The sequence below is a fragment of the Coregonus lavaretus genome (genome assembly GCF_964263955.1).
Source record: "Coregonus lavaretus genome assembly, chromosome: 7".
Taxonomy (NCBI): Eukaryota; Metazoa; Chordata; class Actinopteri; order Salmoniformes; family Salmonidae; genus Coregonus; species Coregonus lavaretus.
The window spans coordinates 5244929-5317017 of record NC_139994.1 but is presented as its reverse complement, the minus strand read 5'-3'; the positions used below and the strand labels follow the sequence as shown (position 1 = coordinate 5317017).

Genomic DNA, 72089 nt, shown 5'->3' with positions numbered 1-72089 from the left:
AAGCCTCCTCATTGGAGGAGCACACCCAGCTGACCTTGTCTGTTTTTATTGGCTTATTTACTTCTTGCACAAATAACTAATAAAATGAATGTTGGTTTGAGCTTCAGCGTTTCAAAATGAAAATAAATGTGTTGTTGTTTTTATTGTTTATTGCCATGTTTTTGTTTTATTTTTGTTTCTTTCTTGGCAAAAAAAAAAAAGATAATGGTTTAGGCAACTTTTTAAATTGAACAGAATTCAATCAGGATTCCTTGGTTCAAACTTGACTGTTGTTTGACGTCTTGTCAATTAATTAATTAATGTCCGTACCGCTGGATAACCAACTCAGGCAGAGAAAACGTCAACACACCCACTAACCCAATGGTTAAGTTTCACCTCAATTTAATGTGGATGGGCTGTTCAATATGGGTTATTACTATTTTGAATGATTATATTTATATAATAAATATATAAATATAATTTATTGTATGGATTATTATTATTATTATTATTATTATTATTATTATTATTATTATTATACTGTTATATGCTGGAGATGGCTGCATGCTCTCAGTATGGAGGTTCAGTAAGGAGGCACGGGTTGTCCTGGTCCTGCAGTGAAGCAACATCAGACAGCAACTCTATCTTTGTTCCACTCTATCTATAACTACCAGCTGACAGACAAACATACATACACCCACTCTGACCTCTCACCTTTGACCCCAACACACTGAAGGCCAGGGAGGGGTATTCTGTCAGCTGGGGTCCAGTAAATGTTGTCTGTCTACTGTTCACAACACACAGCCTAGTGGCTAAAGACATGTCTGGGAGTGGGACTCTGGTCAAACTGGACCTGTGGGGACATCAACATTGCTGACTGCCAGTCACTCAGAGAACAAACTGAGACGCAACACAAGAACTGTTAAGGCAGGCAAGGAAAGACTTGGACATGAGAGCCAGAGCAGGTCAGAACCATCCAACGACCAACTCCTGTTGTAAAGATGCTTTATTGAAACACCACCAACCCCAGTGTCTGTCACTGTCCTCAGTAGCAAACCAATTGGTCAGTGTATTAGAGATCTGTAAGAACACACTTCTTAAGAAGAAAAAAAATATATTCAAAAAAAATATCTTCATGAAATGGGCAAATAAATGTGCTTAGATTTTTTTAAATGTTGCCAATGAATAATCTATAAGATATTGTAGGCTAATTTTGTAATATAATATTTCACACAAACATACATAGCCCCTACATCCTCACTCCTCATCCCAAATGACAATGTTTAATAAAAGAGGGAGCAAACAATAAACAAAGAGGTTGTCATGGTTTCACCACCAAGACAGGACATGCTTTCTCCGGGATACACTGGCCCAAGTGTTCTGGCATTATAGAAACAGGAGCTCCTCCTAGTGTCTGCCCAGTGACATTACACCACACTACCTGCTTACTGTGGCCTACAACCCTGTTGGACAAGGTGTCATGTCTTAACTCAGGGTTGCCCAACCCTGTTCCTGGAGAGCTACCCTCCTGTAGGTTTTCGCTCCAACCCCAGGTGTTACTAACCTGATTCATCTTATCAACCAGCTAATTATTATAATCAGGTGTGCTAGATTAGGGTTGGAGCGAAAACCTACAGGACTGTAGCTCTCCAGGAGCAGGGTTGGGCAGTGCTGTCTTAACTGGTGTTGAGGGGTTGAGAGAAAACAACGGGTGTTACATTACAACTTGTTACACACTCATTTCCAACCTCCTGGTTCTTTTAACTGTTGTTATTGTTTTTGTTTATTTCCCTCCAGTCCATTTTGTTGATGGAATACAAAGAGGTAAACAGATTGTATTGTGAGAGGATACGGAAAGAAGCCACAGAGGTAATTCCTATGGAAGGAGAGGATCTATTGCAGGGCTCTCCAACCCTGTTCCTGGAGAGCTACCCTCCTGTAGGTTTTCGCTCCAACCCCAGTTGTAACTAATCTGATTCAGTTTATCAACCAGCTAATTATTAGAAGCAGGTGCTCCAGATTAGGGTTGGAGCAAAAACCTACAGGGCGGTAGCTTTCCAGGAACCGGGTTGGAGTTAAAACCTACATGACGGTAGCTTTCCAGGAACAGGGTTGGAGCGAAAACCTACAGGAGGGTAGCTTTCCAGGAACAGGGTTGGAGTTAAAGCCTACAGGAGGGTAGCTTTCCAGGAACAGGGTTGGAGTTAAAGCCTACAGGGCGGTAGCTTTCCAGGAACAGGGTTGGAGTTAAAGCCTACAGGGCGGTAGCTTTCCAGAAACAGGGTTGGAGCGAAAACCTACAGGGCGGTAGCTTTCCAGAAACAGGGTTGGAGAGCCCTGCTCTATTGTATGTCAATATTGTGCAGTAGTGGCTAGCCCAGCGTTTCCCAAACTCGGTCCTCGGGACCACAAGGGGTGCACGTTTTGGTTGTTGCCCTAGTACTACACAGCTGATTCAAATAATCAAAGCTTGATGACGAGTTCAACAACCAAAAGGCTATGTTCCCATGTCCATACTAGCATACCACTTAGGATCCATGCCCAATGCTCTGCTTCATTCTAAGTAGTGTGCGAGTGTGGATATTTGGACAGAGCTCGTCCCAGGGCCTAGTAAACAGGTGTTGTGGATGTTGTCCTAATGAGATTAAGTCGTCCATTGGGGAGGTCGTGAAGGATGTTTTTACGTTTAATATCGTGCAGAAAAAAAGCATGGATATAGAAACTCTAGATTGGCCACACCGTGTGATAGTAATTGTTGGCTGTATATGCGAACTACTATGTTGGATATAGGAAGCTGTGATGGCTAGGGGTTTCCGTTTTCCCTGACCATGTTACTTTAACAAGGAAAAACTCTGGGCCCCAATGATAAAATGTTTAAATCAAATATTGCAGGAGCTATGTTAGAAAGGGTCTATGAGGAAGTATGTTGAGCCAAATATAGTTATTGTATGTCTGTGATGTGGACGTCTTGGGAGAGGGGAAAATGTTTTGCACCTTACTCCGTCAGTAAAATATAAAACCTTACTCCGTCAGTAAAATATAAAACCTTACTCAGTCAGTAAAATATAAAACCTTACTCAGTCAGTCAAATATAAAACCTTACTCCGTCAGTAAAATATAAAACCTTACTCCGTCAGTAAAATATAAAACCTTACTCCGTCAGTAAAATATAAAACCTTACTCAGTCAGTAAAATATAAAACCTTACTCAGTCAGTCAAATATAAAACCTTACTCCGTCAGTAAAATATAAAACCTTACTCCGTCAGTAAAATATAAAACCTTACTCCGTCAGTAAAATATAAAACCTTACTCCGTCAGTAAAATATAAAACCTTACTCAGTCAGTAAAATATAAAACCTTACTCAGTCAGTAAAATATAAAACCTTACTCCGTCAGTAAAATATAAAACCTTACTCAGTCAGTCAAATATAAAACCTTACTCCGTCAGTAAAATATAAAACCTTACTCCGTCAGTAAAATATAAAACCTTACTCCGTCAGTAAAATATAAAACCTTACTCAGTCAGTAAAATATAAAACCTTACTCCGTCAGTCAAATATAAAACCTTACTCCGTCAGTAAAATATAAAACCTTACTCCGTCAGTAAAATATAAAACCTTACTCCGTCAGTAAAATATAAAACCTTACTCAGTCAGTCAAATATAAAACCTTACTCAGTCAGTCAAATATAAAACCTTACTCCGTCAGTCAAATATAAAACCTTACTCCGTCAGTAAAATATAAAACCTTACTCAGTCAGTAAAATATAAAACCTTACTCAGTCAGTCAAATATAAAACCTTACTCCGTCAGTAAAATATAAAACCTTACTCAGTCAGTCAAATATAAAAATTCACTCAATCAGTAAAATATAAAACCTTAGTCAGTAAAGATGAAACCAGGCAGGAGCTGTTATCTGGAAAAGAGAAAACCTTACTTGTTTTGTTTTGTTTTCATACTCTGTAATTTGTGTAAAATATTGTACTTGCTTTTTATATAAAAATCTTTAAAAGGTGTGTCTGTTTGTAGGATACACTAGTCTCAGTTTCTTGGATTTGATGGCTTTTTTTTCTTTGATGGTGCTTGCAGATTTTCTAGTTAGAATTTATTTCATTATTATAACAAATAATAAAACAATATTTGATCCAGGTCATGAATACATTTGTTTTTGAAAAAAAGAAAATGCCATTGTTTGTTGTTTTATTATACACATACTAATAAAAGAGTTCAGGCCTTTTGATCACAGTCCGCATAACCCAAAACTAATTCTGCAGCACTCATTTTCCAGATGCGTTCTTCCGTAACTGTGAGAGAAATGTACTGTAGACAACACGTCTGTGGCTTGTTTTGTCTACAGAGGTGCTGTGGAAATAATGCTGTCCTGCCAGCAAACGTCGTTACCATGAACCTCTACGTCCAGAGACAACAAGAGAACCTTTCCATTTTAGCAATAACACTGTGTAACCTTGGCTGACTCATTGTAATTCTACTAACACACACACATACACACACAAACATGCACACATACACACACACACACTCACAGATCCACCCACCCTCACACACATACGCACAGGCAAATATCTACTTATCTACACACTGCAAGTGTTCTGTGTGTGTAAAGATATGTTCTTCCAGTGAGTTCTAGGCACACAGTGTACTATACAGTACCTCATTAATGGGCTGTGGGTGTAGGCAGACAGGCAGGCAGGCAGATAGACAGACAGACAGACAGACAGACAGACAGACAGACAGACAGACAGACAGACAGACAGACAGACAGGTTGTCTGGAGTATCATTATGCATCATACCTGGGCTCATTCATCTGAGTTATTGTCAGTTTGAGTTAGTGTCAGTTTGAGTTATTGTCAGTTTGAGTTAGTGGCAGTTTGAGTTAGTGGCAGTTTGAGTTATTGTCAGTTTGAGTTAGTGGCAGTTTGAGTTAGTGGCAGTTTGAGTTATTGTCAGTTTGAGTTAGTGGCAGTTTGAGTTAGTGGCAGTTTGAGTTAGTGGCAGTTTTAGTTAGTGGCAGTTTGAGTTAGTGGCAGTTTGAGTTAGTGGCAGTTTGAGTTAGTGGCAGTTTGAGTTATTGTCAGTTTGAGTTAGTGACAGTTTGAGTTAGTGGCAGTTTGAGTTATTGTCAGTTTGAGTTAGTGGCAGTTTGAGTTATTGTCAGTTTGAGTTAGTGGCAGTAGAGGACTGCACTGAGAACAGATCAGGGACCAATAAACACTCTATTACTACTACGTCTGCTAATTACATCCAGACCAGACTCACTTAACCCATTCACACCCGTCTGTGTTCCAGTAACCCCACTAGCATATTACTTAGTATGAAGCAATGTATTGGGCATGCATTGTCAGTGGTATGTTAATGTGGATAAATATTAAGACCCTGTGCATGTGTGCATGATTGCAATTGAACAGAATCAAAACAACTTACTTATGTGGCTATTATCCTGAAAATGTGTTGTGGGGACATTTACTGCTGCACATATCAATGCCTCTTACCTGCATGCAGTGTTCAACAGTAGCTGCATCATGAACAAAAACAACAGCTCTAAACCCGCCCACGTTTACTCACTACAAAAAACACTCGTATCGTTTTCCCCACTCTTTCTTACTCTGTAGAGTGATGGTGTAACAGTCTTAGGCCTAAACAATGGGAACACCATTACTATTACAGCAGGAAGGCTACCGTATGTTTCTTTGTTTTACAGTAGTGTTTCTTTGTTTTACAGTAGTGTTTAATCCCTGAATGTTCCAGTAAAGAAATACAGCTCTGTAGTTAGTTAACTCAACATTAATACAGTGAGTTAGTCTACAGCTCTGTAGTTAGTTAACCCAACATTAATACAGTGAGTTAGTCTACAGCTCTGTAGTTAGATAACTCAACATTAATACAGTGAGTTAGTCTACAGCTCTGTAGTTAGTTAACCCAACATTAATACAGTGAGTTAGTCTACAGCTCTGTAGTTAGTTAACTCAACATTAATACAGTGAGTTAGTCTACAGCTCTGTAGTTAGTTAACCCAACATTAATACAGTGAGTTAGTCTACAGCTCTGTAGTTAGTTAACTCAACATTAATACAGTGAGTTAGTCTACAGCTCTGTAGTTAGTTAACCCAACATTAATACAGTGAGTTAGTCTACAGCTCTGTAGTTAGTTAACCCAACATTAATACAGTGAGTTAGTCTACAGCTCTGTAGTTAGTTAACCCAACATTAATACAGTGAGTTAGTCTACAGCTCTGTAGTTAGTTAACCCAACATTAATACAGTGAGTTAGTCTACAGCTCTGTAGTTAGTTAACCCAACATTAATACAGTGAGTTAGTCTACAGCTCTGTAGTTAGTTAACCCAACATTAATACAGTGAGTTAGTCTACAGCTCTGTAGTTAGTTAACCCAACATTAATACAGTGAGTTAGTCTACAGCTCTGTAGTTAGTTAACCCAACATTAATACAGTGAGTTAGTCTACAGCTCTGTAGTTAATTAATATCAGACCCCACCAGGTATCAGACACCACCAGATATCAGTCACCACCAGTAATCAGACACCACCAGATATCAGTCACCACCAGTAATCAGACACCACCAGGTATCAGACCCCACCAGGTATCAGACACCACCAGATATCAGTCACCACCAGTAATCAGACACCACCAGGTATCAGACCCCACCAGGTATCAGACACCACCAGATATCAGTCCCCACCAGGTATCAGACACCACCAGATATCAGTCACCACCAGTAATCAGACGCCACCAGATATCGGAGACAGATTGTATTACCCCTCTCACTCCTTTTTCCTTTTGAGCTGAAGCCTGATCGTATTTAGTCAGTTACAGTAAGAGCTACCATTAAGTACAACACATCCTAACATTACATTCAGCTATCAGTCTAGAGAGAGGATCGCCAGGAACAGCACTCAAAGCCAGCATGCAGTTATTGCAATGTCTATAATAGCCATGGAGGAGGGACAGAGTTGCAAGGTTTCAAGCAACCCTCACTGGCTCTTGCATATTTAATTTCTGCAGAGCAGGCTGCATGTTTTAAATCATGTTCTGATAATATTTCTCACAATTTTACGTAAGAGCCAAATGTGCATAGCATGTCACAACAGGTCCTGAGAGAAACACATTTGTGGTGATGGTGGTAGGTTGGTGTGTGTGCATGTGTATGTCTGTTTTCATGTGTGTGTGTGTGTGTGTGTGTGTGTGTGTGTGTGTGTGTGTCATTAGTGGAACATGCTGTGTGACTCTGATAAAGGTGGTTCTGCAACTGAGCTCCTTGAGTAGGTACAGGTTGAGCGGAGGCCCACCAGGATATCTCTGATGGTGTTCTCTACGTCTCCTCTGTAGGTAACCTCCACCGTCCGACCCTCTGACGCCCTACAGAGGGAGAGGAGAACATCAGCACCAACTCAGTGTATATGATGAGACAACATTCAAGTGATGTTACTGATCATGATTACAAAACCTTTTAAGCAGGTCCATTCAACAGGTCCATTAGCAGATGGTCCATATTGACTGACATTAGGTGACTGTGTACTAGGCCACTCCCCCTACGTATTTCTTCATGGCGGTGTCGGAGCTCATCCCATAGAACAGCTTGACCTTCTTGCCATCCTTCTCGACGACCTCACCCAGGCACTGGTCGTGTCCCGCCAGCATTCCAACCATCATCACCATGTCAGCCGCCACACCTGTGGATGAGGATGGGAAGCCTGGGCAGCCTATCAGCAACCAGTCATGGACAAGTTCAGGTTGTTCAAAATGTTTTCTCCTTATTGAACAAGGCTGTTAATACATCCTTCTAATGGCCATTCACATTCATCCTTCTAATGGCAGTTCTAAATTCAGGGATTCAGTTAGGGGTTCCATATACCCGAAAGCTTTAGCCACGTCGCCTGGGCAACTGCAACCACCATCCTGTGGAAGAAAGAAGTCATGTCATTGGTGTTCTCCAGCTATTAGATTGTAATGTGGTTTTATTACTTTGCAATTTCAATAATGGTTTGTATTTATGGTATCAAGTCATGTCGTTTGCTTCCTTCCTTTGCATAGTGACACCCTGCTTCCTTCCTTTGCATAGTGACACCCTGCTTCCTTCCTTTGCATAGTGACACCCTGCTTCCTTCCTTTGCATAGTGACACCCTGCTTCCTTCCTTTGCATAGTGACACCCTGCTTCCTTCCTTTGCATAGTGACACCCTGCTTCCTTCCTTTGCATAGTGACACCCTGCTTCCTTCCTTTGCATAGTGACACCCTGCTTCCTTCCTTTGCATAGTGACACCCTGCTTCCTTCCTTTGCATAGTGACACCCTGCTTCCTTCCTTTGCATAGTGACACCCTGCTTCCTTCCTTTGCATAGTGACACTCTGCTTCCTTCCTTTGCATAGTGACACCCTGCTTCCTTCCTTTGCATAGTGACACCCTGCTTCCTTCCTTTGCATAGTGACACCCTGCTTCCTTCCTTTGCATAGTGACACCCTGTTGCAGGAGAAATACTGCCCTCTAAGCGTTGCTACGGAGATTCATGTGGCCATATTGGATTTGTTATGGCTGTATCTCAAACAACTTCACTTCCTGTACTTCCCTGACCCAACCACACTTCAAATAAATACAGAGAGGACTCAAACGACTGGATAGCCTAGCTACAGTGTGTGTGCATTTGTTTGTGTGTGTTTGCGTTTGTGTGTGTGCGCATGTAGACTGATGCACCCACCTGGCCCCTTGGGGGAAGGTTTAGACTGATGCACCCACCTTGCCAGGGGGAACACTTAGACTGACGCACTCACCTGGCCCGATGTCAGCGCCAGAGAGAATGAGCTCCTCCACCATCTCCGCTGTCACCACGTTGCCAGCCTGCAAACGTACGCTCACACAAACACACACACAGGTCCCCAAAGCACACACATCCCTGGGTCGCTCCTCTTTTCAGTTCGCTGCAGCTAGCGACTGGAACGAGCTGCAAAAAAACACTCAAACTGGACAGTTTTATCTCCATCTCTTCATTCAAAGACTCAATCATGGACACTCTTACTGACAGTTGTGGCTGCTTCGCGTGATGTATTGTTGTCTCTACCTTCTTGCCCTTTGTGCTGTTGTCTGTGAACAATAATGTTTGTACAATGTTATGCTGCTACCATGTTGTGTTGCTGCCATGTTGTTGTCATGTTGTGTTGCTACCATGCTGTGTTGTCATGTTGTGTTGTTGTCTTAGGTCTCTCTTTATGTAATGTTGTGTTGCTACCATGTTGTGTTGTTGTCTTAGGTCTCTCTTTATTTAATGTTGTGTTGCTACCATGTTGTGTTGTTGTCTTAGGTCTCTCTTTATGTAATGTTGTGTTGTCTCTCGTCGTGATGTGTGTTTTGTCCTACATTTTTATTTTTTATCCCAGCCCCCGTCCCCACAGGAGGCCTTTTGCCTTTTGGTAGGCCGTCATTGTAAATAAGAATTTGTTCTTAACTGACTTGCCTAGTTAAATAAAGGTTAAATAAAATAAAACACACACAGGGAAAACAAAGAGCCACAGCTGCATCAGGTCTCCAGGCTGGATAATAGTCATTATGTCACGAACGTCGAAGGAGGACCAAGGCGCAGCGTTGAAGGCGAACATACTTTTTATTGAATGATTACACGAACAAAACAACAAACGATAACGTGACGTCCTCGGTCTAACACAAACCACACTGGAACAAGATCCCACAAACACTGTGGGAACACAGCCTGTCTAAATATGGTTCCCAATCAGAGACAACCAGCAACAGCTGACACTCGTTGCCTCTGATTGAGAACCACTCTGGCCAACATAGACATACATGAACTAGAAAAACAAAGAACACTCACACCCTGGCTCAACATACAAGCCTCCCCAGAGCCAGGGCGTGACAGTACCCCCCCCCAAAGGCGCGGACTCCGACCGCGCCAACCAAATACCACAGGGGAGGGACCGGGTGGGCACTCCGCCTTGGCGGCGGATCCGGCTCCGGGCATGATCCCCACTCCCTCTCTAACCCCCCAAAGTACCCCTGGTCTGGTCCTGCTGACTGGAGCTGGACTGCACACTGGTGGAGCGAATTGCTCTAGCTCCGGCGTGAAGCAGCTGACCCGTGCCGAACCAGGCACCGGTGGAACAGGCACGGGCTGTGCCGGACTGACGAAACGCACCACTGACTTGGTGCGGGGAACAGGAGCGGGCCGGACTGGGCTGACGAAGCGCACCACTGACTTGGTGCGGGGAGCAGGAACGCCACTGACTTGGTGCGGGGAGCAGGAGCGGGCCGAGCTGGGCTGACGAAACGCACCACTGACTTGGTGCGGGAAGCAGGAGCGGGCCGGACCGGGCTGACGAAACGCACCACTAACTTGGTGCGGGGAGCAGGAGCGGGCTGGACTGGGAACACACACCACTGGCCCTACGCGGGGATCAGGAACAGGCCGGACCGGACTGGCAACACACCCCAGTACCTCTCGCCGTGCCTCTACATCCTCTTTCCCCCTGGTGACCAGTGACTCCCGTAACCTGGCGGCCTCCTGCTGCCCCGTCGTCCACGGCGTGAGCCCCGCCCTAAAAAAATTCTGTCCGTCTCTCCTACCCGTGGACCAGGTCTCCATGTCTCTCGCCAGACTTTCGCCCTTCTGCTTCCAGGTCGAGCCTCTCTCTTCCTCACACGGCTTGACCCAGTCGAGGAGGCGAAGGAGATCCGCTAGAGATCTCCCTGGCGATGGCTCCTGGACACGCTGCTTGGTCCAGTCTTGGTGGGATCTTCTGTCACGAACGTCGAAGGAGGACCAAGGCGCAGCGTTGAAGGCGAACATACTTTTTATTGAATGATTACACGAACAAAACAACAAACGATAACGTGACGTCCTCGGTCTAACACAAACCACACTGGAACAAGATCCCACAAACACTGTGGGAACACAGCCTGTCTAAATATGGTTCCCAATCAGAGACAACCAGCAACAGCTGACACTCGTTGCCTCTGATTGAGAACCACTCTGGCCAACATAGACATACATGAACTAGAAAAACAAAGAACACTGACACCCTGGCTCAACATACAAGCCTCCCCAGAGCCAGGGTGTGACACATTATTAGGACACTTTTGTCTTGCTGCTGATGAAGGAACAACCTCACCCCCTTCATGACCTTTTAGAAGGAACAACCTCACCCCCTTCATGGCCTTTTAGAAGGAACAACCTCACCCCCTTCATGACCTTTTAGAAGGAACAACCTCACCCCCTTCATGACCTTTTAGAAGGAGCAGCGATTACAGCTGTGAGTCTTTCTGGCTTTGCACACCTGTATTGTACAATATTTGTACATTATTCTTTTAAAAATTCTTCAAGCTCTGTCAAGTTGGTTGTTGATTATTGCTAGACAACCATTTTCAAGTCTTGCCATATATTTAAGCCGATTTAAGTCAGAACTGTAACTACGCCACTCAGGAACATTCAATGTCGTCTTGGTAAGCAACTTTAGTGTATACAGTATTTGGCCTTGTGTTTTAGGTTATTGTCCCGCTGAAAGGTGAATTTGTCTCCCAGTGTCTGTTGGAAAGCAGACTGAAGCAGGTTTTCCTCTAGGATTTTGCCTGTGCTGATCTCTATTCTGTTTATTTTTATCCTAAAAAACTCCAGTCCTTGCTGATGACAAGCATATCCATAACATGATGCAGCCACCACCATGCTTGAAAATATGAAGAGTGGTACTCAGTGATGTGTTGTGTGGATTTGCCCCAAACATAACGCTTCATTTGCAGTTTTACTTTAGTGCCTTATAGCAAACAGGATGCATGTTTTGGAATATTTTTTATTCTGTACAGGCTTCCTTCTTTTCACTCTGTCATTTAGCTTAGTATTGTGGAGTAACTACAATGTTGATCCATCCTCGGTTTTCTCCTATCACAGCAATTAAACTCTGTAACTGTTTTAAAGTCACCTTTGGCCTCATGGTGAAATACCTGAGCGGTTTCCTTCCTCTCCGGCAACTGAGTTAGGAAGGACGCCTGTATCTTTGTAGTGACTGGGTGTATTGATACACCATCCAAAGTAATTAATAACTTCACCATGCTCAAAGGGATATTCAATGTCAGCTTTTTTATTTTTTACCCATCTGCCAATAGGTGCCCTTCTTTGCGAGGCACTGGAAAACCTCTCTGGTCTTTGTAGTTGAATCTGTGTTTGAAATTCACTGCTCGACTGAGGGACCTTACAGATAATTGTATGTGTGGGGTACAGAGATGAGGTAATCATTAAAACATATTTTTAAACACTATTATTGCACACAGAGTGAGTCCATGCAACTTATTATGTGACTTATTAAGCACATTTTTACATCTGAACTTATTGCCATAACAAATGGTTTGAATACTTATTGACTGAAGACATTTCAGCTTTTCATTTTTTATTAATTAGTAAACATTTCTAAAAACTTAAATTACTTTCACATTATGGGGTATTGTGTGTAGGCCAGTGACCCCAAATCTCAATTTAATCAATTTTAAATTCAGGCTGTAACACAACAAAATGTGGAATAGGTCAAAGGGTGTGAATACTTTCTGAAGGCACTGTACATCACCCTTAGCTTGGCACCAGTAAGTGTTTGCTGATCAATAGCTAATATTTATTTACAGTGCCTTCAGAAAGTATTCAGACCCCTTGACTTTTTCCACATTTTGTTACGTTACAGCCTTATTCTAAAATGGAATTTTTTTAAAAGAAGAAACCCTCAGTAATCTACACACAATACCCCATAATGACAAAGCGAAAACATGTTTTTAGAAATGTTTGCTCAGGTGCATCCTGTTTCCATTGATCATCCTTGAGATGTTTCTACAACTTGATTGGAGTCCACCTGTGGTAAATTCAATTGATTGGACATGATTTGGAAAGGCACACACCTGTCTATATAAGGTCCCACAGTTGACAGTGCATGTCAGAGCAAAAACAAAGTCATGAGGTCGAAGGAATTGTCCGTAGAGCTCCGAGACAGGATTGTGTCGAGGCACAGATCTGGGGAAGGGTACCAAAAAAGGTCTGCAGCCTTGAAGGTCCCTAAGAACACAATGGCCTCCATCATTCTTAAATGGAAGTAGTTTGGAACCACCAAGACTCTTCCTAGAGCTGGCCGCCCGGCGGCCAATCTGAGCAATCGGTGGAGAAGGGCCTTGGTCAGGGAGGTGACCAAGAACCCGATGGTCACTCTGACAGAGCTCTAGAGTTCCTCTGTGGAGATGGGATAACCTTCCAAAAGGACAACCATCTCTGCAGCACTCCACCAATCAGGCTTTTATGGTAGAGTGGCCAGATGGAAGCCACTCCTCAGTAAAAGGCACATGACTGCCAGTGGTGTAAAGTACTTAAGTAAAAATAATTTAAAGTACTACTTAAGTAGTTTTGGGGGGTATCTGTACTTTACTTTACTATTTATCTTTTTGCCAACTTTTACTTTTACTTCACTACATTCCTAAACAATAGAATGTACTTTTTACTCCATACATTTTCCCTGACACCCAAAAGTACCCGTTACATTTTGACAGGAAAATGGTCCAATTCACACACTTATCAAGAGAACATCCCTGGTCATCCCTACTGCCTCTGATCTGGCAGACTCACTAAACACAAATGTTTAGTTTGTAAATTATGTCTGAGTGTTGGAGTGTGCCCCTGGCTATCAGTCAATAAAAATAACAAAATAAAATTGTGCCATCTGGTTTGCTTAATATAAGGAATTTGAAATGGTTTATACTTTTACTTTTACTTTTGATACTTAATGTCACGATCGCCAATGAAGTATGACCAAAGCGCAGCGTTGGGAGTGAACATGATGATTTTAATTTTGAAACACACGACAAAACAAAACACGATCCGTGACGTCCTCAGTTACACCGACTGAATAAAGAACAAAAACCCACAACCACAAGGTGAACACAGACATTTAAATATGGCTCCCAATCAGAGATAACGAGCCGACAGCTGACACTCGTTACCTCCGATTGGGAGTCACTGACCAAACATAGAACGCGAACACCTAGACACTACCCACAGTACACAACACACGGAAATCTACACACCCTGACTAAACACAAAAAGTCCTAGAACCAGAGTGTGACAGTACCCCCCCCCCAAAGGCGCGGACTGCGACCGCGCCTAACTACAAGCAAACAGGGGAGGGCTGGGTGGGCATTCCTCCTCGGCGGCGGCTCCGGCTCCGGGCTTCCTCCCCACTTCCTCTCCAACCCCCCAAAGTACCCCTGGTCCTGCCTAGCCCCGCTGGCCGGAACCGGACTGACGACACGCGCCCCTGGCTTGGTGCGTGGATCCTGGCTGGACGGCTCTGGCGGATCCCGGCTGGACGGCTCTGGCGGATCCCGGCTGGACGGCTCTGGCGGATCCCGGCTGGACGGCTCTGGCGGATCCCGGCTGGAAGGCTCTGGCGGATCCCGGCTGGAAGGCTCTGGCGGATCCCGGCTGGAAGGCTCTGGCGGATCCCGGCTGGACGGCTCTGGCGGATCCCGGCTGGACGGCTCTGGCGGATCCCGGCTGGACGGCTCTGGCGGATCCTGGCTGGACGGCTCTGGCGGATCCTGGCTGGACGGCTCATGGCTGGCTGACGGATCTGGCTGCTCATGGCTGGCTGACGGATCTGGCTGCTCATGGATGGCTGACGGATCTGGCTGCTCATGGCTGGCTGACGGATCTGGCTGCTCATGGCTGGCGGAAGGATCTGGCTGCTCATGGCTGGCGGAAGGCTCTGGCTGATCCTGTCTGGCGGAAGGCTCTGGCTGATCCTGTCTGGCGGACGGCTCTGGCTGGACAGGGCTGGCGACGCACCCCGTAGGCTTGGTGCGTTGAGCAGGGACAGACAGAACCGCACTGGGGACACACACCCCTGGCCCTACACGGGGATCAGGAACGGGCCGGACCGGACTGGAAACACCCCCCAGTACCTCTCGCCGTGCCTCCACACTTTCCATCCCCTTCGTAACCAGTGGCCCCCTTAAACTGGCGGCCATATCTGCCAACCTCTTGCACTCCTCCGGGCCGTACACCTTCTGCCCCGACGTAGTGAGCCCCCCCCTAAAAAATTTCTGGGGGTCTCTCCTCTCGGTGGACCAGGCCTCCATAGTCCTCTCCCAACCTTCGCTCTTCTGGCTCCACCACTCGTTATCCAACTGCTGCTTGGTCTCGTTGTGGTGGGTTTTTTCTGTCACGATCGCCAATGAAGTATGACCAAAGCGCAGCGTTGGGAGTGAACATGATGATTTTAATTTTGAAACACACGACAAAACAAAACACGATCCGTGACGTCCTCAGTTACACCGACTGAATAAAGAACAAAAACCCACAACCACAAGGTGAACACAGACATTTAAATATGGCTCCCAATCAGAGATAACGAGCCGACAGCTGACACTCGTTACCTCCGATTGGGAGTCACTGACCAAACATAGAACGCGAACACCTAGACACTACCCACAGTACACAACACACGGAAATCTACACACCCTGACTAAACACAAAAAGTCCTAGAACCAGAGTGTGACACTTAAGTACATTTTAGCAATTCCATTGACTAAAACCAAATACTTTTAACTTTTACTGAAGTAGTATTTTACTGAGTGACTTTCACTTTTACTTGAGTCATTTTCTATTAAGGTATCTTTACTTTTACTGAAGTATGACAATTTAGTACCTTTTCCACCACTGATGACAGCCCGCTTGGAGTTTGCCAAATGGCACCTTAAAACTCTCAGACCATGAGAAACAAGATTCTCTGGTCTGATGAAACCAAGATTAAACTCTTTGGCCTGAATGCCAAGCGTCACGTCTGGAGGAAATCTGGCACCATCCCTACGGTGAACCATGGTGTTGGCAGCATTATTCTGTGGGGGTGTTTTTCAGCGGCAGGGACTGGTAGACTAGTCACGATCGAGGCAAAGATGAACGGAGCAGAGAACAGAGAGATCCTTGATGAAAACCTGCTCCAGAGCGCTCAAGACCTCAGACTGGGGCGAAGGTTCACCTACCAACAGGACAACGACCCTAAGCACACAACTAAGACAATACAGGAGTGGCTTCGGGACAAGTCTCTGAATATCCTTGAGTGGCCCAGCCAGAGCCCGGACTTGAACCCGATCGAACATCTCTGGAGAGATCTGAAAATAACTGTGCAGTATCGCTCCCCAGCCAACCTGACAGAGCTTGAGAGGATCTGCAGAGAAGAATGGGAGAAACTCCCCAAAAACAGGTGTGCCAAGCTTGTAGCGTCATACCCAAGAAGACTTGAGGCTGTAATTGCTGCCAAAGGTGCTTCAACAAAGTAAAGAGTAAAGGGTCTGAATACTTATGTAAATGTGATATTTCTATTTTTTATTTGTAATAAATTAGCACAAAATAAAAAAGAAATGTTTTTGCTTTGTCATTATGGGGTATTGTGTGTAGATTGATGAGGGGAAAAAACTATTCAATCAATTTTAGAATAAGGCTGTAACGTAACAAAATGTGGAAAAAGTCAAGGGGTCTGAATACTTTCCAAAGGTACTGTAACTCCCACAAAAAGGGAGTATAGTTCTCGATTCAATCCATATCTAAAAAATTTTAAGGCAATGTTTCCGCGTTCGTTGAGACTTCATTCACTGTAAACGCTTGGCTCAATCGGAAATTACCTTTACATTGCAATCTCAAAACCTTTGCAGTGGTTTTAGTGAAGGTAGGACACGGCAGGTAACCTAGCGGTTAAGAGCGTTGGGCCAGTAACCAAAAGGTTTGAATCCCCGAACTGACTAGGTGAAAAATCTGTTGATGTGCCCTTGAGCAAGGCACCTAACCCTAATTGCTCCTGTAAGTCGCTATGGATAAGAGCGTCTGCTAAATGACTAAAATGTAAATGGGGTTGATGCCACTTGCGAAATGCACTCAATAAAAACAACCTCAGTGATCTCCCTCTTGCTAGCTACTAAGAGGCTGTCATTGAAACCAGACCCTAGCAGAGATACTGTATATAATGACGAGATGATCTGGTCTCCACCCTAACAATGGGAGTTGTTGTCCCAAAGGTGGGAAGGCAGGCGGTCTGCTTGGTCTGCTTATCCGTCTGCTTATCACTGTATTCCCGCAAGGACAGATTTTGACAGATTTTGACGGGAGTGGACCCGAGGGAGGGAGGGAGGGAGGGAGGGAGGGAGAGAGAGAGAGAGAGAGAGAGAGAGAGAGAGAGAGAGAGAGAGAGAGAGAGAGACAGAGAGACAGAGAGACAGAGGGGATGAAAGGGAGAGAGAAGTGAGGAGAGAGGAATGGCTTGGGAGAGTTTGGGTCTCAGGTGGTTCAGCATGGCGCTTGCAACACCAGGGTTGTGAGTTTGATTCCCACGGGGGACCAGTGCTAAAATATATGCACTACTGTATGTGTTGGTCTGGATAAGAGCGTATTACTAAATGACTTTCCCTCTTCAAAAATGAATTTAATATAAAATACATACATGTTTTTCAATGTGCTTTTTCAGGTCATCACAAATGTCTCAATGGGTTCATTACCTTCAAATGGACCATGTCTGGAATGAGACGTGCCATATAGGAATGGTAAAATACCACAATGATCTCTCCGTACTTTCTACAACACACAAAAATTGTACTTGAGAACATACTCACTTTGGCCACAAGGTGTCACAATAGCTAAAGAAATACAGCCTTATGCCCTGTGTTTTGGTACAGTGGGCTACTGAACTTTGTGATATGGTTTAGTAATATTCCAGGTACATTTTCAACATTCAAATTCCAGGTTTGAACTTCATCTCAAACTCCTATCTCCTCTACATAAAACTGTGATAACCTCACAGCGATAGCTGCGATAACTGTGATAACCTCACAGCGATAACTGCGATAACTGTGATAACCCCACAGCGATAACTGCGATAACTGTGATAACCTCACAGCGATAGCTGCGATAACTGTGATAACCTCACAGCGATAACTGTCATAACCTAAAGCATATACAGTGCCGTGAAAAAGTATTTTCCCCCTTTCAGATTTTTTATATTTTTGCATATTTTTGATACTGAATGTTATCAGATCTTCAACCAAAACCTAATGTTAGATAAAGGGAACATGAGTTTACAAATAACACAACAAAAAATGGAACCTAAAAAAATAATAAAAAAACCTACACTACCGGTCAAAGTTTTAGAACACCTACTCATTCAAGGGTTTTTCATTATTTTTACTATTTTCTACATTGTAGAATAATAGTGAAGACATCAAAACTATGAAATAACACATGGAATTTGTGGAATTTCTTTCCTTCTTAATGCGTTTGAGCCAATCAGTTGAGTTGTGACAAGGTGGGGGGGGGGGGTATACAGAAGATAGCCGTATTTGGTAAAATACTAAATCCATATTATGGCAAGAACAGCTCAAATAAGCAAAGAGAAACGACAGGCCATCATTACTTTAAGACATGAAGGTCAGTCAATACGGAACATTTCAAGAACTTTGAAAGTTTCTTCAAGCGCAGTCGCAAAAAACATCAAGCGCTATGATGAAACTGGCTCTGATGAGGACCGTCACAGGAATGGAAGACCCAGAGTTACCGCTGCTGCAGAGGATAAGTTCATTAGAGTTACCAGCCTCAGAAATTGCAGCCCAAATAAATACTTCACAGAGTTCAAGTAAGACACATCTCAACATCAACTGTTCAGAGGAGACTGTGTGAATCAGGCCTTCATGGTCGAATTGCTGCAAATAAACCACTACTAAGGGACACCAATAATAAGAAGAGACTTGCTTGGGCCAAGAAACACGAGCAATAGACATTAGACTGGTGGAAATGTGTCCTTTGGTCTGGAGTCCAAATTGGAGATTTTTGGTTCCAACCGCTGTGTCTTTGTGAGATGCGGTGTGGGTGAACGGATGATCTCCGCATGTGTATTTCCCACTGTAAAGCATGGAGGAGGAGGTGTTATGGTGTGGGGGTGCTTTGCTGGTGACACTGTCTGTGATTTATTTAGAATTCAAGGCACACTTAACCAGCATGGCTACCACAGCATTCTGCAGCGATACGCCATCCCATCTGGTTTGGGCTTAGTGGGACTATCATTTGTTTTTCAACAGGACAATGACCCAACACACCTCCAGGCTGTGTAAGGGGTATTTTACCAAGAAGGAGAGTGATGGAGCGCTGCATCAGATGACCTGGCCTCCACAATCCCCTGACCTCAACCAAATTGAGATGGTTTGGGATGAGTCGGACCACAGAGTGAAGGAAAAGCAGCCAAAACCCTTGAATGAGTAGGTGTTCTAAAACTTTTGACCGGTAGTGTATTTTATTTATTGAATTAAGAAAGTTAAGCAACACCCACATCTACATGGAAATGGCTAAAAAAAGAAGTTTTGGAATGGCCTAGTCAAAGTCCAGACCTAATCCCATTTGAGATGTTGTAGCAGTTCAAAACCCACAAATGTCTCTGAGTTAAAGCAGTTCTGCATGGAAGAGTGGGCCAAAATTCCTCCACAGCGACGTGAGAGACTGATCAACAACTACAGGAAGCATTTGGTTGGAGTCATTGCAGCTAAAGGTGGCACAACCAGTTATTGAGTGTAAAGGGGGCAATTACTTTTTCACACAGGGGCATTGGGTGCAGCATAACTTTGTTTATGAAATAAATGAAATAACTATGTCATTGTTGTGTTATTTGTTTACTCAGGTTCCCTTTATCTAATATTAGGTTTTGGTTGAAGATCAGATAACATTCAGTATCACAAATATGCAAAAGTAGAGAAAATGAGAAAGGGGGCAAATACTTTTTCACAGCACTGTATATGCTCTAGGTTATTTACATTTACATTTTAGTCATTTAGCAGACGCTCTTATCCAGAGCGACTTACAGTTAGTGAATACATCACTTTTTTTCATATTTTTTTTTTCATACCCCCCGTGGGAATCGAACCCACAACCCTGGCGTTGCAAACGCCATGCTCTACAAACTGAGCTACATCCCCTGCCGGCCATTCCCTCCCCTACCCTAGACGACGCTGGGCCAATTGTGCGCCGCCCCATGGGTCTCCCGGTCGCGGCCGGCTACGACAGAGCCTGGATTCGAACCAGGATCTCTAGTGGCACAGCTAGCACTGCGATGCAGTGCCTTAGACCACTGCGCCACTCGGGATCCCTGAGTGTTATCACAGTTATCACAGTTATTGATGTGAAGTTATCACAGTTGTCGCTTTGAGGTTATCACAGTTATCACAGTTATCTCTGTGGGGTTATCGCAGTTATCGCAGTTATCACAGTTATCGCTGTGAGGTTATCACAGTTATCACAGTTATCACTGTGGTGTTTTCACAGTTATCGCAGTTATCGCAGTTATCGATGTGAGGTTATCACAGTTATCACCACTATCGCAGTGAGGCTATCACAGTTATCACTGTTATAATGGTTATCACAGTTATCGATGTGAGGTTATCACAGTTATCACAGTTATCGCTGTGAGGTTATCACTGTTATCACAGTTATCGATGTAAGGTTATGATAGTTATGACAGTTATCGCTGTGAGGTTATCACTGTTATCACAGTTGCCGCTGTGAGGTTATCACAGTTATTAACATTTACATTTTAGTCATTTAGCAGACGCTCTTATCCAGAGCGACTTACAGTTAGTGAACGCATACATGTTTTTTATATATATATATATTTTTTCATACTGGCCCCCCGTGGGAAACGAACCCACATCCCTGCCGGCCAAACCCTCCCCTACCTTGGACGACGCTGGACCAATTGTGCGCCGCCCATGGGTCTCCCGGTCGTGGCCGGCTGCAACGGTTATTTCTGTGAGATTATGACTGTTATCACAGTTATCGCTGTGACGTTATCACAGTTGTCACAGTTATCACTCTGAGGCTATCACAGTTATCGCTGTGAGGTTATCACAGTTATCACAGTTATCGCTGTGGGGTTATCACAGTTGTCACAGTTATCGCTGTGAGGTTATCACCGTTATCGCAGTTATCACTGTGGGGTTATGACAGGTATCACCATTATCACTGTGGGGTTATCGCAGTTATCGATGTGAGGTTATCACCGTTATCACAGTATTGCTGTGAGGTTATCACAGTTATCACAATTATCACTGTGGTGTTATCACAGTTATCACAGTTATCGCTGTGAGGTTATCACAGTTATCACTGTGAGGTTATCACAGTTATCACAGTTATCTCTGTGAGGTTTCACAGTTTTTCACAGCACTGTATTCATGATGATAATAACCATCTCATCTTTCACCCCTTTTAAAGTATAACCCTGTTACTGTACCTTGTCAGGAGACACAGAGACACAGCAACACACTGCCCTGCAATATAGTCAGCAATATAAGCCATTCAGCCCATGTCTTATGCAAGACTAAATGAGAAGTGGGGCAGTCTTGTTACAGAATGTACACCATAAGAACCTGTGTCAGCATGTTGGAGTTGAAGACGAGGCTTGAGGTCTGTCTCTGTGTGTACTGTGTAATACAGGTTAGATTTTATGACACTGGAGAGATAGATAGATGCTGTATGTAGGTGAAAGTGCATGTGGTGGTCACCATCGCTTCAAGTATGGAGGGAGGGTGAACTCAATAAATCTCAACGTTACCCACTTTTTTATTTTATGATAGGGCTTACACACCTATTACATTCGAGAAGTGTTTTTGCATTAGGGTTTACCCATCTAGTTACCTGTTTTTGTATTAGGGTTTACCCAAGGTTTCTTTACCACATTATTCCTGTGTATCACTCCAAGAAATAGAAAATACATAGTCTGGTCTACTTTACAGAATGGACACCGTAAAAACCTGTCAGCATGCTGAAGAAGATGACACTGGAAAGATTGATAGATATAATGTACGTGAAAGTGCACTCGGCCAGTGCAGGTTGTGTGTGTTTGTGTGTGTTTGTGTGTGTGTGTGTGACTACTGGGGAGTGGGTCAGTGACAGACATCTTTACTAAAGACAAGAGGTTGAGAACAGAGCAGAACGGAGCAGAGCAGAGTAGAACAGAGCAGAACAGAGCACAACAGAATAGAAGAGAACATGACAGAGCAGAATAAAACAGAACAGAGCAGAATAGAACAGAACAGAACAGAACAGAATTGAATAGAACAGAACAGAGTAAAACAGAACAGAGCAGAATAGAACAGAGCAGAACAGAATAGAATAGAACAGAGCAGAATAGAATAGAACAGAGCAGAACAGAACAGAATAGAATAGAACAGAGCAGAATAGAACAGAGCAGAATAGAATAGAACAGGGCAGAATAGAACTGAACAGAACAGCGCAGAACAGAACAGAGCACAACAGAATAGAACAGAACAGAGCAGAACAGAGCAGAACAGAACAGAATAGAATAGAACAGAGCAGAATAGAATAGAACAGGGCAGAATAGAACTGAACAGAACAGCGCAGAACAGAACAGAACAGAGCACAACAGAATAGAACAGAACAGAGCAGAAGAAAAGAGAAGAGAACAGAAAAGATGCTTGCTGAGTTCAGAACATTTTATACCTTTAGGTCTTTTATGTCTTTCCCTCCAAACTCCATTTCCCTGTTAGAGAACGACACAGAGGAAAGATGTTACTGTGTCACTGACATGCAGTCATAGAGAGGGGGGTCTATTTGAAATGGCTATCTGCAAACTAGGATTGAAAACAACATTAAAAGGGGAGGGAGGTAATCATTTATACATTTATAGAATCTCTAAATGCTGTGCAGAACGTTCCCGGCTCTATGCATTACTGCAACCGCAGAGACCAGGGTTCAATCCCTGTGTTCACCATTATATCCCTTTTACAGTTTTTTTTTATCGCTTTGGTACTATTTTCACAAGTATGTGGTAGAATTTCACATCTCTTAGTACAAAACTCAAAACCGATCATCAAAAAGGCAGTTTTTCAAAACTTTAAGCACATTTACAATTGACTAAGTACAACACACAGTAAGTTTTTCACCAAACCTAATCAGTGTTTCATCTAGAAATACCTTTCATGTAAAGTGGTTGCCTTTCACAATGCAATACTCACAATACTTTTCATATGATTTGCTTCTCATTTGTTTAAATACATTTGACCATCACTTAATCCAACTGCGCTTAACCGTTTGGTAAACCTATAGATTTTACACTGGTTTGTCTACTATATATGGATTTTGAGAACTACAGAAATAGCATGTGTGTTTGTAAAGTATAAACATCTAAATCATATGTATGATACATGATAACCATACATAATGACTACTAGTTATTGCTAATTGATTTCACATAGTGGTAACCACAATTGGTCACCATATAAAAGGGTGTGTGTGAACACTTGCAATTTATTTCAACATGGAGCAGGATAGACAGCAAGGGAGAGGAAGAAATCAAAGAGCTCGTGGACAAGGGCCCCGTCAGAGAGATGGGCATGGGCCCCGTCAGAGAGGAGGGCATGAGCCCCGTCAGAGAGGTGGGCATGGGCCCCGTCAGAGAGGAGGGCATGGGCCCCATCAAAGAGGTGGGCATGGGCCCCGTCAGAGAGGTGTGCATGGGCCCCGTCAGAGAGGTGGGCATGGGCCCCGTCAAAGAGGTGTGCATGGGCCCCGTCAAAAAGGTGGGCATGGGCCCCGTCAAAGAGGTGGGCATGGGCCCCGTCAAAGAGGTGGGCATGGGCCCCGTCAAAGAGGTGGGCATGGGCCCCGTCAAAGAGGTGGGCATGGGCCCCATCAAAGAGGTGGGCATGGGCCCCGTCAAAGAGGTGGGCATGGGAACGTCAAAGAGGTGTGCATGGGCCCCGTCAGAGAGGTGTGCATGGGCCCCGTCAAAGAGGTGTGCATGGGCCCTGTCAAAGAGGTGGGCATCAGAGAGAGGGAGGCAGACGGCAGGGAACTGTCGTGTCTAATGAAGTCCAGGCCATCGTCGTTGACCATGTGGTAGACAGAGGCCTTACCATGGCAGAGGCTGCCAGATTAGTTCACCCCAATCTGAAAAGGTCAACTGTCAATTCGATCATGAGAACATTTTGTCAAGAAAACCGGTAAGTCTGCAGGATATGCACTATGCTTTACCATTACATTTACAGTAAATGACATATTGTAATGCATGTAAATTCACAGAACATTTTACAGTATTCTTACAGTATGATCTATTGACAGTATACTCTGTTCTACCCTCAGAATTGACAGAAGACCCCATGGTGGTGGCTGTGTGCTGACCGACCAGCAGGAGTGGGCAGTGGTGGAAATGGTGAGAGCCAGGAATGACATACGTCTGTCTGAAATAAAGCAGGCCATTGAGGAGAATGATAACACCTTTACCAATGTGGCATCCATCAGCCTACCTACAATCACCTGCCTTTTGAAGAGGCACCAGGTATCTATGAAACACATTTACCTGGCGCCTTTTGAAAAGGCACCAGGTATCTATGAAACTCATTTACCTGGCGCCTTTTGAAGAGGCACCAGGTATCTATGAAACACATTTACCTGGCGCCTTTTGAGAGAAACAACGACTGGGTGAAACAACTGAGGGTGGAGTATGTTCAGGTGCAGCACTATATCCTGTATTACTGTTACTATCAATGCACATGCTACTTCACAATGTCATATTGGAACTATACTGTTTTGAGGGTGGTGGTGCTGGATGCTGCTATGAACCATCACCACTATATCCTTGTTGATGAGGCGGGCTTCAACCTGGCCAAAATTCATCTGACACGTCTCCTCCCGCTCCCCCCGCTCTGGCGATCAACGTCGCCAGTCTACTAACCACTGGCCCTGGCAACCCATCATTACGCACACCTGGCAACCCTCATAACACACACCTGCGTCCCATCATGAGGCACACCTGGACTTCATCACTATCCAGATTACATCCCCTTCATCTAGCACTCTCTAGCATCACGCTTCGGGCAGTATTGTTTCTGTGTTAATGTCCAGACACTCTCTTGTATTGTATCGCTCTATGTTCGTTATTATTATTAAACTCAACACCTGCTTCCTGACTCCCAGTGTCAACGTTACTACATAATTATTATTAAGGTTTTGTTCAACTAAAACCCTGGGAGGACTTGAACTCACCAACCATCAAGGAGTTGCATGCAATTAAATGCATTAAATTGACACTGAAACCTCCAGCCTCTCTCTCTGCATTGGCCTATGAGTTAATAAACTACTGATGCCTAAGCCCTTCAAACCCATCTCTGCCTAGCCATGAGAGTGTCTAAAGAGAACTTTGAGACTATAAACTCAACAGAGATGAAAGTTGGAACACGCTGGAAGGATTATTTGACTACTGGACTCTCAATGGATCTCTAGTTTACTTCTCTCTCCCTCCTGTTTTCCCTCTTTCTCTGATAACCTCCCTCTCGCTCTGATAACCTCCCTCTCTCTCCTGTTTTCCCTCTCTCTCTGATAACCTCCCTCTCTCTCTCCCTCCCTCCTGTTTTCCCTCTTTCTCTGATAACCTCCCTCTCTCTCTCCCTCCTGTTTTCCCTCTTTCTCTGATAACCTCCCTCTCTCTCTCCCTCCTGTTTTCCCTCTCTCTCTGATAACCTCCCTCTCCCTCCTGTTTTCCCTCTTTCTCTGATAACCTCTCTCTCCCTCCTGTTTTCCCTCTCTCTCTGATAACCTCCCTCTCTCTCCTGTTTTCCCTCTCTCTCTGATAACCTCCCTCTCTCTCTCTCTCCTGATCTCTCTGCGTTAACCGCTCCCTAATATGTCACGTGGTACATGTTGCCACTCATTATGTAACCCTACAGTACATTGTTTTACTGCCAGTTATGTAATGAGGAATTTATGCAATCGTATAGCATTTCACTTAAACACATTTTAGATTAGGCTCTTGGACAAAATAAGTAATAATGTTTGTGTTTCTTTTATATTATTTTAAAGACAGATTATAGTCATACGCTACTATTAACACACTTTTGTCATACATTGTATTTTCATTGCCACACATAATACCCATAAGCTTGTTATAGTTTCCCATTCTTCTCTGACACCAGTAATATGTTTTGTCTGTCTGCTTTTGACCATACTGTATGACCACAGGGCAGCAACAGATATGGCTGTTGAGGCGTTACAGAGCAGAACACACTAGATGAAGTGACCTAATATATTTCTATGTGCATCTGGGTTACTGGCTGCCTGTGGCTCCGCGGCTGGACAGCGGAAACTGAGCAACAAAAGGCAGCCTCCTAGGCTGCGTTTACACAGGCAGACCAATTCTGATTTATTTATTTATTTCACTCATTGGTCTTTTGACCAATCAAGATCAGCTCTGAAAAAAATATTCAAGAATCAATGGGTATTTATTCATCATTAATGGAAAGGACCAGTGAACAGCTGTAAATATTGCAAATTGTACCTTTTTTTAAAGTCAGTCACCCCCGATACACACGAGGCGAAATAAAGACACTATTTTCTGTGTGATTGAGCAGCAATCACCTCTGTCTTCCGGAACCTTCCCTGTGTTCCAGCTGTCACCAGTGTCCTTGGAGTCTCTAACAGTATTGATGCTGCCTGACAGTGTGTGTCAATACATACACGCATCAATACTCTGCAATGGTCTATGGGGTCACCTCCCCTCGATCTCCAAACTGTTTTATCCTAAAATTATCAATACTAAAAAAAGAGACAATGCACTAACGTCTGCAATTTTCTGACTGCAATGCATTCTGATAATGAAATGACATCAACATGCAGAAACTTTTAATGACATGCAACACCATCATTCATTTACTGAGATCTGATTAAAAGCATAGCAGGCGTTACCTTTTAACCTTATGAGCTTAGTCATCTTCAGTCACGAAACACCCTGTAATTTAATCGAAAATCTTTGACCTTTCAGCTGTGAAATTCCCCGCTGGCAATTATGTGTGTGTGTGGGGTCAAGGTAACTTCAGATCAACACTGTCAAAGCCATAATAAAATGTATGAACCAACAACAAAAAAATACACAAACTCAGTGAGAAAAGTAATGTTTAAAAAACAACTTTATTAATACTTTTCTTGTTCAAAGAAATAGAACATATAAAAGATCGAGAGTAAGTCATTTCTTTCTACATTTACAGAGCATAGTTTTTGCTTCAAAAAACAAATCCTACTTGTACAACGTGAAGAAATCATAAATCCCCTGCAGTGACCATGTGCCAAATGGTTCCAGCAATAAAGAAAACATTCATCATCTTTCAAACAAAGAAAGTCTGTGCAAAGAATGAATGCATACCAAAACACAATGTGAGTGCGTCTCAAATGGCACCCTATTCAGTGCACTACTTTTGACCAGAGTCCTATGGGCCCTGAACAAAAGTAGTGCACTGTATAGGGAATAGGGTGCCATTTGGGACAAAACACGTGTTGCTACATTAAGGCAAAACCCTATAGATAATACACTTGGGAAGCTTCCTTGGTAAAGTGAGTGTAGATAGATTATTTTTCTGGTTTTTATGTTTTAATGTTTTTGCTCTTCCACCTAAAAAATAAATAAAACAGCTTTTCAAAAAGCAGCTAGTATTGCACTGATAGACTAGTACCCTTTAATAATGAAATCATAAGGAACTCACTAGTTGACCACATAAAAACAGAAATACTGAGGTTTTGAGGAAGCACACACACACTGCTCGTCAAAGAATACACAGTAGAGGCAGAAAACAGTAGCCTGGTCCCAGATCTGTTTGTATTGTATTGCTAACTCCTATGGTCTGGGTTAGTGATGCAACACAAACAGATCTGAGATCAGGCTAGAAAAACAGCCTTACCAATAAATAATCACAGATTACTTACTGAGTAAAAGAATACTAAGAACATATTTTGGGGACCTGCATTTCTGCGGGTTCTGTTCGTATGAGATAAAATAATGAATGGATAGAGCTCATGGAGTTCCGTTTGAGTCGGGTCTTTTTTCACTTTATACCATTGGGACTAACGGAGTGTCATTCAACCATTTCTCTTTCCCTGTCAGAGTGCTGGTTTGGTTCTAGAACCCATCTACACATGAATAGAATAATACTGGGCTTATCGTCAAGACTTACCCTCATCTGCATCCCAAATGGCACCCTATTCCCTATATAGTGCACTACTTTTGACCAGCTCTAAATCAGAATGCAGTGCTGTGCCAGGGTCGTGCTGCTTCCTACCCCCCAAAATAACTTCTCATTGGCATGGAAACCATGGACACCACATGGAAAAAACAAACAAACAACTAAACAGGAAACAAAAAAAATAAATGCATTTCACTCCATTAGAACCATAAAATGAGATTTTCAAAGCTTAAAAGAAGAGACTTAAAAAATGCAAATGAATCTTCAAAACTGAACGATCTACGTTGCCTACTATTCTCTTAGAACACAGAATTTCCTCATAATTGTACAAACGTTGCAGGTTATGGGCCCAATAGATAATTCACATTCTGTAGACCAATATGGAGAAGGAAAAAATACACAATCAAAACTGTGAAAGAAATTCAAATGGCACCGCTAATTATGATCAGATCAACTGATGCAATTAGATTAAAACTAAATAATACGCAATAAACCTAAATCTAAAATGGAGCGGTGGTATAAAAATAAAAAATAAATCCATCATTGGTTTAATAAAATTCATATGAGAAAATACCACCGTCAGGGAGTGGCAAGGTGACAACAACCCAACAGAACCACAAACAACGGTGTTGGGACTGGACTGCATCCCAAATAGTACCCTATTCCCCATGTAGTGCCAGGGTTCCATTTGGTACACAGCCAGGGAGTGGTGAAGTGGTTTATGTCTCTGTGTGGTAGATCTTGTTGGAGTCGTGGTGGTTGTTGGTGTTACAGTAGTCCTTGGTGTGGCAGGTGTGTCCTAGACCACCCATAGCTCTGTGGATGGGGCTGTTGTCGCCGTCGTGAGAGGTGGTGGTGATGGTGAGGTTCAGGAGACTGGTGCAGGTGGGGAGGTAGACATGCTGCACGTGTTCCACCTCCGATCGACACACCGGACACGACTGGGGAGAGGAGAAAGAGAGAATGTCCACATAAAACTCACTGTCACTTCATTTGAGAGACCGGTACAATACATTCTGTAGACAGAAAGCACATTAAAGGAGGTTGAGTTGAGCATGCAGACCCACAATGCAACAGAAAGCACAAACCACCACCAGCCCTGGGCTGCAGAATGGACCAGGTAGCCAACCAATCATATTTCAGACATCCAGAACACAGACCAACAATACTAACCAGTCTGTCAAAGTGATGGCACAGGGATAGTGGAAACAGACTCCAATCTCATTTAGCCAGTCAATTGTATTGTAGCCACGTAAAAGCCTGTTAGTTAACCAACATGGACCTCTAGATCAAATGACCCACGATACACTGTTCAGACAGTGCTAGAAGATCGTTAGTGTGTCATAAGGGGGCGGCCATCTTGGAAAGTGAGTAAAATAAAATAAAAAATATCCTGTTCTCTCTCCTCTCAATGTGTTTGGGTCCAGCCACATGACACGTTTCCCTGTGGATTTAATGGAATACAAATTTGCTGGCCTGCTGCTGGCAGCTTTAATCCACACTAATTCACCATCTGAGATGGCAGTTCAAGCAAAGATGGGCACCATTTAGGAGATTCGTGGGAGGGACAATCAGGTTAGCTGAACCCCTGCATGAGCAAAACACTGGATAGTTTTTTTAAAAAGCCTTAAAAAGTGATGAGAGAGTGAGTCAGGAGAAATGGAATCAGAGCGCTCTGCCCTCATGGTGTTACACAGCTAGAACCCCAGGGTGTGCTTGTTGTGTTACCAAGGACTACCACCACTAACAGAAACTGTGGCCAAGTTCCAATATTCCTCAACAGCTTCCTTCCTTCCTTCCCTCCTTCCCTCCTTCCCTCCTTCCCTCCTTCCCTCCTTCCCTCCTTCCCTCCTTCCTTCCCTCCCTTTAAGGGCACAAAGGACCGGATGGGTTTCAGTCCTACTGCTGTAGTTTATTAAGACCAAGAAAGATGAGAAAAGGACGACATTTAAACCTAGTGAGACAGCAGACTATTCTGGGGTTCGACGGCAGTGGTGGCATCCAAAATGTCTTGACAAATGGTCGACTTAACCAAAAACCATCAACATCAAAGTGCATAGATTAAAGTGTTTTCTGGAGTCATTTTCTATCATTGACTGGTCGTAGCTTCTCAATGTAACCGGGACCACCATGCAGGAGTTAACATGTGTGTTAAAATCATTTTCAACCAAATCACAAGTAGTCACTTCTATCTGGGTCTCTTTACCTGTAGTTGGTTGGCACAGGTCTGGCAGCACACCATGTGTCCACAGGGGCAGAAGGCTGCATCGATCTCCTCCACACAGCACAGCATACACAGCAGAGCTTCTCTGAGCTTCTCTAGTCTCTCCAGCAGCGCCCTGCTCTGCTGACAGCTCCCACAGTCCTCCCCCAGCCCGTCCTGCTGGCCACGCAGGGGACTGCGCCCCGACGGCGTCCTCTCGCCGCCCGCCCCCTCCACCACGATGCCGGCGTTGTAGAGCGCCCGGCGTGCGTAGTCGTAGACCTCCTTGGAGGTGCGTCGGATGTCGAAGATGTACTTCTTGCCCAGGTTGATGTTCTCGTTGAGGAAGAGTGAGGCCAGGTGACCCTTGAAGTCACGGCTGTACTGCATCATCACTGCGCTGGTCACAGTGTCACACCTGGAGGAGAAAGGGAGATGTTACTAACCAGGAGGTCATGAGCGTGAAGTTTCAATCTCATTCTGTGTTCATCTGTCAATTGAATGTTAGACACTATTTCTAAATCAATCGATTTCTCCATTGTCCACATCTTTTTTTGGCACTGGACATATAAAAGGGGTTGTGACTAGATGGTATACAGTTACGGTATAAAAAAAAAGTTGCATGTTTGAGTCTGGGAGAATTTTAGCATTCTGGCTAACCCTAACCCTTTTCCTAACATGCTATGTACTGTAAATTCTCCTAACCTGCTAGAAAAAGTCCAATCTGTCCATAGCTGTATACCATCTAGTCAAAACCCTATAAAGGGGGTTGATCATGTCCAACAGCTGTATAGGACTCTAGATATCCTCTACACTGACAGACACACTGTCACTGCAGTAGGTTTTACAGAACAGGCACACCTGCACAAGCTGAGGAATACGTGGCGAAACATTCTGCAAACAGAGTAACCCCACCCCACACACACAATAAAGGTCATCTTTGTACCTTTGTGACTATTGTAAGCCAATCTTTGCTATTGCACAATTCAAAACGGCTGACATCCATTTTTCCAGGAAGAAGCACTTTTACTTTCATTAATCTCAACACTAAGACTGTCTCTTCATGTCCTGTACTGCCTATGGCTTCATCAAGATCACTTCAGACCAAAGGCATGTCAAAGCATGCTGTGAATCAAGGCAATTAAACTGGCAAAACATCAGTATAGAGACAAAGTGGAGTCGCAATTCAACGGCTCAGACACGAGACGTATGTGGCAGGGTCTACAGACAATCACGGACTACAAAAAGAAAACCAGCCACGTTGCCGACACCGACATCTCGCTTCCAGACAAGCTAAACACCTTCTTTGCCCGCTTTGAGGATAACACAGTGCCACTGACGAGGCCCACTACCAAGGACTGTGGCCTCTCCTTCTCCATGGCCGACATGATTAAGACATTTAAGCATGTTAACCCCCGCATGGCTGCCGGCCCAGACGGCATCCCTAGCCGCGTCCTCAGAGCATGCGCAGACCAGCTGGCTGGTGTGTTTACGGACATATTCAATCTCTCCCTATCCCAGTCTGCTGTCCCCACATGCTTCAAGATGGCCACCATTGTTCCTGTACCCAAGAAAGCAAAGGTAACTGAACTAAATGACTATCGCCCTGTAGCACTCACCTCTGTCATCATGAAGTGCTTAGAGAGGCTAGTCAAGGATCATATCACCTCTACCTTACCTGTCACCCTAGACCCACTTCAATTTGCTTACCGCCCCAATAGATCCACAGACGATGCAAACAGCATCACACTGCACACTGCCCTATCCCATCTGGACAAGAGGAATACCTATGTAAGAATGCTGTTAATTGACTATAGCTCAGCATTCAACATCATAGTACCCTCCAAGCTCATCATTAAGCTCGAGGCCCTGGGTCTGAACCCCGCCCTGTGCAACTGGGTCCTGGACTGACGGGCCGCCCCCAGGTGGTGAAGGTAGGAAACAATATCTCCACTTCGCTGATCCTCAACACTGGGGCTCCACAAGTGTGCGTGCTCAGCCCCCTCCTGTACTCCCTGTTCACCCATGACTGCAGGGCCAAGCACGCCTACAACTCAATCATCAAGTTTGCAGACGACACAACAGTAGTAGGCTTGATTACCAACAATGAAGAGACCGCCTACACTCTCACTCAATGTCAACAAAACAAAGGAGATGATCGTGGACTTCAGGAAACAGCAGAGGGTGCACCCCCCTATCCACATCTACGGGGCCGCAGTGGAGAAGGTGGAAAGCTTCAGGTTCCTTGGTGTACACATCACCGACAAACTGAAATGGTCCACCCACGCAGACAGTGTGGTGAAGAAGGCACAACAGAGCCTCTGCAACCTCAGGAGGCTGAAGAAATTCGGCTTGGCACCTAAAACCCTCAAACTTTTACAGATGCACAATTGAGAGCATCCTGTCGGGCTGTATCACCGCCTGGTACGGCAACTGCACCGCCCGCACCCGCAGGGCTCTCCAGAGGGTGGTGCGGTATGCCGAACGCATTACCGGGGGCAAACTACCCGCCCTCCAAGACACATACAGCACCTGATGTCACAGGAAGGCCAAAATGATAATCAAGGACATCAACCACCCGAGCCACTGCCTGTTCACCCCGCTATCATCCAGAAGGCGAGGTCAGTACAGGCGCATCAAAGCTGGGACCAAGAGAATGAAAAACAGCTTCTATCTCAAGGCCATCAAACTGCTAAATAGCCATCACTAGCACATTAGAGGCTGCTGCTGCCTATTGAAATCACTGGCCACTTAAGAAATGGAACACTAGTCACTTTAATAATGTTTACATATCTTGCACTACTCATCTCATGTGTATATACTGCATTCTATTCTATAATATTCTACTGTATCTTAGTCCATGCCGCTCTGTCATTGCTTGTCCATATATTTATATATTCTTAAATTCCATTCCTTACTAGTTTTGTGTGTATAGGGTATATGTTGTGAAATTGTTAGATATTACTTGTTAGATATTACTGCACTGTCGGAGCTAGAAGCACAAGCATTACGCTACACCCGCAATAACATCTGCTAAACACGTGTATGTGACAAATAACATTTGATTTGATCGGTAGATAGGGAGGCAGTTTGTTGACGACACTAAGGACCAAAGCACAGTCTCAGTGAACGTGTACAACTACAGGTCAGGATGCATATTCAGGGAGCAGCACCATGGTAAACATTGAGCAGAACGTTGACTCTTCACAAACACCAATGTTTTAAGAGATGGAGAGAGAACCTGACCTATCTGGACTAAAATGGGGAAGTGTAACGGTTGGCTGCCCCCTAGAGGCAGTATAACGTCACGCCAGACTGGTTCAGGAGCCCTTCATGTATTCAGGGGGATGTAGAGTTGGGTGAGTCAGTGACCACAGACCACGTAGGGGATGAATGTGGAAACAAACATGTTGTCAATACATTAGCATGACAGTGCAGCCCACGGGTGGTTGGCAGTGTGTGTCTCTATACTATACTCAGAGGCTCTCCTTTTAACCCTACCAAGTAGTTTGTAGAGAAGTCAGTCCCTTAGGTTTTCATCATGGAACATTTGATCAACAATGCCTTCGATCACTTGGTGGTCAAATCTAACTCCACAGATACTGTATGATCACTATATGCAGAGTGCACTGTATAATTGGATTGCATGTATTTGTGTTTTGGCTCTCCACAAGGTAACCCTCTCCTCTCCTGTCCACTCACCTGTAGAAGGCGTGTGTCTCAGTGATGGCCCGGTACAGTCCGCTTGCTGCCCGGTTGCTGATTAGCTTGAATAGCAGCACCACACTGTCGCTGGTATCCTTGGTCACTGTCAGGTACACACTCTTCCCTGATTGGGTGGCTATTTGGATTATGGGATAGCTGATCCTAGAATGGATCAAGAAAAGTTAAAGTTAGAAACTGTATTCTTTCAACCGAAATCCTGTAATAGTACACACTATTGCACAACAACAAAACAAATATATAATTAAAGTTTCATGATGACAATCTCAGAACAATCACAGATTTCCTGGAAGGTAAAGTTAGTAGGTCAAGTAGACTTTAGCCTTTATAGATCTGGACAGTACGGTATTTATGGGCAGTAAAGGTATAGTTTTGGAGGAGGCAATCTGAACTATGTACAATAGATTGTGCACTATGCAACCCACATACCAAGCTCTCTGGTGACATTGTTTTGGTAGATATGTCAGTGTGCTGACTGCACAAGATATGGAGCAGTTGGTTAAGTATCGTGAAGACCCTTCATTTACCTGTTGACCAGGCTGAAGTCCTCTTTACAGACAGCGATGCCCTCCGGGCCTACCCCTATGGCCAGCCTCTGTCCCTCTGCGTCTCTGGCCCAGTGCCACTCCACGCCGTAGTGCTCCAGACTGGACACAAGCTGCAGGGCCTGGTACTCCACCGACCCTGGACTCTGACCCTCCAACGCCTTGTGCTTAGAGATGATCCTGTGGAGGGAGATGGCAGTGTTACTACTGGTTCACATGAGGAGCCTCATTGGTTCACATGCAGAGCCTCATTGCTTCAAAGGGTTCACATGCAGAGCCTCATTGCTTCAAAGGGTTCACACAAAGAGCCACTGTGCTTCAAATAGCTCATAGTTTGTATATATTTTCTGGGAGGGCTGTGAGAAAACAGTAGAGAAACATCTTCACACAACTGAGAAACGTGACAGACTGCTGGTAATGACGTCATCAACTTCACTGCCCATGGCCATCTAGAAGACATGGAGGGTTCTAACAGCAGCCAGCCTGAGGTTTAAAGCACTGCTACATTAATCACTCAATGGCCACAGTCAGTATGTCAGCTGCACCACAAGGCAAGTACCAAGCTTCCAGATACTACAGATAGCAGACTGAAGCACCAAGGTTCAAGATACTGCAGATAGCAGACTGAAGCACCAAGGTTCCAGATACTACAGATAGCAGACTGAAGCACCAAGGTTCCAGATACTACAGATAGCAGACTGAAGCACCAAGGTTCCAGATACTACAGATAGCAGACTGAAGCACCAAGGTTCCAGATACTACAGATGGCAGACTGAAGCACCAAGGTTCCAGATACTACAGATAGCAGACTGAAGCATCAAGGTTCCAGATACTACAGATAGCAGACTGAAGCATCAAGGTTCCAGATACTACAGATAGCAGACTGAAGCATCAAGGTTCCAGATACTACAGATAGCAGACTGAAGCACCAAGCTTCCAGACACTACAGATAGTAGACTGAAGCACCAAGGTTCCAGATACTACAGATAGCAGACTGAAGCATCAAGGTTCCAGATACTACAGATAGCAGACTGAAGCATCAAGGTTCCAGATACTACAGATAGCAGACTGAAGCATCAAGGTTCCAGATACTACAGATAGCAGACTGAAGCACCAAGCTTCCAGACACTACAGATAGTAGACTGAAGCACCAAGGTTCCAGATACTACAGATAGCAGACTGAAGCATCAAGGTTCCAGATACTACAGATAGCAGACTGAAGCATCAAGGTTCCAGATACTACAGATAGCAGACTGAAGCATCAAGGTTCCAGATACTACAGATAGCAGACTGAAGCATCAAGGTTCCAGATACTACATATAGCAGACTGAAGCACCAAGGTTCCAGATCCCACAGATAGCAGACTGAAGGGAAAATATCTTCATAAGAATTCCATCACATCTTTATGAATCTCATTACCCCGGGAGGGAGGGAACTCATATTTCCATAGTTCTACAGAGACCTCATGTGGGGGAGATTAAGATTATAGAGAGGGAGGGAGAGTCCTTCCTGAGCTGTCAGTCTGTCACCCAGAGAGCAGATGTTCTAATATAATCCCATAATCATCCCCTTATCTGATCAAAAATAATAAGGGAATCAATTACTATAATGTAATGTGAGCCTCTGTCCTGTCCTGCTAGTAATCATCTCGTCACTGTGTGTGCAGTGTGAATTCAAGTGTATGAACTGAGCTATTGTTGCCCTAGAATTACTCATGGACTGAAGCTAGACTTCCTCAGTTCATATGAACCTAGACTTCCTCAGTTCATATGAACCTAGACTTCCTCGGTTCATATGAACCTAGACTTCCTCGGTTCATATGAACCTAGACTTCCTCGGTTCATATGAACCTAGACTTCCTCGGTTCATATGAACCTAGACTTCCTCGGTTCATATGAACCTAGACTTCCTCGGTTCATATGAACCTAGACTTCCTCGGTTCATATGAACCTAGACTTCCTCGGTTCATATGAACCTAGACTTCCTCGGTTCATATGAACCTAGACTTCCTCGGTTCATATGAACCTAGACTTCCTCGGTTCATATGAACCTAGACTTCCTCGGTTCATATGAACCTAGACTTCCTCGGTTCATATGAACCTAGACTTCCTCGGTTCATATGAACCTAGACTTCCTCGGTTCATATGAACCTAGACTTCCTCGGTTCATATGAACCTAGACTTCCTCGGTTCATATGAACCTAGACTTCCTCGGTTCATATGAACCTAGACTTCCTCGGTTCATATGAACCTAGACTTCCTCGGTTCATATGAACCTAGACTTCCTCAGTTCATATGAACCTAGACTTCCTCAGTTCATATGAACCTAGACTTCCTCAGTTCATATGAACCTAGACTTCCTCAGTTCATATGAACATTACTCATACAACTATACAAGGGCCCTGATGTACACCCCCAACAACTGTTTCAGTCAACGGAATGCATCACCAATACATTTCCTTTCACAGACAGCTTTGCTGTTCGGAAACTTTCACAACAGTGATTATATTTTCCTGCAGTAATTTCTTTAGTATGGTAAAATGATCTGTATGTATGCATGCATTTTATTATTGCTATTGGTGGTTTACAAACTTAATTTGAGCACAGCTGTACAGTGGGGGAAAAAAAGTATTTAGTCAGCCACCAATTGTGCAAGTTCTCCCACTTAAAAAGATGAGAGAGGCCTGTAATTTTCATCATAGGTACACGTCAACTATGACAGACAAATTGAGGAAAAAAAATCCAGAAAATCACATTGTAGGATTTTTAATGAATTTATTTGCAAATTATGGTGGAAAATAAGTATTTGGTCACCTACAAACAAGCAAGATTTATGTCTCTCACAGACCTGTAACTTCTTCTTTAAGAGGCTCCTCTGTCCTCCACTCGTTACCTATATTAATGGCACCTGTTTGAACTTGTTATCAGTATAAAAAGACACCTGTCCACAACCTCAAACAGTCACACTCCAAACTCCACTATGGCCAAGACCAAAGAGCTGTCAAAGGACACCAGAAACAAAATTGTAGACCTGCACCAGGCTGGGAAGACTGAATCTGCAATAGGTAAGCAGCTTGGTTTGAAGAAATCAACTGTGGGAGCAATTATTAGGAAATGGAAGACATACAAGACCACTGATAATCTCCCTCGATCTGGGGCTCCACGCAAGATCTAACCCCGTGGGGTCAAAATGATCACAAGAACGGTGAGCAAAAATCCCAGAACCACACGGGGGGACCTAGTGAATGACCTGCAGAGAGCTGGGACCAAAGTAACAAAGCCTACCATCAGTAACACACTACGCCGCCAGGGACTTAAATCCTGCAGTGCCAGACGTGTCCCCCTGCTTAAGCCAGTACATGTCCAGGCCCGTCTGAAGTTTGCTAGAGTGCATTTGGATGATCCAGAAGAGGATTGGGAGAATGTCATATGGTCAGATGAAACCAAAATAGAACTTTTTGGTAAAAACTCAACTCGTCGTGTTTGGAGGACAAAGAATGCTGAGTTGCATCCAAAGAACACCATACCTACTGTGAAGCATGGGGGTGGAAACATCATGCTTTGGGGCTGTTTTTCTGCAAAGGGACCAGGACGACTGATCCGTGTAAAGGAAAGAATGAATGGGGCCATGTATCGTGAGATTTTGAGTGAAAACCTCCTTCCATCAGCAAGGGCATTGAAGATGAAATGTGGCTGGGTCTTTCAGCATGACAATGATCCCAAACACACCGCCCGGGCAACGAAGGAGTGGCTTCGTAAGAAGCATTTCAAGGTCCTGGAGTGGCCTAGCCAGTCTCCAGATCTCAACCCCATATAAAATCTTTGGAGGGAGTTGAAAGTCCGTGTTGCCCAGCGACAGCCCCAAAACATCACTGCTCTAGAGGAGATCTGCATGGAGGAATGGGCCAAAATACCAGCAACAGTGTGTGAAAACCTTGTGAAGACTTACAGAAAACATTTGACCTGTGTCATTGCCAACAAAGGGTATATAACAAAGTATTGAGAAACTTTTGTTATTGACCAAATACTTATTTTCCACCATAATTTGCAAATAAATTCATTAAAAATCCTACAATGTGATTTTCTGGATTTTCTTTTCTCATTTTGTCTGTCATAGTTGACGTGTACCTATGATGAAAATTACAGGCCTCTCATCTTTTTAAGTGGGAGAACTTGCACAATTGGTGGCTGACTAAATACTTTTTTTCCCCCACTGTAAATGGTATCACATAATTAAAACACAGTACAGACATTGGTTGAGTCTTCCTCCCAAGACATAAGCTTGATTAGGAGGAGCGAGAACGTCCAGAAGATTACCCATAGTCCAATAAAAGTATGCTATTGGCAATTACTCAAAATAACAGAACTGACTGAAATCACCAAATGGGCTATTATAATTGACAATACATTAACAAGAGAGCATCATGTCCATATTATCCTGATTAGAGCCAGTCCATTGGTATTTACATTTTCCCTCCAATTATGATGTCAGGAGGATCCTAGTTTGTGTGCGCTTGTCTTGCATGTGTATCCTAGAGTATGTGTAAACACAGCGATAGATCAGTCCTCTGACCTAGCATGAACAGTCCCTAGTTTAGCTTGGCCTGATCCCAAACTGCCGGGCTTCTCAAACTGTTGACTTAACCAGTCAACGAGCTGCTGGGCTACGCTCTAATCGCTGGCTTGGTTCTCCCAACCATGTTATTATTATTGTGGGGGAGGGGGGGGGGGGAAGACAGACAGACAGACAGACAGACAGACAGACAGACAGACAGACAGACAGACAGACAGACAGACAGACAGACAGACAGACAGACAGACAGACAGACAGACAGACAGACAGACAGACAGACAGACAGACAGACAGACAGACAGACAGACAGACAGACAGACAGACAGACAGACAGACAGACAGACAGACAGACAGACAGACAGACAGACAGACAGACAGACAGACAGACAGACAGACAGACAGACAGACAGACAGACAGACAGACAGACAGACAGACAGACAGACAGACAGACAGACAGACAGACAGACAGACAGACAGACAGACAGACAGACAGACAGACAGACAGACAGACAGACAGACAGACAGACAGACAGACAGACAGACAGACAGACAGACAGACAGACAGACAGACAGACAGACAGACAGACAGACAGACAGACAGACAGACAGACAGACAGACAGACAGACAGACAGACAGACAGACAGACAGACAGACAGACAGACAGACAGACAGACAGACAGACAGACAGACAGACAGACAGACAGACAGACAGACAGACAGACAGACAGACAGACAGACAGACAGACAGACAGACAGACAGACAGACAGACAGACAGACAGACAGACAGACAGACAGACAGACAGACAGACAGACAGACAGACAGACAGACAGACAGACAGACAGACAGACAGACAGACAGACAGACAGACAGACAGACAGACAGACAGACAGACAGACAGACAGACAGACAGACAGACAGACAGACAGACAGACAGACAGACAGACAGACAGACAGACAGACAGACAGACAGACAGACAGACAGACAGACAGACAGACAGACAGACAGACAGACAGACAGACAGACAGACAGACAGACAGACAGACAGACAGACAGACAGACAGACAGACAGACAGACAGACAGACAGACAGACAGACAGACAGACAGACAGACAGACAGACAGACAGACAGACAGACAGACAGACAGACAGACAGACAGACAGACAGACAGACAGACAGACAGACAGACAGACAGACAGACAGACAGACAGACAGACAGACAGACAGACAGACAGACAGACAGAGAGAGAGAGAGAGAGAGAGAGAGAGAGAGAGACTGTTGTAGGCTTTATGGGTTGGTGGTGGAAAACAAAACTAATGGGGATGTTGATGGCGCTTCCAGGTTGGGTTTCACAGAAAATATTAATAAGTAAATGTTTAACACCTAGTTATAACCCTTGTTTTTCTGGCTGTATAAAATAAAAATGGGTGAAGTCAGTTCAAATACCATTACCACTTTTGAATGATTTACAGTGGTTTCACAATGTGTAGGACAGTTACCTGGTTAACTCAATAACCCTGCTTACTTTGGTGAAATTCCCCCTTAGCTGTTCAGTTCCATGCCTGAACAGGTTTGGTCCATGACGGAGAAAAACAAGTGGCTACATGGTAGAAACATGACTGTAAGTCGCTTTGGATAAAAGCAAAATGGCATATTATTATTATTATTATTATCTAGGATGCGTCCCAAATGGCACCCTATTCCCTATCTAGTGCACTACTTTTGACCAGAGCCTATGGGGAAATAGGGTGTCATTTCAGACTGAACCCAAGTGTCCTTTCCATCTGCTGCTCATCTCATGTTGGGTGACATCATGTGGGACAAACTGTTGTCCGAATTGCAAACCAACCTTGGCTGCATGGTAGGAACGTGTTCTCTTCTTTACAGTGAACCTCGTGACCGTGTTTTCTTCTAGTTTCCTCTCAGTCTGCCTGTTGCGCACGGTGGCTGACATGTGGGCGTGAGTGTCGAACTTTGTTCCAATTGCAAAGCAAACAATTTCCGGGGACTTCCAAACTCTGCTGCTGTCTGCATTGCCAGTGTAACTGATATATCAGGTTCCCATGGCACGATATGTGTCTGTCAGCTGCACACGACAGACGTATTCATAGGTAGGCTAACGAGAGGGGAATGCTACGGCTTGGAGCAACTCATGGGTTAGGGTGCAAATTCTACAACTCTTTTACACCTAATTGTTTGTTTTGAGACTTCCCATATATTCTTGGGAATAGGAACGCAGGTGAGTCTAGGTAACGCGACAGAACTTCATTTTCATGTAAATTATGGTCATAAATTATGAAAGGTTGACCTGTTTTGGGATTAATTTTCAAACATTCCGAATTGGGCCAGGAAAGGGAATTTTCCTCTTTGAAGCACCTGACTGTTAGATGTCCAACTGCTGTTGGATGAATCATTAACAAAACATCTGGAACTTGGTTCAGCTAGATGTTGATACTTTCATACCATAAGCCTCTAATAACATATCTGTTCACTAAAGCCAGCCAGCAACCTTGTCAAGGGCAGCTTTGCTTTCAATATTTCAACCGTGTATTCATGTCCGTGTATTCAACTCCATCCAATTAGCACAATGGCTAGAGCTTAAATCCTGTTTTAACATGCCACAGGTGTGTGTGTGTGTGTGTTTGTGTGTGTGTATGTATGTGTGTGCACATTTTACTATACTTGTGAGTACCCAAAGTCCTAGAGAATAGTAAACTAACTAAAATAATTCGGAAGTGAGGCTATTTCAGGCTCAGGGGTACAATTAGGTTTAGGGGTTAGGTTTAGGGGTTAGGTTTTTTAGGGGTTAGGTTTAGTGGTTAGGAGTTAGGGTTAAGGGAAAATAGGATTTTGAATGGAAATCAATTGTTGGTCCCCAAAAAGTCCTCAAGCAGAGTAAGACATAGATGTGTGTGCCTGAGCCTTCATGTCTGTGTCCAGTAGAGACCCTTTGTCTAAAGTATCCCCCAGGTGTCCCCTGCCCTTACCCGTTCACTGTTGCCGGGCAGGGTTCACTGCCACACAGCTCAGAGTACCAGTACTTGGCAGTGTTCTGGTTGTAGTCTCCGAACTCGGCCTGGGCCAGCAGGGCACTCAGCTCCTCAGCCTGCTCTGAACACATCCTCAGGTGGCCGCTGTGGAGGTCCTCCTTGACCTGCATGAAGAACACATGTCTGGTGGAGGGAAGAGAGAGGGAGCAAATGTTAGACATTACCTGCAATAGGTGATGATTGGAGATGGGAGTTACACAGGGCCTGGAACCAAAAGGTGATGATTGGGGAGGGGGAGGTACTCAGGGACTGGAACCAAACAGGTGATGATTGGGGAGGGGGAGGTACACAGGGACTGGAACCAAACAGGTGATGATTGGGGAGGGGGAGTTACACAGGGCCAGAACCAAACAGGTGATGATTGGGGAGGGGGAGTTACACAGGGCCTGGAACCAAACAGGTGATGATTGGGGAGGGGGAGGTACACAGGGACTGGAACCAAAACAGGTGATTAATGGTAGATCAGAGATGGAGAGTGTTGTACACTGAATAGAGCAGGTGGAGGTTAGAGGTTGGGTTATACACAGAGCAGGTGGAGGTTATAGAGGTTGGGTTATACACAGAGCAGGTGGAGGTTATAGAGGTTGGGTTATACACAGAGCAGGTGGAGGTTAGAGGTTGGGTTATACACAGAGCAGGTGGAGGTTATAGAGGTTGGGTTACACACAGAGCAGGTGGAGGTTATAGAGGTTGGGTTACACACAGAGCAGGTGGAGGTTATAGAGGTTGGGTTACACACAGAGCAGGTGGAGGTTATAGAGGTTGGGTTATACACAGAGCAGGTGGAGGTTATAGAGGTTGGGTTACACACAGAGCAGGTGGAGGTTATAGAGGTTGGGTTATACACAGAGCAGGTGGAGGTTATAGAGGTTGGGTTACACACAGAGCAGGTGGAGGTTATAGAGGTTGGGTTACACACAGAGCAGGTGGAGGTTATAGAGGTTGGGTTATACACAGAGCAGGTGGAGGTTATAGAGGTTGGGTTATACACAGAGCAGGTGGAGGTTATAGAGGTTGGGTTATACACAGAGCAGGTGGAGGTTATAGAGGTTGGGTTATACACAGAGCAGGTGGAGGTTATAGAGGTTGGGTTACACACAGAGCAGGTGGAGGTTAGAGGTTGGGTTATACACAGAGCAGGTGGAGGTTATAGAGGTTGGGTTATAGGGCGGCAGGTAGCTTAGTGGGTAAGAGCGTTGTGCCAGTAACCGAAAGGTTGCTGGTTCTAATCCCCGAGCCGACTAGGTGAAAAATCTGTCGATGTGCCCTTGAGCAAGGCACTTAACCCTAATTGCTCCTGTAAGTCGCTCTGGATAAGAGCGTCTGCTAAATGACAAAAAAAAAAAAAAAAAAAAAAAAAAAAAATACACAGAGCAGGTGGAGGTTATAGAGGTTGGGTTACACACAGAGCAGGTGGAGGTTATAGAGGTTGGGTTACACACAGAGCAGGTGGAGGTTATAGAGGTTGGGTTACACACAGAGCAGGTGGAGGTTATAGAGGTTGGGTTACACACAGAGCAGGTGGAGGTTATAGAGGTTGGGTTATACACAGAGCAGGTGGAGGTTATAGAGGTTGGGTTACACACAGAGCAGGTGGAGGTTATAGAGGTTGGGTTACACACAGAGCAGGTGGAGGTTATAGAGGTTGGGTTACACACCAGGTGGAGGTTATAGAGGTTGGGTTACACACAGAGCAGGTGGAGGTTATAGAGGTTGGGTTACACACAGAGCAGGTGGAGGTTATAGAGGTTGGGTTACACACAGAGCAGGTGGAGGTTATAGAGGTTGGGTTACACACAGAGCAGGTGGAGGTTATAGAGGTTGGGTTACACACAGAGCAGGTGGAGGTTATAGAGGTTGGGTTACACACAGAGCAGGTGGAGGTTATAGAGGTTGGGTTATACACAGAGCAGGTGGAGGTTATAGAGGTTGGGTTATACACAGAGCAGGTGGAGGTTAGAGGTTGGGTCTCTCATTATTATATATTTTTTTATGTCCCGTTAAATACCAAAACACAAGGCCACACAACGACACGGCTAAATCAATGTAATGACGACGCAACGCTGTAATCTTGTTTTTAGTGAGGTAAGGGACCTCCCCTGTTGTTGCTGAACACTTGTTATTGTGCCGAGTTCAACGTGGAGGGGTAGTAGGCTACGGGAAAGAATCATAGACAAAGAATAAGGAATGTTTTGTATGTCTGCGTGCAGAACACTGGGCCAGTACAAATCAGAGGCACGGAGGCTTTTACATTCTTTTCACCGAAAGCTCAGAACAACTTCTTTTTTATTATTAGTTCCTGAGATGTCGTGAATAAGTTAAAGTTCAGGACGACCTTATCTTGGCTATGATGTGATGATGACACTTATTTTTCAAGTCACTGTCCAGTGAGGCTGTTAACACAAAACTGAGATAGCAATAATATTATTCTGACCTGGACTGTGAAAGTGTATGGTCAGTTAAACAATAACTAGTAATATGAGACAATGAAGCAGCGAAATCGACTCATTCTCTCCCATCAAAAAGGAGGCTGAAGTTTCAGACCTGCAACTGGAACTGAAAACCAGCACAAACCGGTCAGGCAACCTCTCCCCCTCACCTCCCCCTCTCCTCCCCTCTCTCCCTCCTCCTCCTCTCTCCCTCCTCCTCTCTCCCTCCTCCTCTCTCCCTCCCCTCCTCAGACCGGATCCAGTCAACTGGATCAAACGAGACCAGACTCCCTTGTTTTCCTCACACATAATATAACCTCATAACATAACGTAACTTGGTATACCACTACCAAGCACATCTGTACAAATGAATAACACACAACTATGCAACATCCCTAACACAAAGTTATGGAACATAGAACTCCCACTGTGTAAGAACGTGTGACAGTGAGATTTACTGTCAACTCTCTGCTTGGTCTCTTCCTGCCAACCCTGCACTGATGACTGAATGCGTTCATGCCAGTCCAGTGTTCGCACATAAGTAGCACAGATTGCTAGCTAGCTAGGCTAACTACCTTGCTGGCTAGATAGAGCCTAACTAGCCAGCTAACGTTAACTAAGTGAGGATGTGATGAGGACAGGGCTGCTTGCTTGGTGAAGTGTATTTTTAATTATTTACGTATTCAAATACGCTGTCGCTGGCAAGCTACTCACCGTCAAACCACCATGCCCACTCTCACGTCGTGACTTACGGGCTGAATGATGTTCAATGAGCAGCTCGTAGAGCGCCCTATTCAGGCAACCATTGAAAATGTATAAAAATTAGCAGACGTATTTGTTCATTCTATGTACAGTATATAATAAATGGCACTTTATCTGTGGAATAAAGACTGATACAAATATTTCTGTGAAAGGCTAATATCACCGATAATATCGGTCAACCGATTTACCGGTCGGGCTCTAAACAGCACACAGCCGTCTGTTTGCCTTTTGCGCTAGGCCCAGCAGCAGGACTCATGTGACCAGTAGGCTGCTACCTGGCTGGTTGGAAACAAAGGGCTCTGACTACCTGGGGGTTACTATCGGTCACGGCCCTGCCTGGAACTAGTGCTGCCAGCTCAGCCTTACGTGACTAATCTTGGAAACACACAGCTGCTCAAATTGAAAAGGAACACTTCTCCTGTAGCTCTTCCCCATGCAGTCCCCCTCTTTTATACTCCCCCCTCTCTAATACTGGGTTTCATCTGGGCTCAGAACATGGGGTAAACGACCATGTTTGGGTGTATACAGTATCTGGAACAACCCTCGTACTAAGAAGTTCAATACTAGGTAGGTATTGTTGTTAAGGACAATGTATACATGGGGTAATGTACAGGAAACAGTCACACAAATCTAGTCTAGCATGTACAGCAAGTCAAATAGCGTTTGAACGCTTTCCTTCCTCCTCTCTGGTTGGATTTCTCATCTGTCCCTGCTTTACCGCATAACAGTGTAGCCTGTACAAAGTGCACAGTAACATTGCATCCCAGTTTTCTACCATGCAGCCCCTCGTGTGCACTTGTCTACTTCCCTTCATGGATTTAGAAGGAGTAAGAAATATGGGAGAAAACTCCCCCCATGGTTTTTCTTGTCTCTTCCTAGTTGTTGAAGCACACATGGATTTCTCATATATCCTTGTTTGACCTCACAACTGTCTGTGGGTCTGCTGACTCAAGGCTGCCCAGCCGATCTCTGTCGACCCTGTGGGAAGAGGGGGGGGGGGGGGGGGGGGGGGATCAGAGGAGGGGTTGGTAGCAGGCGTTTCCTGAGCCTGGCTCCTGGACGTGTGTGAGCTCAACTCTCAGGGGAGCCTAGAGTCTGCACCCGTCAGGCCCTATAGCATACCCCACTGGGAGAGCAGGGACAGGGAGGGAGGCTCTGGAAGCAGCACCCCGTTATGGAGGTAGACAACCAGGGCAGCAGGGCAGAGGTCTCCCCTCATCCACCATGCTTTGATGTGAACTGTAGAGGGCGGTGATGAGGAGGGGGTGTAAGCTGGTCTGACTGTCCTCTGTGCAGGATCGTGACAGGTACAGGCTCAAGGTTCTAACATTAACTCCAGAGGTGCCCAGACTGACAACAGTCTGCTGGGCCAGTTTAAATAGAACAACTGGGATGAACACAGCCTCTTAAGGCTTTCATTACTGTCATCTTGATGAAGGGGAAAGAGAAAGGGGTAACGGAACACCTGCTCTCAGACCAGTGGACAGCACGGTACATTTACTGTTCACACACACACACACACACACACACACACGCGCAATGGATGACAGTGGGGGCTCCAACACAACTCATCTGTTCTCCTGCTGGAATGTTAAACACTTGATTGCATAGCTGCAATAATTCAATTAAAGTGCACCGTAGAATTGGGGGGACGATATGGTTCATTGCTCCCTATGTGTGACAGCAGACGGAAGATGGAGAGGGGGAGAAGGAGGAAGAAGGTAGAGGGTTTAGTGCACTTGAGCTATGAGTTTATTAGTGACATATTTTAACTGTGTTTTATAGAGCTTATTTTGTACATAATGTTTCTGCTACCGTCTCTTATGACTGAAAAGAGCTACTGGACATCAGAACAGCGATTTCTCACCTTGAACTGGACTAATAAAAAAAACTGTAGTGAGTCGGACGAGAGGGATTTGCTCCAGACACCTGACAGGGACCTCATCCCCATCATTCGCAGTAGAAAGGAAAAGGAGATATCGCGGAAGGAGATCGGGGTGCTTGGTAAGGAGCCGGTGACGAGTGGCTCATCTGCCTTTGCCATCGATACTATTGGCCAATTTACAATCGCTTGCTAAGAAAGTGGACGAACTACAAGCACGAATATCCTACCAACGGGACATTAAAAACGGTAATATCTTATGTTTCACAGAGTCGTGGCTGAACGAAGACATGAATAACATACAGCTGGTGGGTTATACACTGTATCGGCAGGATAGAACAGTGGCCTCTGGTAAGACAAGGGGTGGCGGTCTATGTATATTTGTAAACAACAGCTGGTGCACGATATCTAAGGAAGTCTCAAGGTTTTGTTTGCCTGAGGTAGAGTAGCTCATGATAAGCTGTAGACCACACTATCTACCAAGAGTTTTCATCTATATTCTTCGTAGCTGTCTATTTACCACCACAAACCGATGCTGGCACTAAGACCGCACTCAATGAACTGTATACGGCCATAAGCAAACAGGAAAACGCTCATCCAGAGGAGGCACTCCTAGTGGCCGGGGACTTTAATGCAGGGAAACTTAAATCCGTTTTACCTCATTCTACCAGCATGTTAAATGTGCAACCAGAGGGGGAAAAAAAAAACTCTAGACCACCTTTACTCCACACACAGAGACACATACAAAGCTCTCCCTCGCCCTCCATTTGGCAAATCTGACCACAATTCCATCCTCCTGATTCCTGCTTACAAGCAAAAACTAAAACAGGAAGCACCAGTGACTCGGTTAATAAAGAAGTGGTCAGATGAAGCAGATGCTAAGCTACAGGACTGTTTTGCTAGCACAGACTGGAATATGTTCTGGGATTCTTCCGATGGCATTGAGGAGTACACAACATCAGTCACTGGCTGTACGTACATACACCAACCAGAAGCCATGGATTACAGGCAACATCTGCACTGAGCTAAAGGGTAGAGCTGCCGCTTTCAAAGAGCGGGACTCTAACCCGGACGCTTGTAAGAAATCCCGCTATGCCCTCCGATGAACCATCAAACAGGCAAAGAGTCAATAAAGGACTAAGATTGAATCGTACTACACCGGCTCCGACACTCGTCGGATGTGGCAGGGCTTGAAAACTATTACAGACTACAAAGGGAAACACAGCCGCGAGCTGCCCAGTGTCACGAGCCTACCAGACGAGCTAAATTACTTCTATGCTCGCTTCGAGGCAAGTAACACTGAAACATGCATGAGAGCATCAGCTGTTCCGGACGACTGTGTGATCACGCTCTCCGTAGCCGATGTGAGTAAAAGGTCAACATTCACAAGGCCAGACGGATTACCAGGACGTGTACTCCGAGCATACGCTGACCAACTGGCAAGTGTCTTCACTGACATTTTCAACCTCTCCCTGTCTGAGTCTGTAATACCAACATGTTTCAAGCAGACCACCATAGTGTTCTTGGGCACAGGGACTAAGGTAACCTGCCTAAATGACTACCGACCCATAGCACTCACGTCTGTAGCCATGAAGTGCTTTGAAAGGCTGGTCATGGCTCACATCAACACCATTATCCCAGAAACCCTAGACCCACTCTAATTTGCATAACGCCCCCAACAGATCCCTTTCACACCTGGACAAAAGGAACACCTATGTGAGAATGCTGTTCATTGACTACAGCTCAGAGTTCAACACCATAGTGCCCTCAAAGCTCATCACTAAGCTAAGGAGCCTGGGGCTTAACACCTCCCTCTGCAACTGGATCCTGGACTTTCTTAAAACTGCAATTTTGCTTAAGGGCTTGTAAGTAAGCATTTCACTATAATGTCTACACCTTTTGTATTCGGCGCATGTGACAAATACAATTTTATTCGATTTGATTTGAGATGTTGTCAAAGTTCTAAAAGATTTCAGCAAATAGGCTATATAGTGCATTTCACATGCACTCCTCTCTTCACGTCTGTACTTTTTCTTACTTAAGCTAAAATAAGAGTAAACACAAGTTCTCAAAAATAGCCAAAAACAAATTAGCCAATAGGACAATTTGGTGAAACTCTTTCCCCTTTGTGTTTCTAACCATCCAGGCCTGTAAAACAATTGTTTCAACTGGACTTCTCCTCTCAGTAGCAACAGAGAACACATCAGAACGTCAAAGAGCTCTCAGTTTCCAGAAGAACAAAAAGTGAAATGAAACCAGAAACCTCTGCCTAGGGACTGCACCGCATCAGCCAATAAGAAGTGTCTGTTTCAGAGCTCACAGGGCCAGGCTCTAAACAATGTGGTTTGTTGGAGTAACAAATAACACAGCTCAGAGCTGTGGTGCTAGAGGTCACTCCCAGTCAACGAACTCTAGTAACCCCATTCCATGGACCAGTTTTACTCACTGTCTCTCAATGAAAACGTCACAATTTACACTGCAACACAAGGCTGTTAATCAGCTAGTTTAAGCAATGGAAAGGAGGGACAAAACACTAAATAAGATAAATATTTTTCCCACGCCAAGTGAATTCCTGAAACCAACGAGTTGCATTTTGAGGCAAACAAGTAAGTTGTTTTTGTAAGCTAAACGTCCTCTGGTTAAGGGAAAATAACAGATTGTACAATGGAGTGTTCCGTAATAACGGATTGCAGAAGGGCATACATATATATTTTTTAAATGTCTGAGGCACCTTGGGCAAAGGTCACACACAGCGCAGAGGCAGCCACAGACATCCTTCCTGGCCGGGAACTAATGCTATGGGTTCAAACCAGATATATGAGGGACTGCTACTTCGAGTTCAGAGACCTTAAGGCAGGTTCAAAAAAAGTTTGGGAAAAGGACAGGGACTGACTGTGGAAACCATCTCGTATCCTAAACTAAACCAACTGGCTGTAATGCTAACACCAATGGCCTTCAATTCAGTGAAAAACATCCATCAGCCTTGTTGTTGTGAAAATATCTAGAAGGTTCTGCTCCTGCAGACGTGTAAAGACAGAGACACTCTTGGCAAAGACATCTGGAGTTGGCAGGTCTCAATAATACGAACTGCTCTCCTAGGGGGATTAGGGTGAGGATATCAAAGCACAAAAACATTTGTGACTTCTGCATTTGCACCCAAATTAAACTGACAAACAGTCTCAAACTTTCCTCTCTCAATAGGCTAACTAAATTCACAGGCAATTAATATGGGCGGTAGATATACTGAACCAAAATAAAAGCAACAATTTCAAAAATGTTACTGAGTTACATTTCATATAAGGAAATCAGTCAATTGAAATCAATTCAATAGGCCCTAATCTATGGATTTCACATGACTGGGAATAAAGATATGCATCTGTTGGACACAGATCAGAAAACCAGTCAGTATCTGGTGTGACCACCATTTGCCTCATGCAGCGCAAACACATCTCCTTCACATAAAGTTGATCAGGCTGTTGATTGTGGCCTGTGGAAGGTTGTCCCACTCCTCGTCAATGGCTGTGTGAAGTTGCTGGATATTGGCGGGAACTGGAACACGCTGTCGTACACGTTGATCCAGAACATCCCAAACATGCTCAATGGGTGACATGTCTGGTGAGTATGCAGGCCATGGAAGAACTGGACAATGTTCAGCTTCCAGGAATGGTGTATAGATCCTTGCGACATGGGGCAGTGCATTATCATGCTGAAACATGAGGCGGCGGCGGATGAATGGCACGACAATGTGCATTCAAATTGCCGTCAATAAAATGCAATTGTGTTCATTGTCCGTAGCTTATGCCTGCCCATACCATAACCCAGCCGCCACCATGGGGCAACGTTGACATCAGCAAACCGCTCGCCCACACGACGCCATACACAGGGTCTGCGGTTGTGAGGCCAGTTGGACGTACTGCCAAATTCTCAAAAAACGACATTGGAGGAGGCTCTGGTGGACATTCCTGCAGTCAGCATGCCAATTGCACGCTCCCTCAAAACTTGAGACAACTGTGGCATTGTGTTGTGTGACTAAACTGAACATTTTAGAGTGGCCTTATGTCCCCAGCACAAGGTGCACCTGATCATGCTGTTTAATCAGCTTCTTGATATGCCACACCTGTCAAGTGGATGGATTATCTTGGCGAAGGAGAAATGCTCACTAACAGGAATGTAAACACATTTGTGCGAAATAAGCTTTTTGTTCATGAAACATGGGACCAACACTTTACATGTTGCGTTTATATTTGTGTTCAGTATAGATATAGTAACAAATCAAATCAACTAGACTCTGATCGAAGGACAATTAACTGAGTCCGAGAAGCAATGCCACGCAACCCCAAGAACGCATTAATGCTGCTGCCATTCAAAAACCAGCCAGAATGTCCTTCCATTTTGAACCCAGTATTTACAGAATTTACCAGTCAAAAGGGACTACCCCTAGCAATTTGACTGGTAAATTCTCATTATTTTCTCATTCATGGCAGATGGTCTATGTTAATGGTTGTGCTGTGCTCTCTGTGGATTGCTAACCCCCCGACCAACCGTTGGCCTGATCTGAATGCTAAACAACAAGGAGTGGAAAAGATGTAGACCAGCACGGCACAGACAGCACTACCTCTGGGCTAGTGAGGGATAATGACGCAGACAGTACACATTCATTGAGGGGGGTCATGTTCTAACCATAGAATTAAAACTAGAACAGTGCTGATATTCTAGTCATTCTATTTCTATGGGGCCCCAACTCAATCCCTGCTTTGCTCTCACCCAATCAGACATGACAACTCCAAACCAACGGATGGATTTATCAGGAAGTTTCATAAAGAGGGTGATGTTTGTTGTTTGAGCAAACAGCTTTTAAAACAAATATTAAATCTACTACTTCACTGAGAGTTCAGAACTGCAGATGTAGCTCTATGAAACTGCACAGATCTGGTCAGTGCGCACACACACACACACACACACACACACACACACACACACACCCCACAAGACTGCCTCAACTCCAACCATGGTCAGAGACAGTGTCAGTCTGGGTGTGAACATTAGATTCCCATCCCCAAAACTAGACGGGGGATGGGAGTAGAGAAAACATCTCTCCCACTGCCAGGCAGTCGGATGCATTAGGCTCCCACTGCCAGGCAGTCGGATGCATTAGGCAGACAGACCGGGTGTTTAAAAAGCTACCCAGACGGAGCGGCGTAGAGAGATGCTGGGATCTCAAAGCTACAGGATTAGGATGGGGGTTTATTTGATGTTCGGAGGACAGAGGAACCGCAGAAATCAGACCCAATTGAGCCTGTGCTACAGACCAGAGGCCTGTGTGTGTATTTATGGAAAGCTTTACAAATGTGGGAGTGTGTGTGTGTGTGTGTGTGTGAAATGCATTGGAGATCATTTTAAAGACGTCCTCCAGCGATTTTTTTAACTTTGACTATTGAAAAGTGATATCCAAATACAGTACAGTACACACACTAAAGGGTAAAAAATAACTGTCGTGCAAAATACTGTTTATTAGACAACTGCAAACCTCAAGGAGTTGGTCTGATGGGAATCCGTGATGTCATCCCTTGCTTGAGGAACAATCGAGGAGCAATAAGAGAACAAAAGAGGAAAGGACCCCCACCTGTGCTATGTCATAACATACATGGACCATCTATGGAGATGTGTCTTTGTTGTAGTTCAAAAACTCAAGCAATCTAAGATGGGGCTGTATGTACGTTTTAAAGTTGGTTTCGTGTTAAATGGTTTAAGCGCTACAGCGGGCGAAATAAATATTATTATAATAACATGAGTATGTGCTAGAGTGTAGAGTGTAGAGTGTAGAGTGTAGAGTTTAGAGTGTAGAGTGTAGAGTGTAGAGTGTAGAGTGTAGAGTGTAGAGTGTAGAGTGTAGAGTGTAGAGTTTAGAGTTTAGAGTTTAGAGTTTAGAGTTTAGAGTTTAGAGTGTAGAGTGTAGAGTGTAGAGTGTAGAGTGTAGAGTGTAGAGTTTAGAGTGCTAGAGTGCTAGAGTGTAGAGTGTAGAGTGTAGAGTGTAGAGTGTAGAGTTTAGAGTGTAGAGTTTAGAGTGCTAGAGTGTAGAGTGTAGCCTAAAATAACATTGTGTGACTGCGGTTGGGTTTGGGACCGGTTCTTGCGGTAGCAGGTGGGAGTCGGACAGAAAGCCAGCAGGTGTGCGCGGGAGCAGGATGAAAAGCTGCAGGTGCGAGCTGGATTAATAAATCAGTCCCGCACAGACCTCTACTAGAGTGGTCTTGCTTTTAGCAAGCACACACACACAACAACAACAAAGGCCCAATTCTACAACAATGGGATAGCAGCAGGATCTGGTGATGATTCTGTAAATGGTAAGCGCTGAAGCTTATTTAAGCAGCTTCTTTTTTATTCTGTGAGTGCAGAGTCGACCACATGCTACGTAACAGGGTGAGAGAAAGAGGCCCACACTCAGCTGTGTAGCATGTATGTGCATACGGGAGTATGTGCGTGCGTACGTACTACCGTTCTGAGCGCCACGTGTGTGTGTGTGTCTGTACCCAGTAAAGACAATTCACACTCTCTCCAGCACTTGTTACTACCCACAGGCTTGTGTGTGTGTGTAAGTGTGTGTGTGTGTAGCTGTTAGGGTAAGCATGAGCATGCCTATAACTCTGGAAAATCCCCCTGGGCCTCTGGGTCAGGTCACCATTCAGTACTGTCACTTGCCTTGCCAAGAACACTCAGTTCCATTGGTGGATATTAGTTTCAAAGCATGTTCCATTGGTATAGATTTGTTTCTGTGAGGCGTCCTTCACCAGTATACTATTCGCTGGGGTCTCTCTCTCAGGCACCAACTGACTGTGCAACACTTGTAGCTGTCAGACCAAGCTGATGGATAAGGAAGAGACTAGAGCACATGCAGAGCACAGATGGAGGAACATGAGTTGGACACACAGTCGCACATTCCACATCCACTTACTTAGACGTTCTGCTCTCACTGTGAGAGTGTACTGCTAGGGTTGGGTTCTATCCAAATGTTCATACTGTCATACCGTTTCTGTACCATACCATACGGCATTACCGGAAGTGCACACAAGGGGCGCTATTTCTAACAAATAAAATAAAACGTTGACAAACAAATTACTTATAAGCAGTGGCGTAGCACGCACCCCCGCAAGGGTGACGGGCGGAGAGAGGCAGCAGTAGTCTCACTGGGTGACGGGCAGAGGGAGGCAGCAGTAGTCTAACTAGGTGACGGGCGGAGGGAGGCAGCAGTAGTCTAACTGGGTGACGGGCAGAGGGAGGCAGCAGTAGTCTAACTAGGTGACGGGCGGAGAGAGGCAGCAGTAGTCTAACTAGGTGACGGGCAGAGGGAGGCAGCAGTAGTCTAACTGGGTGACAGGCAGAGGGAGGCAGCAGTAGTCTAACTAGGTGACGGGCGGAGGGAGGCAGCAGTAGTCTAACTAGGTGACGGGCGGAGGGAGGCAGCAGTAGTCTAACTGGGTGACGGGCAGAGGGAGGCAGCAGTAGTCTAACTGGGTGACGGGCGGAGGGAGGCAGCAGTAGTCTAACTAGGTGACGGGCGGAGGGAGGCAGCAGTAGTCTAACTAGGTGACAGGCAGAGGGAGGCAGCAGTAGTCTAACTGGGTGACGGGCAGAGGGAGGCAGCAGTAGTCTAACTAGGTGACAGGCAGAGGGAGGCAGCAGTAGTCTAACTGGGTGACGGGCAGAGGGAGGCAGCAGTAGTCTAACTGGGTGACGGGCGGAGGGAGGCAGCAGTAGTCTAACTGGGTGACGGGCGGAGGGAGGCAGCAGTAGTCTAACTAGGTGACAGGCAGAGGGAGGCAGCAGTAGTCTAACTGGGTGACGGGCAGAGGGAGGCAGCAGTAGTCTAACTAGGTGACGGGCGGAGGGAGGCAGCAGTAGTCTAACTGGGTGACGGGCGGAGGGAGGCAGCAGTAGTCTAACTGGGTGACGGGCGGAGGGAGGCAGCAGTAGTCTAACTGGGTGACGGGCGGAGGGAGGCAGCAGTAGTCTAACTGGGTGATGGGCAGAGGGAGGCAGCAGTAGTCTAACTAGGTGACAGGCAGAGGGAGGCAGCAGTAGTCTAACTGGGTGACGGGCAGAGGGAGGCAGCAGTAGTCTAACTAGGTGACAGGCAGAGGGAGGCAGCAGTAGTCTAACTGGGTGACGGGCGGAGGGAGGCAGCAGTAGTCTAACTGGGTGACGGGCAGAGGGAGGCAGCAGTAGTCTAACTGGGTGACGGGCGGAGGGAGGCAGCAGTAGTCTACCTGGGTGACGGGCGGAGGGAGGCAGCAGTAGTCTAACTGGGTGACGGGCGGAGGGAGGCAGCAGTAGTCTAACTGGGTGACGGGCAGAGGGAGGCAGCAGTAGTCTAACTGGGTGGCGGGCGGAGGGAGGCAGCAGTAGTCTAACTAGGTGACGGGCGGAGGGAGGCAGCAGTAGTCTAACTGGGTGACGGGCAGAGGGAGGCAGCAGTAGTCTAACTGTGTGACGGGCGGAGGGAGGCAGCAGTAGTCTAACTAGGTGACGGGCGGAGGGAGGCAGCAGTAGTCTAACTAGGTGACGGGCGGAGGGAGGCAGCAGTAGTCTAACTGGGTGAATCCCCCTCACAGTGCCTTGCAAAAGTATTCATCCCCCTTGAATTTTTCCTATTTTGTTGCATTACAACCTGTAATTTAAATGGATTTTTATTTGGATTTCATGTAACGGACATACACAAAATAGTCCAAATTGGTGAAGTGAAATAAAATAAAAAAATAACGGAAAAGTGGTGCGTGCAAATGTATTCACCCCCTTTCCTATGAAGCCCCTAAATAAGATCTGGTGCAACCAATTACCTTCAGAAGTCACATAATTAGTTAAATAAAGTACACCTGTGTGCAATCTAAGTGTTACAATCTGTCACATGATCTCAGTATATATACACACACCTGTTCTGAAAGGCCCCAGAGTCTGCAACACCACTAAGCAAGCGGCACCATGAAGACCAAGGAGCTCTCCAAACAGGTCAGGGACAAAGTTGTGGAGAAGTACAGATCAGGGTTGGGTTATAAAAAAATATCCGAAACTTTGAACATCCCCGGAGCACCATTAAATCCATTATTAAAAAATTGAAAGAATATGGCACCACAACAAACCTGCCAAGAGAGGGCCGCCCACCAAAACTCACGGACCAGGCAAGGAGGGCATTAATCAGAGAGGCAACAAAGAGACCAAAGATAACCCTGAAGGAGCTGCAAAGCGTCACAGCAGAGATTGGAGTATCTGTCCATAGGACCACTAAGTCGTACACTCCACAGAGCTGGGCTTTACGGAAGAGTGGCCAGAAAAAAGCCATTGCTTAAAGAAAAAATAAGCAAACACGTTTGGTGTTCGCCAAAAGGCATGTGGGAGACTCCCCAAACATATGGAAGAAGGTACTCTGGTCAGATGAGACTAAAATTGAGCTTTTTGGCCATCAAGGAAAACGCTATGTCTGGCGCAAACCCAACACCTCTCATCACCCCGAGAACACCATCCCCACAGTGAAGCATGGTGGTTGCAGCATCATGCTGTGGGGATGTTTTTCATTGGCAGGGACTGGGAAACTGGTCAGAATTGAAGGAATGATGGATGGAGCTAAATACAGGGAAATTATTGAGGGAAACCTTTTTCAGTCTTCCAGAGATTTGAGACTGGGATGGAGGTTCACCTTCCAGCAGGACAATGACCTGTTGGATGGGTTCCGCTGGTGTACAGCAATCTTTAAGTCATACCACAGATTCTCAATTGGATTGAGGTCTGGGCTTTGACTAGGCCATTCCAAGACATTTAAATGTTTCCCCTTAAACCACTCAAGTGTTGCTTTAGATTGCTGGTATGACTTAAATATTACTGTACACCAGTGGAACCCATCCAACTTGAAGGAGCTGGAGCAGTTTTGCCTTGAAGAATGGGCAAAAATCCTAGTGGCTAGATGTGCCAAGCTTATAGAGACATACCCAAGAGACATGCAGCTGTAATTGCTGCAAAAGGTGGCTCTACAAAGTATTGACTTTGGGGGGGTGAATAGTTATCACGCTCAAGTTCTGTTTTTTTGTGTCTTATTTCTTGTTTGTTTCACAAGAAAAAATATTTTGCATCTTCAAAGTGGTAGGCATGTTGTGTAAATCAAATGATACTAGCCCGCCCAACTACCTCATCCCTATATTGTTATTTATTTTGCTCATTTGTACCCCAGTATCTCTATTTGCACATCATCTCTTGCACATCTATCATTCCAGTGTTAATACTAATTGTAATTATTTTGCACTATAGCCTATTTTATTGCCTTACCTCCATAACTTGCTAAATTTGCACACACTGTATATATTATATGTATTTCTGTTGTATTTTTTACTTTGTTTTGTTTTACCCCATATGTAACTCTGTGTTGTTGTTTTTATCGCACTGCTTTGCTTTATCTTGGCCAGGTCGCAGTTGTAAATGAGAACTTGTTCTCAACTGGTTTACCTGGTTAAATAAAGGTGAAATAAAAAAATAAAAATAAAAATACAAACCCCCAAAAAATCCATTTTAATTCCAGGTTGTAAGGCAAGAAAATAGGAAAAAAGCCAAGGGGGTGAATACTTTCGCAAGCCACTGTACCTTTTCCTTACCCTCATCTACCGCTTTCCTCCCCCCAACTTGACAGGCACACTGTCCAATTTTAAACACACACACACCCACACACACACACACACACAGTCCATCCTGAAAGACAGACACACACCAAAAAGGGAGCCAGACTGTTTAGTCTGTCGGCTCGCCAAGTCAGGAGTAGAGGGAGAGAGAGCGGTAGTGTGTGCTTGGAGTCCAGACAGAGGAGGGAGGCTGCTGGCCATGAGGGATAGATCTCTTTTTAATGAACAGTTACTGGCCAACCACACACACACAGAGACACAGAGAGAGGAGCTAAGAAGCTCAGGGGCTCTGCTCACCACACACTTCTCTCCTCTAACAGTATGTTATCTGATGCCTCCCCTGGCAGACAGACTGACTGTGGTTAGAATCAGCTTTTAATGATAACAGTATCTGTCCCACAGCTGTGGAAAGACAGACATATGATGATACTAACGTGAATACTGCATGCAAAGCTGTTTTTCTGCGACGGGCAGGCGGTAGGGAGGGAGGGTTAACACTGAGATCAGAGCGCCCTATTAATAACATCAAAAGAGAAGCTGAGTTGAGATTATCTGTGTGTCCCAAATGGCACGCTATTCCATGTATAGTGCACTGCTTTTGATAAGGGCCCATAGGTCGCTGGTCAAAAGTAGTGCACTATATAGGGAATAGGGTGCCATTTGGGATGCAGCCCGGATCAAGCTTGTCAGGACTATTGAGACTTCTCCATAGAGGACCTCTAAAGGGCTAGAGGAGAGAAACCGGAAAGAGGCTCCACAGGTCCTGTTATCTATCAGCCTGAAGTCAGCGTGTCAGGCCATTCACTAGAGAAGAAGTTTCAACACGTTTTTTTTTTAAAAGATGGGATAATTTCTTCTCTGGTTTATTTGTGGAAAAGAAGAAGAACGATTTAAAAAATGAGGCTGCCAAAACACGGAGCTATGTGAGCATATTAAATGAGAAAACAGCCTTTTATAGTTCTTTAACTCATGCATATTTTCTGAGTCTGTAGTAAAAATGTTTTAGCATTTAAACAAATTCACAACTGTGAGACATGCCTTTGAGACTTTGTAAAAAGCCAATCGAAAAGACAAAACAAAAACAAAAAAGGGAAACGCACACAATAACTAAAGTTTCAACAAGGACGCTTCTCCTTGAATGAGAAAGTCAACGAAAGACAAAAGAAACCGACAGCAAAAAGCAACCAAAACAACAACAAATGTTGCAGGCAGGATCAGGCAGGCAGAGGGACAGCAGCAACAGAGCCTCTACAGAGATCACATTTCCTGGCTTAGCTCCACAATGACCTGTAGTAACCCTGTGTGCTGCGGGGTTACTGTAGGTCGCTCCACTGTAGAGCCTAATCAGGAAGTCACAACTAACTTCACAGGATACAGTACAGTGCTGAATGATCTGGTTGTTTCGCTTTCCCCAGCTTCTCCTCCTACAGTACATGACTGGAGTCAGAGGGGATGTGAACAGTTGATGGTTGAGTTACAGAGATTATGTTGTAATGTGAATATTTAATGAGTAACGTGCCCTAGATTATTTTTTTTTTGCTTTCTTTTCCCATCTAACAAGACGATGCAAGGATCGTAGCGAATTACTATTGTAATAAGATGGTAAATATGTATGCGTGTGTGTTATACAGAATATCCGTACCTCGTCTGTTCCTGGAGTATGAGATGTGGTTCCACAAAGAACTTGACCCGAAGCCGGAGTCGGCAGGGAGTCAGATTGTCCATCTGCTGACAGATTCTGTTCCTCAGGTTGAGCCACAGGTTCTCTCCTTTACTGCCCGAGAACTGCAGGCCAAAGTAGTCCACCTCTATGATTCCCAACTTCCTACACACCTTTGGAATAGAAGAAGAATTACGTTTTTTAGGCTACATGGAGAGATCCCATGAATAGTCATTCTATCAAAGTAAAACCTCAACTGATGTACAGTTGGTGAAGGCCTAGACCTGGACGTTTAGAGCATCTTCAATAAAACATGAGACCGAGTTGACCATGTTTTTTTTATTACTATTTTTTGCCTTTGCCATTGACTCTGTGGTTTGTACACGTCAATATGCAGTGGGAGCGGTTGATGGAAAATACATTGGGATCTTTTTCCCGCGGTAATAAAGCTCAACAGCGGCAAGAAAGGAATGGAGTTACATAACATCAAGGATAGCCTACGTCCAGAGGGGACCGACGGTGAGAACTATTATGACTCCAGTCAAAAGATATGTCAACGCGCTGTGCATAAGAGATAGGGCCTTAGACTGTATAGAACTCAGTAGAAGACAACGCGATTAGAGCCTCTGTTAAATTCACATTGGTTCCTTTTATTTCCTGGATTGATGACTACATCATTGACACCAGCAGTTTTGTACACGCGTTAGAGTATTTATTAACTCTTTCAAAACGGATTTTTCAGCAATTTGGAACTATTGGATATTCAATGTTGATCTAGTAAACAATGGGAACCCCCATTGAAGCTACCCAATAACATTGCCAATTTGCCAAGTATGCACGGGGAAACCAAATGAACTGAAGTAACCTTGGCTTGACAAAGCCTTTCCTCGTGACTATACTACCAGTAAACAATTCCCCCATAAAGCACCTTAATAGTACCTATTTAGGTAATCACCAACATAATCATGAGTTTGGGGGGCTATTTCACGGAAAACGTAACCAACTTCTTTTCGACCAAAGCAACATTGTTGCACGATAGAGGAAGCGCATTTGTATTGCTGTGTGTGACAATGTAGGGTAGGCTATAGCGACAGACAATGCCATTTAGAGAACTGACGCTGTCGACAGAAAATCTAGTAATAACGTTAAACATTGAACTTCGCCTGTACATCAACATTTTGATTTATCATCTCCGCAAACGAACACACACGCTCATGTGTTGGGTTTCAATCTAAACATTTCACTGCAAATTGCACTTGCAGGACAACATTGACTGGAATTCGACACAACTGTAGATATACATTAACAACAACCTGAAAAGGGTGGAATTAAATGAGTATCCACTATCCATACCTTATTCAGACAGTCTTCACCATTCGCCTTCGCATCAACTTCCACTTCCATAACCACCGAATCCGTACGGGTAACATGGCAAAGCATTTTGGCAGTCTAATATTTTAGCTTTGGTCGATACCTCTCTTTAAAAATAAAAATAAATAAACAACCTCGTTATCCCTCCTTTTGAGACCCTACATTAAGTTTTCGTTCACTTTCTAAGCCCTCTCACTTCGTGTACCAAACACTACCTTCCAGCTGTAGGCTATATCAATTGCTATGCCAACGCACTGCTTAATCGGAAGCAGCCAATGACAGGGCGTTTAGCATATTCTCAGCCACAAGCCTGCCAACTGCGAGCCCCGTCATATCGAAACGAGACCGTCTAGTGGCTACAAACGCATGACGAGGACAAACAAGGCGCCCCCTTCTGGGGTGTGCTGCTAGTTGAACCTTCCATAAGTCTACGGGACCTTCACCTGCTTGGGAAGAGTTGACTATCCATGGACATATCTGAGTAGAGTTGCTCTGAGTAAGTTGAGAGCTGCATAATAATTAATAATGCATTGAAATACTGATCAAAAATAGCAACAGTGGAGGACTATGTGACCCAAACCATTTTATTTCTGTGCTTGCTTTCAAAAGCATCTGAATTGTTCATGCTAAAAGCTCCCATTGTTTTTACCCAAATACGCCCTGTGAGCAAAGTCTATTCCTGTAAGTTGTCTATGGCTAGTTAGGCCTACCTGTCTCTATGTTGTTGACATTCAGCAGCCTACTGTGTAGCCTAACAACCATTGTGAGCATGCACAGAATGAGACCTGGAGAAATCATTTGACAGCTGTGTGTGAACATGTGTGTTTTTTCTGAGGTTTCTGAGGTTCCGAGTTATATCCTCCATCACCTTTCTGCAACCGCTCTTAGTTACTTCTTGTGTGATCTTCACTAGTTAGATCTGATTAAAAGGTGAGCATTTCTTCTCTGTGTCTGTAAACCTCCTATCATGACAGACAGGCACTATAGTATGGAAATTCATCATCCTGTTATTGTATGGTTATAATGAACTGCACTCATTCCCACAGAGAAACACCCACCCTATACCACAAGTCCTATGTTCACACATTGATGTGCTTGACATCAGTAAAAACGCAGCAGTATATTGGAGCTCTTGGGTGTGCATGTGTGTGGATGATTGTAGGGGGTGACTGTCAACGACCTTCCTCCATACTGACATAAAAATACAATTGAAGTCCGTCAAAGCTGCATGGCAGTCGGATGCAAATTAAGTACTTAAAATGGCCTGTTTTCTTTTTCTATTTGAATTTTTCACAGAGAGGGACAGTTGAGAGGGACATTTGAGAGGGACATTTGAGAGGGACATTTGCCTCAAAATGTCCCCCACCAAGTATTGCTTTGAAAATAACTGACTGTCTGTGACAATGACTGTATAAATTGGTCTGTGACCCTGATGTTCTGCTGACTTTCAGATTGGATAGCAGGAGAGATGTAATGTGGATTGAGACAGGCCAAACCTGTGAGTGAGTGAGTGAGTGAGAGAGAGAGAGAGAGAGATAGTGTGAGAGAGAGAGACTATGTACAGACTCAGTGAGCATAGCCTTGCTATTGAGAAAGGCCGCCGTAGGCAGACCTGGCTCTCAAGAGAAGACAGGCTATGTGCACACTTCCCACAAAATGAGGTGGAAACTGAGCTGCACTTCCTAACCTCCTGCCAAATGTATGACCATATTAGAGACACATATTTCCCTCAGATTACAGCGATCCACAAAGAATTAGAAAACAAACCCAATTTTGATAAACTCCCTTATCTACTGGGTGAAAAACCACAGTGTGCCATCACAGCCGCAAGATTTTGTGACCTGTTGCCACAAGGAAAGGTCAACCAGTGAAGAACAAACATCATTGTAAATACAACCCATATTTATTTTCCCATTTGTACTTTAACTATTTGCACATTGTTACAACACTGTATATATATATAATATGACATTTGAAAAGTCTTTATTCTTTTGGAACTTCTGAGTGTAATGTTTACTGTTAATATTTATTGATTATTTCACTTTTGTTTACTATCTACTTCACTTGCTTTGGCAATGTTAACATACGTTTCCCATGCCAATAAAGCCCTTAAATTGAACATTGAAATTGAAATTGAATTTAGAGAGAGTGTTCTCAGCGCATTAGTGTGGTGTTCAACTCAGCCAGCTGTTTGGCCTCCTGCACCCTTCCAAAGGACATCAGGTAGCTGGGCTGCCGGGCAGAAACTACCAGTGTTCTGATGCAGCTAGTCTAGTGTTGAAACTACCAGTGTTCTGATGCAGCTAGTCTAGTGTTGAAACTACCAGTGTTCTGATGCAGCTAGTCCAGTGTTGAAACTACCAGTGTTCTGATGCAGCTAGTCTAGTGTTGAAACTACCAGTGTTCTGATGCAGCTAGTCTAATGTTTAAACTACCAGTGTTCTGATGCAGCTAGTCTAATGTTTAAACTACCAGTGTTCTGATGCAGCTAGTCTAGTGTTGAAACTACCAGTGTTCTGATGCAGCTAGTCTAGTGTTTAAACTACCAGTGTTCTGATGCAGCTAGTCTAGTGTTGAAACTACCAGTGTTCTGATGCAGCTAGTCTAATGTTTAAACTACCAGTGTTCTGATGCAGCTAGTCTAGTGTTGAAACTACCAGTGTTCTGATGCAGCTAGTCTAATGTTTAAACTACCAGTGTTCTGATGCAGCTAGTCTAATGTTTAAACTACCAGTGTTCTGATGCAGCTAGTCTAGTGTTGAAACTACCAGTGTTCTGATGCAGCTAGTCTAATGTTTAAACTACCAGTGTTCTGATGCAGCTAGTCTAGTGTTGAAACTACCAGTGTTCTGATGCAGCTAGTCTAATGTTTAAACTACCAGTGTTCTGATGCAGCTAGTCTAATGTTTAAACTACCAGTGTTCTGATGCAGCTAGTCTAGTGTTGAAACTACCAGTGTTCTGATGCAGCTAGTCTAATGTTTAAACTACCAGTGTTCTGATGCAGCTAGTCTAATGTTTAAACTACCAGTGTTCTGATGCAGCTAGTCTAGTGTTGAAACTACCAGTGTTCTGATGCAGCTAGTCTAATGTTGAAACTACCAGTGTTCTGATGCAGCTAGTCTAATGTTTAAACTACCAGTGTTCTGATGCAGCTAGTCTAATGTTTAAACTACCAGTGTTCTGATGCAGCTAGTCTAGTGTTGAAACTACCAGTGTTCTGATGCAGCTAGTCTAGTGCTGAAACTACCAGTGTTCCTGATACAGAACTTTTGACTGGTACTGTGTATAAATGTACATGTACCACCGTCATTTTGAACACCAGCGCTGTGTAAATAAATCCAGCACTCATTTGCACCTCTACCTGCCTGCCTCCTGCTGAATCTTTGTCCATATGACTGCTAGAAGATCGCTATTTTATAATCATATCCCAAAACTCGAATTGTATTCTCTTTTGATTTGAAATGTAAGAAGCAGAGAGGTTCATTTTTCATTTGTTGGGCAGCATGTGTCCCAAATGGCACCCTATTCCCTATTAAGTGCACTACTTTTGACCAGGGCTTATAGGGCTCATGTCAAAAGTAGTGGACGATATATGGAATAGGGTGCCATTTGGAACTCAGGTTTGGTCTCATTCAGATGAGTGGCTATCCAACATCACCACATGGTAGAAGAGAAGAGAGGGGATTTGATTTGGAAGTGAACTGCAGATTAGTCTCCCAGGGACTAGTTCCTGTCCACAGACAGACCCTCACACTAAGACACCAGTGGACACACACACACACGCACACATGCACACACACCACACATACACATGCATGCACGTACGTATACACACACACACACACACACACACACACACACACACACACACACACACACACACACACACACACACACATACACACACACACACACACACACACACACACACACACACACACACACACACACACACACACAGCCATACACACAGCCACACACAGTCACACACACACACAAACCTGAAGCCTCAACACAGTTTACTCTCCTGTTCTCCCATGACCAGGATGTTTGCCAGTGAGACATATTGCGATGTCATGACTGTAGAATTACTACCAAGTCTACCGTGACTGCAGTCTGGCCTTCCAATTATGTGTTCAGATTACCCATTGGAGTTGTGTCTTGAATTTATATACACTACTCACATTGTTTAAATCTGCTATCAGCTTTTGCTGCTTTAACTCTCAGGAGGAGCTCTCTGTGCACCTGGCTGCAACCTCAACTCTCAGGAGGAGCTCTCTGTACACCTGGCCCCAGGAGGTATCCTCTCTGTGCACCTGGCCCCAGGAGGAATCCTCTCTGTGCACCTGGTCGCAGGAGGAGCTCTCTGTGCACCTGGCTGCAACATCAGTGTAAAACAAGATTGGCTCAGATTGTGATGAGGTATTTATACCAGTAATGCAGAAGCCGCAGGCCTACAGCAATACATCAAAGATAAACTAGCTAGTATTAACCGGCACGCCATAGAAACAGCCTCTCATTGCATCTACAGTATGTGACGTTCCATTAAAGCAGAGCGATAAGAAAACCATGACTTGTGATCATCTCTTCTAATGTACTTTTATGATCTCTTCTAAGTTGAGTTGTTCAGAATGTCCAATATCTTTGGTGCAGGGCTTTAGGAGGAATGCTTTTATTCTGCCATGTGGGAGGGTGTGAATCGGCCCTGATGTATTTCACTGTAAGCAGGGGGGACAGTAAATGATTGCAGCAATGCCACTGTAACTCCCCAGGGGGGTGTGCGTGCATGCGTGCGTTTCCATATGGAAACCACATGTTTGACCCTGTTCCATTTATTCCATTCCAGCCATTACAGTGAGCCCGTCCTCCTATAGCTCCTCCCACCAGCCTCCACTGACACAGATGGGTCTCATGTTGTTTCATGATGAGTTCCTTTAATGTCAAAACATCTCTGACTGATTAGATCCTCCCACCAGCCTCCACTGGTCTGTGTAGTACACACCTCAGAGAAGCACGAAGAAGCCCCATCTGATATCCATAGCCGCGGGAATTAGGGCTGCTGAGGATGCTGCATCACCCCAAAAAAAAAAAAAAAAAAAAAAATATGGAGAAAAAATAGTTTTTATAAAAGTAGCGCACTGGGCCTTTAATTGTCCTGTATAAGCGGACTGATATAATCATCTGCAGCGCCAGAGCGGGCAAAAACTGTTGACAAAACATTCTCACCCCCCCCCCCCCAAACTACTTCCCGCGGCTATGCCGATATGAACCCTCATCAATCCGGTACTGTATATCAAAACATGTCTGTGCTTTCTTTACAGCTGCTCACTTGCATGTTATCAGACGGCTCTCTAGGTTCAGCAGTACCGATACGGACCCATATAACACTGCACCATCTGCTGCTGTGGTGTTTCATATTTATAGGGAAATGGAAATCATTAACAGTATAATCAATAAAACCAATTAGGATTCATATTGAATCATATGTTAGAAAATGGAGCCTCTTGGACGCTAGACAAAAGCCGTATTTGTATTTGTATTTATTAAGGATCCCCATTAGCTCTTCCTGGGGTCCAGCAACATTAAGGCAGTTATATACAATTACAAATATTATGTGACATTACATTTCATAACACTTTACCCAATACATTTAGTGTGATCCCTCAGGCCACTACTCCACTATCACATATTTACAATACAACAGCCATGTGTACGTTTGCCCACTGAAAAAGACATGATCAGTCTATAATTTTAATGGTAGGTTTATTTGAACAGTGAGAGACAGAATAACAACAAAGAAATCCAGATAAACGCATGTCAAAAATGTTATAAATTGATTTGCATTTTAATGAGGGAAATAAGTATTTGACCACTCTGCAAAACATGACTTAGTACTTGGTGGCAAAACCCTTGTTGGCAATCACAGAGGTCAGACGTTTCTTGTAGTTGGCCACCAGCTTTGCACACATCTCAGGAGGGATTTTGTCCCACTCTTCTTTGCAGATCTTCTCCAAGTCATTAAGGTTTCGAGGCTGATGTTTGGTAACTCGAACCTTCAGCTCCCTCCACAGATTTTCTATGGGATTAAGGTCTGGAGACTGGCTAGGCCACTCCAGGACCTTAATGTGCTTCTTCTTGAGCCACTCCTTTGTTGCCTTGGCCGTGTGTTTTGGGTTATTGTCATGCTGGAATACCCATCCACAACCCATTTTCAATGCCCTGGCTGAGGGAAGGAGGTTCTCACCCAAGATTTGACGGCACATGGCCCCGTCCATCGTCCCTTTGATGCGGTGAAGTTGTCCTGTACCCTTAGCAGAAATACACCCCCAAAGCATAATGTTTCCACCTCCATGTTTGACGGTGGGGATGGTGTTCTCTGGATCATAGGCACCATTCCTCCTCCTCCAAACACGGCGAGTTTAGTTGATGGCAAAGAGCTCGATTTTGGTCTCATCTGACCACAACACTTTCACCCAGTTCTCCTCTGAATCATTCAGATGTTCATTGGCAAACTTCAGACTGGCCTGTATATGTGCTTTCTTGAGCAGGGGGACCCTGCGGGCGCTGCAGGATTTCAGTCCTTCACGGCGTAGTGTGTTACCAATTGTTTTCTTGGTAAAACGGATAAAAATAAAACTTATGGAGCAGCGGGAACTTTGAAGAGACACACACACAGGCACAGACACAGACACACATACACATGATAAGACACGCAATCTACACACACGTACAGTGAGGGGAAAAAGTATTTGATCCCCTGCTGATTTTGTACGTTTGCCCAGTGACAAAGACATGATCAGTCTATAATTTTAATGGTAGGTTTATTTGAACAGTGAGAGACAGAATAACAACAAAGAAATCCAGATAAACGTATGTCTTCACTATTATTCTACAATGTAGAAAATAGTAAAAAGAAAAGAAAAACCCTGGAATGAGTAGGAGTGTCCAAACCGTTGACTGGTACTGTCTGTTTTTCCATCAGCAGACTACGATCGATAATTTCAAAAGCCGCACTGAAGTCTAACAAAACAGCTCCCACAATATTTTTCTCAGCCAATCATCAGTCATTTGTGTAAGTGCTGTGCTTGTTGAATGTCCTTCCCTATAAGCGTGCTGAAAGTCTGTTGTCAATTTTTTTACAGTAAAATAGCATTGTATCTGGTCAAACACAATTTTTTCAAAAAGTTTACTAAGGGTACTATTTTTAAGTAGCGGAATTACTTTTGCTTCCCTCCAGGCCTGAGGGCACACACATTCTTGCAGGCTTAAATTAAAGATGTGGCAAATAGGAGTGGCAATATCGTCCGCTTTTATCCTCAGTAATTTTCCATCCAAGTTGTCAGACCCCGGTGGCTTGTCATTGTTGATAGACAACAATAATTGTTTCACTTTTTCCACACTCACTTTACAGAATAAAAAATGACAATGCTTGTCTTTCATAATTTTATCAGTTATACTTGGATGTGTATTGTCAGCGTTTCTTGCTGGCATGTCATGCCTAAATTAGCTAATCTTGCCAATTAAAAAATCATTAAAGTAATTGGCAATATCAGTGGGTTTTGTGATGAATGAGCCATCTGATTCAATGAGTGATGGAGCTGAGTTTGCCTTTTTGCCCAACATTTCATTTAAGGTGTTCCATAGCTTTTTACTCTCATTCTTTATGTAATTTATCTATGTTTCATGGTATTTTAGTTGAAAATACACTGTAAAGACATACTGGTTCATCTTGTTTACTTTTTGGGGCAGGAGGGACTTTTGTTGCCCTTGAACTAGCTTGACCTATAAACCTAAACCATTATTCATCGTTTTTAGTGTGGGGTTGGTACTCTATGATGACATCATCCCATGTGACATAGTGCCCTTCAAGGCACTAGAACATTAAAGCAGCATCAGGGTTCTATCTGTGATATCACCCACATTTTCATACAAGATGTGTCACCGATGCAGTGATTATGTCATAAAGCAGTGGTTCCCAACCTTTTTTCCTTGGAGCCCCCCCCCCCCTCGTCCCCCCTTCTTTGACATAGAATCGGCTTAAAGGTCAACAAGCTCGTCTTCACAGCCGAGGTATTCCACATCCTCGAGACTGCAAATGTAAGGGTCAATCACCCATGCTTCCTTTGATAAGTATTCGTCAACATCGGCAAAACAGGATTTAATTTCCTCCTGAAGCATGTTCATGGGCCGGGTAAACTCAGTGTGTAAAGACGCAGGCACAGTGCCACCAGACTGTTTCATCTGCAGTGGAAATTGTTGTAGCTCCCCTTTTGACATTTTTCCAACTCTGTACTCCAGTTTCCGCACAAAAGTGCAGAGAGCGTCTTTGCACTGAATGACGTTTGATTCAGGACCCTGCATCCGCTTGTTTGTCTCATGTAGAGAGTGAATGTATCCGCTAGGTATGCCGTTTTTATCCAAAACCCATCAGTCAGCTGTTCGCACAGTGGTCGATTGTGATCTTACAAGAATTCCTTTATTTTTTCCTGCAGTTCCATAAAATGCACAAGCACTTGTGTGTAACAGCAGTGTTTGATGTGCTTCATCCTAACACAGCTGGGCAAACAGTCTCTTGTTAGTAGGGCGAGCCTTAATGAAGTTTACAAGTTTAACAACAGTTGCCAGGGTGTTACTAAGGTCTTCCGAAAGTTTTATACTGGCCAATGCTTGGCGATGTAGCACGCAGTGGAAAATTGCACACCCCGGGGCTTTTTCCTTCAATCGGCTGTTAAATCCCTTGTTTTTGCCCATCAACTCTGCAGCCCCATCAGTGCAGCATGCAGCAATATTCTCGTAGGGCAGATTGTTGGACGAGAGATATGAGTCCATAGCTATAAAAAATATAATGACCTGTTGTTGTTGTGGCTAGATTGGTAGACATAAGAATGTCTTGTTTCAAGTCGTCACCGTCAATATATTGCACATAAACGATGAGCACGGATTCGTCTGACACTGTTGTTGTTTCATCCAACTGAATGGCAAATGGAACATTCCTAAGCCTCTCGTGCAGCTGGTTTTGACAATCTCCAGCCATTTGATCAATTCTGTCTTTGACAGTGTTGTCAGAGAGTGGGACGGTTCTCACTTTATCCACCACCTGTGGGCCACACAGCCTCTCTACAATTTTCAGGCAGGCGGGTTTGATCAGCTGCTCTCCAATATTGTGCGGCTTTTTAGCCTTGGCAATTAATAGCGAACACTCAAATGAAGCCTCCGTGGCTCTGTGTAAATCACTGCCTGCTCTTTCAAATGCTTTTCTGATTTCTGTGGATCTTTTTGATAGTGCCAACTGCTTCTGCCTCTCAAAAAAATCCTGACCTTCACCAATAGTCTCCTGGTGTTTTGTTTCCTGGTGTCGTTGCATTTTGCTTGGCTTCATGCTATCATTAGCTAGCTTCATTCTGGCCGAGTCCTGTCCTGTCCTTCAATAAAACCGAAGTTAAGATAACTCTCGAGATATAGCCTTAATTTCTTTTTTGATGATGAGTCATCAGCACTTTTACGTTTCTTACACATGTTGTTTTATTCATAAAATAGTGATGCTCTGACAGCAGGCAGCTTCATCAGGGAGCTCTTTCTTCTTGTGGTGACTATGATGAAGAAACACCGGAGGTTCAGCTGTGTCTGCCTTGGGAAAAAGCAGAAACCCCATACCAGACATGCCATATGAAAGATGGACAGTCGACAAAGGACTCAAACAGACTTGTGACAGCCACCGAGATGTCTAAGTCAGATCTAGAGGCGGAATGTATACTGTCTAAAGAGAAAGAAGACAAAACTACATGTGAAAGCCAATCGCCTGGGCTGAGAATACAGGACATGTGGTCATCTGGGCTGAGAATACAGGATGTGTGGTCATCTGGGCTGAGAATAAAGGACGTGTGGTCGTCTGGGCTGAGAATACAGGACGTGTGGTCGTCTGGGCTGAGAATACAGGAGGTGTGGTCATCTGGGCTGAGAATACAGGAGGTGTGGTTGTCTGGGCTGAGAATACAGGAGGTGTGGTCATCTGGGCTGCGAATACAGGATGTGTGTGTCTGTCTAATGACAGACAAGCAGATAAACCAATAGGATTGATGGATGTGCCCTTATCTCCACAGAAGCGGGAGGTGAAGGTGGTACAGGCCCCTCCCCATGCCCGGGGTCCATTCTCTCAACTATCTGAGTGGTGGAGCACTGTACTCCCAATCCCAGTTGGCTCTGGCCCAGTGGGAGAGAGACATGACGCTGTGTTTGGAGCTGGTGGGCATGGGAGGGGAGAGCGGGGACGCGACTCACGGGGCAGAGTAGAGCCTGTCTGAGGGCAACACACAAGTGGCCTTGGGGGTGTGGCTCCAAGGGGTGACACACTGATAGATCATCACCACCCAGCAAGGTTAGCGTTTTATGATGGCTGATACTAGAAATGATCAGATCTGGGTTCAAATAGTATTTATTACTTTTAGCACTTCTTTGGCGGCGCTTGATTGAGTTTGCCTGAGCTTTCCCATCCTTATGACTGGGCTCTCTTTGTATCACAAAGCCATGCTAGAACATGTAGCCCATTGGAGACTGTATCTAACAGGTCAAATGGCTTTCTGTGAAAGGGACGATTCTGAGAATGTGTTTTCTCTTTTCCAGCTCCCTCTCAGGAGCCCTAACTGAGCCACGACTTGATCAGAGGGAGAGGAGGAGCTCACTACTATAATGCTTGTAACAAATAAAGTATTTTTGCGTATATTTTTGCATGTGGAGTTGTTGTTTATGAGGAAATGTGATTTAATTTTTTGTGTTGCAGCCAAGTCTAGCATACTTCCTGTCCATCACATAGCAGTCGGGTGTATGAGATAGCCAAGACTTTGTAATATCCCTATTCCCACCACTGAGTCTCCTGTTACAGATATGTCATTGAAGACAGATTGAGCTTTAAGAATGCATCTGTGAGTAACGATCAATCATTTTGAAACACTGGGTGGAGTTCGAATTGTGATACTCCAAACATTATTCATGAACACTTTTCCTCACAATAACAACACAATGAATCCAACGTAATCTATCTTACTATTAGAAGGCAGAATATACAGTACATTCATTTATGTATTGCGTTTGCATATCGATTCATTTTGCCTTGTGTCTCACTGACTCAGAAGATCAGGTGCAAATTAGTAACTCATCCTCTTTAATCTCTATAATCTTCCTTCCCACTCTGTCAT

At 44.5% G+C, this 72089-nt stretch overlaps 1 protein-coding gene and 1 long non-coding RNA gene across 3 annotated transcripts in view; one reads left to right on the top strand and one right to left on the bottom strand.

Moving 5' to 3' along the window:
• LOC311132228 overlaps positions 1–146 on the top strand; it is a 4830-nt gene extending 4684 nt beyond the window's left edge. Inside the window, exon 2 of the long non-coding RNA XR_014613504.1 lies at positions 1–146. This exon is cut by the window's left edge and continues 3647 nt beyond it. This is a non-coding gene — a long non-coding RNA (uncharacterized lncRNA).
• Positions 147–26971: 26825 nt separating this feature from the next.
• LOC311132226 (E3 ubiquitin-protein ligase MYLIP-A-like) lies at positions 26972–61128 on the bottom strand. 2 transcript variants are annotated; one of them, XR_014613503.1, is made up of 8 exons: positions 60878–61128; positions 59507–59697; positions 42071–42256; positions 34490–34687; positions 33942–34106; positions 30243–30657; positions 28107–28977; positions 26972–27313 (listed from the first exon to the last, which is right to left on the bottom strand). XR_014613503.1 is itself a non-coding variant. In XM_084165451.1 (7 exons), the coding sequence occupies exons 1-7, from the start codon at positions 60962–60964 to the stop codon at positions 28756–28758; spliced, it is 1464 nt and encodes a 487-aa protein (XP_084021577.1). In that variant the 5' UTR covers positions 60965–61128; the 3' UTR covers positions 26972–28755. The 2 variants fall into 2 exon arrangements, 1 of the variants encoding a protein (XP_084021577.1); XM_084165451.1 differs by having other exon boundaries at positions 26972–28977.
• Between the last annotated feature and the right edge of the window lie 10961 nt (positions 61129–72089).

Bases quoted from the DNA above. Each gene is read 5' to 3' on its own strand.
- LOC311132226 (XM_084165451.1), bottom strand. From the start codon at position 60,964: ATGCTTTGCCATGTTACCCGTACGGATTCGGTGGTTATGGAAGTGGAA. The intron at 42,257-59,506 runs GTACGGATATTC...TCCCTCCACCAG, and splicing joins ATACTCCAGGAACAGACGAG to ACATGTGTTCTTCATGCAGG. The intron at 34,107-34,489 runs GTAAATGAAGGG...GATCCATTCTAG, and splicing joins GACTTCAGCCTGGTCAACAG to GATCAGCTATCCCATAATCC.